The following is a 72,089-nucleotide window of genomic DNA, read 5'->3' on the forward strand; positions in this document are numbered from 1 at the left end:
CTATATAGAAAGAACCCTAAAGACTCCACCAAGAAACTATTAAATCTGATAGATGAATTTAGTAAAGTAGCAGGATACAAAATTAATATTCAGCAATCAGTTGCATTTGTATATACCAATAATAAAACATCAGAAGGAGAAATTAAAAAAAATCCTATTTACAATTTCTTCAAAGACTATTGAATACCTGGGAATAAATTTAACCAAAGAAGTAAAAGATCTGTACTCAGAAAATTATAAGACACTGAAGAAAGAAATGGAAGAAGATACAAATAGATGAAAACACATACCATGCTCATGGATAGGAAGAATTAATATAGTTAAAATGTCCATACTGCCTAAGGCAATATACATAGTCAATGCAATTCCTATCAAACTGCCAACGTCGTTTTTCACAGAAATAGAACATATAATCCTAAAATTTAGATGGGACTATAAATGACCACAGATAGCCTCAGCAATCTTGAGAAATAAGAACAAAGTGGGAGATACAACAATACCGGACATCAAATTATACTACAAGGCTACAGTAATCAAAACAGCATGGTACTGGCATAAAAACAGACACATAGATCAATGGAACAGAAGAGAGAGTCCAGAAATAAATCCATGTCTATATGCCCATTTAATTTACGACAATGGAAGCAAGAATGTACAGTGGGGTAAAGACAGTCTATTCAATAAATGGTGCTGGGAGACCTGGACAGACACATGCAAAAAAATGAAAGTGGGCCACCTCCTTACACCATATACAAAAATAAATTCAAAATGGATTAAAGACTTAAATGTAAGATCTTAAACCATAAAATACCTAGAAGAAAATATAGGAAGAAACTTCATAGACATTACCCGGAGTAAGATTTTTACTGATATATATCCTCATGCAAGGGAAGTGAGAGAAAAAATAAACATGTGGGATTACATCAAACTAAAAAACTTTTTCACAACAAAGGAAACCATCAATAAAACAAAAATGGACCCTACTAAATGGGAAAAGATATTTGCCAATGATATATCTGATAAAGGGTTAATATCATAAATTTATAAAAAAACTCACTCAACTCAACTCCAAAAAAACAAACAACCCAATTAAAAAATGGGCAGAGGACATGAAGAGACATTTTTCTAAAAAGGACGTACAGATGGCAAACAGACATATGAAGAAATGCTCAACCTCACTAACCATCAGAGAAATGCAAATAAAAACCACAATGAGATACCACCTCACCCCAGTCAAAATGGCTATCATCAATAAATCAATGAACAACAAGTGCTGGCGAGGATGTGGAGAAAAGGAAACGCTTGTGCACTGTCGGTGGGATTTCAGATTGGTGCAGCCACTATGGAAATCAGTATGGAGGTATCTCAAAAATCTGAAAATGGAACTACCTTATGATCCAGCAATTCCACTTCTAGGTATCTATCCAGAGAAATCCAAAACTCTAATTCAAATATCTTTATGCACTCCTATGTCTATTGCAGCATTATACACAATAGCCAAGACATGGAAACAACCAAAATGCCCATTGGTAGATGACTGGATTAAGAAACTGTGGTACATTTATACAATGGAGTATTACGCAGCCATAAAGAAGAAAGAAATCTTACCATTTGCAACAACATGGTTGGACCTACAGAACATTATGTTAAGTGAAATAAGTCAGACAGAGAAAAGCAAATACCATATGCTCTCACTTATATGTGGAATCTAAAGAAAAGACAAAGTGAATGAACTAATCAGAAATAGTTTTGGAGACATAGAGAAAAAACAGAGGGTTGCTAGATGGGAGGGCGGATGGGGATAAGGGGGAAGGTGAGGGGATTAGAAAACATTCAGAAGCCACAAGATGGCCACGGGGTTTTGAAAATTAATTTGGGGAATGTAATCAATAATGTTGTAAAGATTTTGTAAAGTATCCGATGGACACGTGTCCCATTTGGGAGACCACCTCAGGGATGATGTAGATGCCTGATCACTGCACTGTACACCTGAAGCTGAAGCTGAACAATAATGAATGCCCAGTATAATATATGTATACACATATATATGTATATATATGTATGTACATACTTACAAGAAGCGGAGTACAGCATTAGGAATAGAAACAGTGGAAATGTAATGGCTCTGTGGGATGTCAGAGGGATAGTGAGTGGGGGGAGGGGGGTTCACACAGTGTGAGGGATATACATGATAAACGTCTAAGTATTACTTTGTCTTGTACACCTGAAATTAATTAAAAAAAGAGAATAAAAAAAAAAAAAATTTATGTCCTGAGTGACGTCATCCCATAACATGGGAATGGAGAAAGCAAGCATGTTGAAAAAAATGCAATACTCTAAATATCAAACTTTCTTTTACATAAACTTAAGGGTAACTGCTCAAAAAAAATCCAGAACTGAAATATACACTATAATAAGAGAAGAAACAGAAGGAAAAATCATAGAATACCACCACAAAGAAAAAACAGACAACAACAAAAAAGGCAAAGAACCAACGGAGACACAGACTCACCAGAAAACTAAAGATGGAATCAGAGGAAATCCTAACATATCAATAATCACCCTAATGTAAATGCACTGAACTCACCAATAAAAAGGCACAGAGTAGCAGATTGGATCAAAAAAAAACTAAACACAACTATATGCTATCTCCAAGAGACACGTCTCAGCTACAAGGACAAACAGAGACTCAAACTGAAGGGGTGAAAATTGACATTCCAAGCAAATGATATCCAGAGAAAATAAGGTGTAGCTATACTGATATCAGATGAAACAGACTTCAGGGTATAAAAGGTAACAAGAGGCAAAGATAGACATTTCATAATGGTAAAAAGAACTATACAACAAGAAGACATAATAGTCATCAATATTTATGGCCCCAATCAGGGAGCACCAAAATATACCAAGCAACTACTAACAGAACAAAAGGGAGAAATTGACCAAAACACAATTATACTAGGGGCCCTAAATACATCAACAGCTATGGATAGATAATACAAACAGAAAATAAATAAGGAAATACCAGCCCTAAATGACACATTAGATGAAATGGACATAATTGACATATATACAGCACTTCATCCTAACACATCAGACTATACAGTTTTTCTAGTGTACATGGAACATTCTCAAGGATAGACCATATATTGGAACATAAAATCAGCCTCAGCAAATTTAAGAAGACTGAAATCATACCAAGCATATCCTCTGATCACAAGGCTTTGAAGTTGAATATCAACTACAAAAAGAAAACAGGAAAAACCACATACACTTGGAGATTAAACAACACACTCTTAAACAACAACTGGGTCAAAGAAGAAATTAGAGGAGAGATCAAAAAATACATAGAAACGAATGACAATGAAAATACATCCTACCAAAATTTTTGGGATGCAGCGAAAGCAGTTTTAAGAGGAAAATTTATATCATTACAGGTCTATCTCAAGAAACAAGAAAAATCCCAAATAAATAACCTCATGTTACACCTTAAAGAACTAGAAAAAGAAGAACAAGCGAAACCCAAGGTCAGCAGAAGAAAGGAAATAAAAATCAGAGCAGAACTAAATGAAATAGAGAACAAAAAGACAACAGAAAAAATTAATGTGACAAAGAGCTGGTTCTTTGAAAAGATTAGCAAAATCGACAAACCCTTGGCTAGACTCACTAAAATAAAAAGAGAGAAGACACTAATTAACAAAATCAGAAATGAAAAGGGGGAAGTTATCACAGATGCCTCAGAAATACAAAGGATTATCCAAGAATCCTTTGAAGGACTATATGCCACCAAATTCAATAACCTAGAAGAAATGGACAAGTTCTTAGAAACATATAGCCTTCCAAGGCTGAACCATGAAGAACTGGAAAATCTAAACAGACCGATCACCAGTAAAGAAATTGAATCAGTCATCCAAGACCTTCCCAAAAGCAAAAGTCCGGGACCAGATGGCTTCACTAGTGAATTCTACCAAACAGGATCTAATACCAATCCTGCTCAAACTCTTCCAAAAAATTGAAGAAGAGACAGTACTCCCTAACTCATTTTATGAGGGCAGCATTACCTGGATACCAAAACCTGGTAAGGACAACACAAAAAAAGAAAACTACAGACCTATATCTCTGATGAATACAGATGCTAAAATCCTAAACAAAATTCTAGCAAATCGAATACAACAATGCATTAAAAAGATTATTCATCACGACCAAGTGGGGTTCATCCCCGGGGCACAAGGATGGTTCAACATTCGCAAATCCATCAATGTGATACATCACATAAACAAAATAAAGGACAAAAATCATATGATTCTATCAATTGATGCAGAAAAAGCATTTGATAAGATACAACATCCATTTATGATTAAAACACTTACTAAAGTTGGTATAGAAGGAAAATACCTCAACATAATAAAGGCCATATACGACAACCCCTCAGCTAATCTCATAATTAATGGTGAAAAGCTGAAGCCCTTTGCTCTACGTTCAGGAACACAACAAGGTTGTCCCCTATCACCTCTGCTTTTCAACATAGTGTTGGAAGTCCTCGCCAGAGCTATCAGGCAAGAGAAAGAAATAAAAGGCATCCAAATTGGGAATGAAGAAGTTAAATTGTCACTCTTTGCAGATGACATGATGCTATATATAGAAAACCCTAAAGACTCCACCAAAAAGCTATTAGAAACAATCAATGAATATAGTAAAGTTGCTGGCTACAAAATCAACGTACAAAAGTCCATTGCATTCCTATATACCAACAATGAAATCTCAGAAAAAGAGATAGAAAAAACAATTCCTTTTGCAATTGCAGCAAAAAGAATAAAATACCTAGGAATAAACTTAACCAAGGATGTGAAGGATTTATATGCTGAAAACTATAAGACATTTTTGAAAGAAATTGAAGAAGACACAAAGAAATGGAAAGACATTCCGTGCTCAAGGATTGGAAGAATCAACATAGTTAAAATGGCCATATTACCCAAAGCCATATACAGATTTAATGCAATCCCCATTAAAATCCCAATGGCATTTTTTAAAGAAATAGAACAAAAAATCATCAGATTTGTTTGGAACCACAAAAGACCCCGAATAGCCAAAGCAATATTAAAAAAAAAAGAACAATACTGGAGGTATCACACTCCCTGATTTTTCCTTGTACTACAGGGCTACAATAATCAAAACAGCTTGGTATTGGCGGAAAAACAGACACATAGACCAATGGAATAGAATTGAGAACCCAGAAATAAAACCACATAAATATGGACAGATAATTTTTGACAAAAAAGCTAAAAACATACAATGGAGGAAAGACAGCCTCTTCAATAAATGGTGCTGGCAGAATTGGATAGCTACGTGCAAAAGAATGAAACTGGACTGCTATCTGTCACCATGTACCAAAATTAATTCAAAATGGATCAAAGACTTAAGCATAAGAACTGGAACAATAAACTGCATTGACGAAAACATAGGTACTAAACTTATGGACGTTGGGTTCAAAGAGCATTTTATGAATTTGACTCCAAAGGCAATGGAAGTAAAAGCTAAAATAAACGATTGTGACTATATGAAACTTAAAAACTTCTGCACAGCAAAAGAAACCATCGACAAAATAAAGAGGCAACCGACTGAATGGGAGAAGATTGTTGCAAACAGTGCCTCCAATAAGGCACTATTTTGGCTAATATCCAAAATGTACAAGGAACTCATGAAGCTCAACAACAAAAAAACAAACAACCCAATTGAAAAATGGGCAGAAGACCTGAAGAGACATTTCTCCAAAGAGGATATACAAATGGCAAATAGACATATGAAAAAATGCTCAACATCGCTAATCATCAGAGAAATGCAAATAAAAATCACAATGAGATATCACCTCACCCCAGTCAGAATGGCTTTCATCAACAAGACAAATAGTAACAAGTGTTGGAGAGGCTGTGGAGAAAAAGGAACCCTCATCCCCTATTGGTGGGAATGCAGACTGGTGCGTTACGGAAGGCAGTGTGGAGGTTCCTCAAAAAATTACAAATAGAATTACCATATGACCCAGCAATCCGTCTTTGGGTATCTACCCAAAAAATTTGAAATCACTTATACATAAAGACACGTGTGCTCCAATGTTCATGGCAGCTTTATTGACGGTGCCCAAGACATGGAAACAACCAAAATGTCCTTCTATAGATGAATGGATAAAGAAGTTGTGGTGTATATACACAATGGAATACTATTTGGCGGTAAGAAAAGATGATATAGGAACATTTGTGACAACATGGATGGATCTTGAGAGTATAATTCTAAGCGAAGTAAGTCAGACAGATAAAGCAGAGAACCCTATGATTTCACTGATATGTGGTATGTAAACCATAAACAACAAAAGAACAAGACAAACAAATGAGAAACAAAAACTCATAGACACAGACAATAGTTTAGTGGTTACCAGAGAGTAAGGTGGGGTGCTAGATGAGAGTAAAGGGGATCATATATATGGTGATGGAAGGAGAACTGACTCTGGGTGGTGAACACACAATGGGATTTATAGATGATGTAATACAGAATTGTACACCTGAAATCTGTGTAACTTTACTAACAATTGTCACCCCAGTGAACTTTAATTAAAAAAAAAAGTTGTCCTCACAAAAACCTGCACATGGATATTTATAGCTTTATTCATAACTGCCAAAACTTGGAAGCAACCAACATGTCCTTCAGTAGATGATGGATAAACTGTTTGCCATCTAGACAAAGGAGTATTATTCAGCACTAAAAAGAAATGAGATATCTGCCATGTTATTTTTATTTCAATATCTGATTACCAACTAAGATTATGTAAAATTACCATTGATTTTTAAATATGAGTGTATATTGATTTTATATAATTGCATAGATAATATACTATACTTTAAATAATGATTTTTTTTGTTAACATTGATTCTGACAAAAAATCCACTGTCCTCCTTAACTGGCTGCTTTTAAGACTTTCTCTTATCACTGGTTGTCAGCAATATGCATAGGATGTACCTTGGTGTAGCAAATGGAAACCACAATGAGATATCACCTCATCCCAGTCAGAATGGCTTTCATCAACAAGACAAATAGTAACAAGTGTTGGAGAGGCTGTGGAGAAAAAGCAACCCTCATCCACTGTTGGTGGAAATGCAGACTGGTGCGTTACGGAAGGCAGTGTGTAGGTTCCTCAAAAAATTACGAATAGAATTACCATATGACCCAGCATATGGTTTTGTTTTGGCGTTTTTGTGTCATTTTTTCTTATACTTTAGGTTCATTGAGAATCTTGAATCTGTGGTTTATAGTTTTTATCAAATTTCAAAATTTTGTGGCCATTATTTATTTAAATACTTTTTGTCTTCTCACTCTCCTCTCTTTGGGGGACTCCAATCACATTTATGTTAAGTTTCTTGAAGTTTTCCCACAGCTCAATGATGCTATGTTCAATTTTTTTAATTCCCTTTTCTCTCTGTCATCCACTTTAGATAGTTTCTATTGGTAAAATTTTGAGTGCATGAGTCTTTCTTTTGCAGTGTCTACACTGCCAGTGATCCCATCCAATGAATTTTTCATCTCACACATCGTACTTTTCATGTCTAGCAATCATACTTGAATATTTTCTTGTCTCAAACTTGAATATTTTCTTTGTCTCAAACTTTCACGTCTCAAACTTTTTTTAAATGTAGAAGATAGTTATAATAACTGTTTCAATGTATTTTTTTGTTCATTCTAACATCTTTGTCAGTTCTGGGCCAGATTAAATTGAATGATTTGGTTTTTTCTTCTCATGGGCTGTATTTTCCTGCTCTTTACATGTCTGGTGATTTTTTTGTGTGTGTCTGTGTGTTTCTTTTTTTTTTTTTCAGTTTTATTTTATTTTATTTTGTCTGGTGATTTTTGACTAGATGTCCAACATTGTGTGTTTTATATTTCTGAGTACTAGATATTTTTCACTCCCAGAAATATTATTGAGCTTTGTTCTAAGATAAAATTATGTTTACTTGAAAACACTTGATCCCTTTTTGGTGTTTCTTTTGAAATGTTAGGTAGGACTGGAATAGTGTTTAGTCTAAGGCTAATTATTCTCCATAACTGAGGCAAGACCCTTCCACCCAATGAATGCTCTGTGAATTTGGAAGTTTTCTAACCTGGCTGTTAGAAATAGGCACTATTCCTGGCCCTTTGTGAGCCTTAAGTACTGCTACCTCTCATTCTTTAGGGTGTTTCTTTCCCTATCTTCAGGTAGTTCCCTTATCCTCATGTACTAATCAGTGCACAGCCCCTTTCTAGAGAGCAGTAACTGATCAAATATATTCATAAATTGTTCATACATTCATCACATCCTCCTTAATATAGTTCCTTGAGTGTGCTTAGAACCACTGGGTGTGGTTGCCAAATAAGATAGCCTCATGACAAGCCATCACATGTTGCTGAGATAAAAAGTCACACAGGAATTTTCAAACTTAACTACAATTCTGAACTAAAAATACAAACTAACCATTATAAAATATGCCCAAAAGGTATGCTAAATTACATCATATTGATTTCATGCATGTTTTGTGTTTCAGAGACATTTTTCAATTCAAAGTTAAAGCAAGAAGGAGTTCCTCTGGGAACAATCTTAAGCACTCAGTTGAATGAGAACCAAGTGACAACACTCCATTATTTAAAGTACTGGCTTTAAAGATATGGTACTCTGCTTTAAACCCATAGTAGTCCTCTTCTTCTGAAATAAGTGATATTTTATACGAAAAAAGAAGAAAAGTTTATGACAATTAGTTCATGACGTTTTCACAAGGGGTAGGCATAAGTCAAGTGGATCAATATATATTTATACTATATATAAAGACAATTTTAAACACTTCTGTTCCTGCTTTTATAATCCTTGAAATATGATATATATCAATAATTGCTTGCTGAATAAATTAATGAGTTTCAATGAAAAGTTCTCTTCACTTGAATTTTGGTCTAAATCATCTACTGGGTATTATACAGGCATGTTGAAAAATCACAGGTTTATCTAAGAATAAAACATACTAGCTGACCAATTTTAAAAGGTTTCTTTTCTTTAAAGTACCAAATGTGACCCATGATTACAAAAAAATAACTTTTATTTATCCAAACTACAATATTTATTATTTTTATTTTATTTTTCCTATAATCTGAGATTCTGCTATTTGTGGGGCTTCAGGGGAACCACATATGCCCAAGTGTCTACAGCAACCAGCAGATTAGGATACAGAACAACTTACATGGATATTTCAAGATACTGGTGCATTTGGGGATACATTTAAGACCACGTGGAATACAGAATGGGGCCATGGCTCATAGATATGGGCTAGATGTAACTGGACTATATTTTCAGTCAGATTAATCCATGTACTTGAACAAGAAGCATTGCTAATACACCTCCTCCACTTAATAATCTGTATTTAAAAGAAATAAGCATTTAGCATCTGGAAGCAAATGAAAACTTTGAGAGGAGGGTAGTAGAACTTAGCCTTCCTGCATAGGAAACATGCCAGAAGGAAGAAAGAGGAAGCACATATAAAGGCACATTAGAATCACCACAACAATTAAAATTGCTTCTTTAAAGAAGATCATCAGAAGAAATGGTCTGATTTCTAATTGTGCACCCACTTACCAGGAGCCATTCATGACGAGTGTATCTCTAAGTGGCACTTCAGACTCTGGGTGAATAGAAGTGTCATAAAACTGTTCTGACCTTAGGTTCTATGCAACCAGGGACAGTCATGATGTATCTTCTGAAAGATGGAGAGCGTCTTTTCTTGCCATGATACCCTGCTTTGAATCCTGCCCTAATTCAATTAGCCTTTATTTCCTAAGCCAAGCTTAAGATCACAAAACTCTTCTGGGGAAACTCTAAAGACTATCCATCGTTTTCTGTCTATCCATCACATATGCCAAACTTTTCTACTCTTTAATTGTGAGATCAGGGCAGGGAGACCCATGAGTGTGGGAAGTCACGGTACCCCTATAACTGGAAGAGGAAATCAAAGTAAGCCACAAGGAAGTCAGCAACTGACTAATGGCAAATTTGTAATCCTAGCAAAGAAAAACAAAATGAAAAGTTTTACCCTCTAACCAACATGCATAATTTGGTCTCTCTGGTATTAAAATTATGGTTATACACCCATTTATATTTCTTTTCTTCATTTATTTTTTTATTTATTGGGGTGACAATAGTTAGTAAAATTACATAATTTCAGGTGTACAATTCTGTATTACATCATCTATCAATCCCATTGTGTGTTCACCACCCAGAGTCAGTTCTCCTTCCATCACCATATATTTAATCCCCCTTACCCTCATCTCCCACCCCCCAACCCCCTTTCCCTCTGGTAACCACTAAACTATTGTCTGTGTCTATGAGTTTTTGTTTCTCATTTGTTTGTCTTGTTCTTTTGTTGTTTTTGGTTTACATACCACATATCAGTGAAATCATAGGGTTCTCTGCTTTTTCTGTCTGACTTATTTCGCTTAGCATTATACTCTCAAGATCCATCCATGTTGTCACAAATGTTCCTATATCATCTTTTCTTACCGCCAAATAGTATTCCATTGTGTATATATACCACAACTTCTTTATCCATTCATCTATAGAAGGACATTTTGGTTGTTTCCATGTCTTGGCCACCATAAACAAAGCTACAATGAACATTGGAGCACATGTGTCTTTATGTATAAATGATTTCAAATTTTTTGGGTAGATACCCAGGAGAGGGATTGCTGGGTCATATGGTAATTCTATTCGTAATTTTTTGAGGAACCTCCACACTGCCTTCCATAGCGGCTGCACCAGTCTGCATTCCCACCAACAGTGGATGAGGGTTCCTTTTTCTCCACAGCCTCTCCAACACTTGTTACTATTTGTCTTGTTGATGATAGCCATTCTGACTGGGGTGAGGTGATATCTTATTGTGATTTTTATTTGCATTAGTGATGTTGAGCATTTTTTCATATGTCTATTTGCCATTTGTAAGTCCTCTTTGGAGAAATGTCTCTTCAGGTCCTCTGCCCATTTTTCAATTGGGTTGTTTGTTTTTTTGTTGTTGAGTTTTCATGAGTTCCTTGTGTATTTTGGATATTAGACCCTTATCGGCGGAACTGTTTGCAACAATCTTCTCCCATTCAGTCGGTTGCCTGTTTATTTTGTCGATGGTTTCTTTTGCTGTGCAGAAACTTTTAAGTTTCATATAGTCCCATTCGTTTATTTTAGCTTTTACTTCCATTGCCTTTGGAGTCAAATTCATAAAATGCTCTTTGAACCCAACGTCCATAAGTTTAGTACCTATGTTTTCTTCTATGCAGTTTATTGTTTCAGTACTTATGCTGAGGTCTTTGATCCATTTTGAATTAATTTTGGTACATGGTGACAGATAGCAGTCCAGTTTCATTTCTGCACGTGGCTATCCAATTCTCCCAGCACCATTTATTGAAGAGGCTGTCTTTCCTCCATTGTATGTTTTTAGCTTCTTTGTCAAAAATTATCTGTCCATATTTATGTGGTTTTATTTCTGGGTTCTCAATTCTATTCCATTGGTCTATGTGTCTGTTTTTCTGCCAATACCATGCTGTTTTGATTATTGTAGCCCTGTAGTACAAACTAAAGTCAGGGAGTGTGATACCTCCAGCATTGTTCTTTTTTCTTAGGATTGCTTTGGCTATTCGGGGTCTTTTGTGGTTCCAAACAAATCTGATGATTTTTTTTTGTTCTATATCTTTAAAAAATGCCATTGGGATTTTGATGGGGATTGCATTAAATCTGTATATTGCTTTGGGTAATATGGTCATTTTAATATGGTTGATTCTTCCAATCCATGAGCATGGAATGTCTTTCCATTTCTTTGTGTCTTCTTCAATTTCTTTCAAAAGTGTCTTATAGTTTTCAGCATATAGGTCCTTCACATTCTTGGTTAAGTTTATTCCTAGGTATTTTATTCTTTTTGCTGCAATTGCAAAGGGAATTGTTTTTTTGTATTTCTTTTTCTGAGATTTCATTGTTGGTATATAGGAATGCAATGGACTTTTGTACGTTGATTTTGTAGCCAGCAACTTTACTGTATTCGTTGATTCTTTCTAACAGCTTTTTGGTGGAGTCTTTAGGATTTTCTATATATAGCATCATGTCATCTGCAAAGAGTGATATTGTAACTTCTTCATTCCCAATTTGGATGCCTTTTATTTCTTTCTCTTACCTGATGGCTCTGGCAAGGACTTCCAACACTATGTTGAAAAGTAGAGGTGATAGGAGACAGCCCTGTCGTGTTCCTAACGTAGAGCAATGGGCTTCAGTTTTCACCATTAATTATGAGATTAGCTGAGGGCTTGTCATAGATGGTCTTTATTATGTTAAAGTATTTTCCTTCTATACCTTTTTTTTTATTAAATTTATTGGCGTTACTCTTCTATACCTATTTTATTAAGTGTTTTAATCATAAATGGATGTTGTATCTTGTCAAATGCTTTTTCTGTATCAATTGATATAATCAAGTGATTTTTGTCCTTTATTTTGTTTATGTCCTGTTATTTTGTTTATGTGATGTGAATAAAATGGATTTGCGGATAGTGAACCATCCTTGTGCCTCAGGGATGAACCCCTCTTGGTCATGATGAATAATCTTTTTAATGTATTGTTGTATTCGATTTGCTAGAATTTTGATTAGGATTTTTGCATCAGTGTTCATCAGAGATATAGGTCTGTAGTTTTCTTTTTTTGTGTTGTCCTTACGAGGTTTTGGTATCTGGGTAATGTTGGCCTCATAAAATGAGTTAGGGAGTACTGTCTCTTCTTCAATTTTTTGGAAGAGTTTGAGCAGGATTGGTATTAGATCCTGTTTGAAGGTTTGGTGGAATTCACTAGTGAAACCATCTGGTCCCGGACTTTTGCTTTGGGGAAGGTTTTGGATGACTGATTCAATTTCTTTACTGGTGATCGGTCTGCTTAGATTTTCCAGTTCTTCATGGTTCAGCCTTGGAAGGCTATATGTTTCTAAGAACTTGTCCATTTCTTCTAGGTTATTGAATTTGGTGGCATATAGTCCTTCATAGTATTCTTGCATGATCCTTTGTATTTCTGTGGTGTCCATGATAACTTCCTCTTTTTCATTTCGGATTTTGTTAATTAGTGTCTTCTCTCTTTTTATCTTAGTGAGTCTAGCCAACACCCATTTATATTTCAATGATGTGGATTCTATGGGGGATGAGGTATTTTCCAAAACTTCATTAGTTGGTTTAGCTTCACTGAGTTCTGGTATCCTTAAAAGACATCACAAATCTATAATGGACACATTTTCGGAATTCCATTTCCTCTTCTTTTGGATTTTCCCAAGGAGGGGAGAATGGGGCAGCCTCCATTCTGTTTATTCATTTCCTACCAAGAAGGAGCTCATCTATTAAATCTGTATCCTCAAATTTGAGAACTCCTTTAAAAATGCTGTCCTATTAAAACAATAGGATTTGAATGGGCTGCATCCAACTGAGTTTTTATGTACCTGTAAGTTGAGTTGAAGACAGGTGAAGTTCATAGAAAATTGCTAATATTGTCCTAATTGCCTCATGATGTGGGTACCCCAGTCCCACAGCATTTTAAACAGGTACTGCGTGTTTATAAAATCATTCACTAGAATCTAGCCTGGTGTTGAAATACCAAGATCATAATGTTGTCTGTTTTCTTCTCTACTACCGTGTTTCCCCAAAAATAAGACGGGGTCTTACATTAATGTTTGCTCCAAAAGACACATTAGAGCTTATGTTCTGGGGATGTCATCCCGAAAAATCATGCTAGAGCTTATTTTCTGGTTAGGTCTTATTTTGGGGAAAACACGGTAAATCCTCATCCATGCTGCAGGACATGTAGTAGTTGTTCAACACACATTTATAGAAAGAATGAAGCGGATATGTTAAAAATCATGTTGTGTTTTCACCTCTTTTATAGTCCTAGGTTTTAATTGCTATTATGTGTGGACTTTGCCTATGACATGAGGTAAATGTGAGGGGAAAAATTAAAGTGAGTAATATTAACAAAAGCAAAGAGAGTCAGCTTCATCTGGATAGAAACCAAGAGTAACAAACAGCATGCTGGGCCTGGCCATGGTCTAAGTCCAGGGCAATAGAGCTGGTCTAACTTGAAGATGGTTCTGATCATCTCATGAATCAATGCGCCTCCAAGGGGGAAGAAACCCTCCAGGACCAATGCTGGCCAATCAGACTCAGTCACAGTCATCCAAAAAAAAATCAGGAAAACATACAATGTGCCCAAATTCTCCAAGGATAAAGCACTCTCTTGACACATTTAGAATGCCAGAGACTACAGCTCTCTTCTGAAACTTCTACTCACCCTTCGCATGTCACCTTAGCCATCACAATCGTGGGCCTCATAAGTCTGTATCAGGTGTAACTTAAGTCCCACAGCCCCTGGCACCCACCTTACTGCTGTGTTTATCACACTCTACTAGGATATGTTTGTTTAAACCCTGTGGCTGCCATCAGGACTGTGCCTGTCTCTTTATTGCTGGTGCTAGCTCCACACAATAAAATGAAGGAAGGAGGAATGGAAAAATGGGAAAAGGAGGAGCAAGAGGGCAGGAGGGAGAATTTGGTCAACTACAGGGTAGAGGGATGTGCAGAGTACGGCTTCCTCCTGAACGAACAGTTTTAACTCTAATTATCTTCACAGACTAGAGAAAGCCCTCTTTTTATTAGTCAGAAAAAGAAATCCCACAAAGCTGTCACTTACCAACCTTGTATATATGCATACACTAGAAGGCAGAGGCAACAGCCAGGTGGAGCTTACAGAATGTTTAGCAACATCTCACAAAATGTTTAGGAAAAAAGCCTGCATGAGTGTCTTTAAAAATAAGTTTCTCCAAATTGGGCCATGCACACTGTTAACACTTGTCCTTCCCCTGTGCAATGAGGACAGAATCACTTGTTCAGTTCTGAATTTTTTCTCCTAAGTCCTTAGTTCCCAGTAGCAAATGTTCCTGACTAACTAAGTCCACTACTAACAATGGGAATCATAACCAAAACCACAAACATCTTTAGAAGGCTGTTCAGAAAGGGGCAGAGGGAAAAAAGCAAGAGCCAGTCATAAGCACAGCTTGCCAAGCACTACTGAAATGTCAGTATGCCTACACATTTTTTAATTAAAAGCAAGTTTTAAAAATGTTTTCCCAGATATAAACCGGAAAATAGTTGGAAAATTATAAGAATTCTAAGTAAGAATTTTCTCTTTTACTATTATCCAAATATAACAAAAAAGCCTCTCTTTGAAGTTGTCCTGGCCTCCTTGGTGGCTGTCACAATATCCCAGCTTTAGAGGTGGATGTTCACCAACCTGATGACTGTGCTAGTGACAAAGCAAATTAAATTTTTTTCCAAATTAAATTATAAAAGACACAATTTCTTTTTTCAGCATGTTCCTCCCTGGTGAATAAATGTTACATTAACAATTCTTCTAGATAATGAATGATGGTCAGAACTAAAGTTTTTGTGGTTATCATTTCACAATATATGTAAGTAAAATCACTATGCTGTACACCTTAAACTTAGACAGGATGTATGCCAATTATGCCTCAATAAAACTGGGGGGGGAAATTCTCCTAAAGACCTAAGAGCAGACAGCCAGGCACACAGCAAATAAAAGGCAGAGATGACACTGTTAAGCCACTGTTCACACCTTTATAACCAACCTGTGGTGATTCATTCTACAAACCTAAGCCCCAGAATTTTAGGCTATGTAGTGAAGGAGATAGGCACAGTTAATCCTTAGAATTCCTCCCTGTTCCACTTTTAGCAACAAAATATAGTTTTTAAAATGTGTGATGTCAGGAGGTCCAAGATGGCGGCAGCATAGGAGACCCCTGACCTCGTCCCCGCTGGCGAGGGTAGCGAGTACTCCTGCCGACACTACCAAGCCCTGGATGAACAGCTCTGACAACAAAAAACAGAAAGAGACTGAATAGAGAAGCTGGGAAGACAGGGCGCTCGGGACCTCTCCAGCCGGAGGGACCGGGGGCGCCATTGTTACATCCCCTCCACCTCGCTAGGGCTGTAGGAGCTGGGGCTTTGGCCGACCTGCAGGATCACCGCAGAGCAGTCACAGCCACAAGGCTGTGGCTTTGGGCTTCCAACAAAGGCAGCAGGAACATCAGAGCGTCACCACACAGCCCTGGCCTTCCTGCTGGCAGCTGCTCCAGCCTGCAGGTAGTGCTGCGACCACCGGAAGTGCCTGCTGGGCTCCAGGGGCCGAAGTGTCCGCTCGCACAGCAAGCACTGGAAGTGCGGTTTCCACCCCAGGCGCAAGAAGTGTCAGCTTGTGCACCACGTGCCAGAAGTGCCTGTTTGCACACTAAGCACTCGAAGTGCCTGCTTGTGCTCTAAGCTTGGAAGGGCCTGCTAATGTCTGTGGCCCCAGAAATGCTTGCTCCGCTCCAAGTGGCTTTCCCAACCACATGGAGTTTATGCAGAGGTCTCTTCTACATAGGCAATTTTCCATACAACAAACCAGAAAGAGACTATATAGACATGGCTGGGGAGCCGTGGGAGCTCTCTAGGGTTAAAGGGGATGGTGAGCACCACTATTTAAGTCCCCCTCCCCCTCCATAGGGTGGATGGGTGCTCTGTCCAGGTGATCTGGCCTAACTGCAAGATCGCCACAGCATGTTCCTGGTCACATCACCTGAGTCCATTTCAGCCCAAACAAAGGGAGCAGGCAGATCAACAGAGCCTTAGGACATACACCTGGTCTCCCTACTGGGAGCTGCTCCCATTCCATGGGGAATCCCCAGACACCCTCTTGGCTCCTACCAACCTGCCAAATCCTACTATACACACAGTCTACCCGGGGTCTACTTCTACATAAGTCCACTTTCCCAAGACTGAAAGAGACAGCTATTTTGTCTAAATCATATACACACACATAGAAAGTTAAACGGAATGAAAAGACAAAAGAATATCTTTCAAATGACAAAAAAAGAAAAATCCCCGGGGGGAAAAAACCCTAAGGAAACAGAAATAAGTCATTTGATAAACAATTCAAAGAAATGGTCATAAGGATGCTCACCAAATTTGAGAGTGAAATAGAGGAACTTAGGAGAACTTCAGTAAAGAGTTGGAAAATGTGAGAAAAAAATCAAGCAGACTTGAAGAACACAATACCTGAAATGAAAAACACCTTAGAAGGAATCAACAGCACATTAGGGAACACAGAAAAATGAATCAGCAACCTGGAAGGCAGACAAGTGGAAATCAACCAATCAGAACATCAGAAAGAAAAAATGATTTTAAAAAATGAGGACAGTTTAAGGGACCTCTGGGATAACATGAAGCACTCAAACATGCACATTATACGGATCCCAGAAGGAGAAGAAAGAGTGAAAGGAACAGAAATGGTATTTAAAGAAATAATGGCTAAAAACGTAGTCCTAACTTGGGAAACAGACATCCAGGTCCAGGAAGCAGAGAGAGTTCCAAACAAAATGAACCCAAAGAGGCCCACATTGAGACATACTGTATTCAAATGGCAAAAGTTAGAGACAAAGAGACAATCTTGAAGGCAGCAAGAGGAAAACAACGAGTTAAGTTAAGCGCAAAGGAAACCCCATAGGCTATCAGCTGAGTTCTCAGCAGCAGCTTTACAGGCCAGAAGGGAGGGGCGGACATCATTATAGTGCTGAAAGAAAGGAACCTACAACTGAGAATGATAACCAGAAGGTTATCATTCAGAATTGAAAGAGTTTATGGGACAGCAAAAAGGACAGGAATTCATCACCATTAACGCAGCTTTGCAAGAAATATTAAAGGTTCTTTTTTATGTAGAAAAGGGAAGGCCATAACCAGAAATAAGAAAATAGGGTGGCCGGATGGGTCAGTTGGTTAGAGCGTGAGCTCTGAAGGTTAAAAGAAAAAAGTATAAAACTCAACTCAAACTACAATAAGTAGTTAGGAGATACACCACGTAAAAAGATCTAAAATATGATGAGAATAATATAAAGCATGAAGTCCTTATAGAATATATTTGAACTTAAACATCAGCTTAAAATAGACTGCTAAGAATGATATACCTAAAGATCACGATAACACAAACCAAAAATTTACAAAAGATGTACAAAAAGCAAAGAGAAAGGAACCTGAACAAAACACTAAAGAAAAACAGCAAACCACAAGGGAAAGATCGAGAGAAGACAAGAACAGAGGACAACTATAAAAACAACCTAAAAACAATTAACAAAATGGCAATAAGTACCTACTTATCAATAATTACTTTAAATAGATTAAATGTTCCTATCAAAAGTCATACTTGCAAATGATACACTCAATAAGGGTTAATTTCCAAAATATATGAACTCAAACAAGTTAACACCAAAAGCAAACAAAAAACATCCAATTAAAAAATGGACAGAGGACCTGAATAGGTATTTCTCCATAGAGGACATACAGATGACCAATAGACATATGAAAAGATGTTCAACATCACCAATCATTAGGGAAATACAAATTAAAACCCAATGAGATATCACCTCACACCTGTCAGAATGGCTATCATCAATAAATCAACAAACAACAAGTATTGGCAGGATGTGGGAAAAAGGAGAGCCTTGTGCACTATTGGTGGGATTGCCAACTGGTGCAGCCACTATGGAAAACAGTATGAAGTTTCCCCACAAATTAAAAGTAGACCTAGGTCATGCTACCATATGACCTAATAATTCCACTTCTGGGTATTTATTTGAAGAAATGCAAAACACTAATCCAGAAAGATATATGCACCCCTCTGTTCACTGCAGCATTGTTTACTATGCCAAGATATGGAAACAATCTAAATGTCCACTGACAGATGAATAGATAAAGAAGTGGTACATATATACAATGGAATATCACTCAGCATAAAAAGGAATGAAATCTTACATTAGCAACAACATGGATGGACCTAGAGGGTACTATGCTAAGTGAAATGTCAGACAGAGAAAGACAAATACCATGTGATCTCACTTATATGTGGAATCTAAAAAAATAAATGAATGAATGAACAGAAACAGACTCATAAATGGGAATAAAAATAATAAAATTAAGTTAATCTAGACAATGTATGTCCTAAATTGTCTAGGAGTGTTTTGAGGCCTAAGGGATATGCTTTTTAAAATTTCATGGTAATGCCAAGATAATACGTTCTAATACCATAGTTTGTTCTCAGAAACTTTACCCGAACTCAAAATAATTGAGGTGGCAAAAAAAGAATTTTAAATAAACTGTGCAATGTCTGTGGACACACATGGGTATTATATAATGTAGGTAACATATGTACACACACATACCCTTGAGAGGGGCTTGGTGACCGACACATCTTTTGAATCTATCTGGCGTATTTCCCCCACCCCCACCATTTCATTGCTCTATCGTGCAAGTGACCGCAAACAGTGGATCTAAATTTGGCACATTTCAAGGTCAAATAATGCAGCAAACAGAATTTGACCTCAAACAATATGGCTTTGTCCATTCACCCATCCATGTAGACGTGCACACACACTGCATTTTGCTTTCTGCGTGTCCACAGACCTCCATCCCAGAAGGTTACCCGCTTCTCTACCTAATGCTTCCAGAAAAAAAAAGACATCTGATGTGTTTGTTCCTCTCCCTCCATCCCCATCCCTCAATATACACACAACAGCTGTAAGAGCAAGAGCATGTTTTTAAAATTCCATTGGTTCATGTAGGCACATATTTTGAAGCAGCTCCAAAATGGACGTCAAGTAAAAAATACCAGTTTTCAAAAGTCTGTAATTATATATTTACACAAATTACATAATCCTGTATGTATTTACATACAATTACAGATTATCAAGGAAATCACACAAAGTCGTAGTGTTAATGAGATGAAATAGAATGAAAATACCATCAACTGAAGCCATTCGTTTATCTACACGACAAGACCTGGCAGGGAGGGGTCCCCCAACTCTGACCTGACATGTCCTTCCACACTGCCTGGGATATGCACATGACAGATGGGGGTAGTTCAGTCATGCCTGTTTAGTCTCTGACCAAGGTGCACGTGTTGGCACCAAAAGCATAGTGATTGGACTGCCTGAGCATCAGCTCACGAAAACTGGGACCACCCCTTCCACAGTAGCTCAGGGCTGCCATCCAAAGGGCTCTGGGTCTCTTAGGACAAGAACCCAGGCAAAGTCACAAGCTGGGGGTAACTTGCTGTACTGCCCAGCAAGGCAGTGCCCACCCAAACTTTGAGCCACCTACTCTCCCAGAACATTTATGTACATAAATTGCATAAGTCAAAATTTATTTATTTACAGACCATTACAGTTTATTGTATCAATTGCCAAAAGCATGTAACATTTTGTTTTTCTTTTTTTTAAAAAAAAAGTTACCAAAACAAAATAACTCCAAAAGTAGACATTAAAGTAGCATTTTCCAGGAATGCATGGACATTTTAGTCTTTTTCACAAATTGTTTTCTTTCTTTTAGGCTGATTAGCACCTCATGCTACTTTAAGATTACTTTTGGCTGTCTCCTAAATTCAATTTTTCAGTGCTAAATATCGTACCTATGACATCCTAGAAACTTGATTCTTCCCTGTGGTCAGATGTTCAACGTTCTTCAGCCAAAAATATTAAATGCCTTTTGGAAAAACTAAAGCCTGAATATGTGCACATTTTAGCAGCAGCAAAGGGTTAAATAATAAATAAGATTACTACATCTTGGAATTAAATGCAGTTTCTGTTTAGAAAGTGGGAAAAAAAAGAAAAAGAAAATAAATGAAGAGAACATTCTGATCTTTATCATAAATCAACTATTTTACATTACTTCAGTCCCCTCCCCCCAAATTAGTTCTTAATTCCAAATGTTAAACTTAGTTTTCCCTTAATGTACATCGGCAGGAGGGCTCTGCTGTGTACTCCAACTTGGACCTCAGAAGGGCCACATGTGCTCACAGCAATAAGTCATGGGCTTCTACTCCAAAATAACTTTAACTCACCAGTGACATACTTTTATTTTTTCACAGAGAATGTGTATCAGAGCAAAACAAAGTTGGAATATTAAATTTTAAAATTAGCTACACAAATCCCAACACATTTTTTAACTGTCACTTTCAATTTCCCAACATAACTGGCTAGAAACTGTTCTATGTGGTATGAGAATTTGTTATAAATTCCTTTTTCTTAAGTATTGCTTTACGAATTTGGCTCTTTTCTCCTTAGTATATAATAAGAAATAGTCTCCCTTGCCCAAGGGCAAGTTGCAAAATTATTGCTACTAAAGAAATATGTATTCTTATGCTTTTCAGCATAATATGTTATAAAAGCCTTGTAAAAGATATTCTATATAGTAACCTCCCCTCTAAAAAAAACTGAGTTCTTGTGAAGACGTTTTTAAAAACAAAACACAAGTCAACAAGTATAATACTTTCCCCCTCATTGTCATTATTTGATGATTTATTAGTTTCATTTGTGAGTTTTACTTGGGTGCTATTACCACACATTATGACAGTTCATACCAAAAGCAATTTTCTATAAAAGATGTTACAATGACCCCTACGGTACTTGCATAATTTCATATTTGATAACCAAATGCACAAATAAAAAGTTTACAAGAATGATCCTACTAATCTGATTCTTGTCTCTTAAAAAAACAATCTGTGCTATGTAAGCTTTTTTTCTTTTCCGTTTTGAGAATTCTAAATCAGTACAATGTTTGATGTTCGTCCTGTTGTTCTGGCGAGCAACTAAAATAAAAGCATGGCTACTGCTTGGCTTTGGTATATTTTGCAATAGATTTAAAGAAGTAGGATATACACCAACCCTTACATTTTCCAACTGTGAAGTTACAATGATGGTGTAAGTCACTTAGGAGAGAGGAAATAGTACAGACACAGAATAAAAGTTTGAGACCCAGTTTGTCTTTAATCCTCTGGGGTAAGCTATGAAACAAGCAGTCTGAAGAGTGAATACTCGGTGTCATGAATGATGTGCATAAGTTTACAATAATATGGGCACAAAAAAGATTGTCGCCTTCTGCACGTTAGAGGGTCATTAGAATTTCTCATGTCCATGCAAAGTTATATTTACTTGCATGAGTTTACCACAGGTTGGTAGCGGACTTTGCCATTTAATGCTTACAGAGCCTAAAGCTTCCAAAATGCCTATCTGGCCTGTACATATTTCATTAAAAATAAACTCTATATAATAAATAAATATATAAAATAAATAAAATGTTGCCTTTGGAATTTCTATAAATAAATTTAACTTTTTTTTCCTTTTTTTCCTTCTTTTTTTTTTCTTTTTTTTTTTTTTTTTTTTTTTTTTTTACACTAAGAGGTCTTTGCTTTAGATTCACTGGGATGGCACCAGTGAGAATTAACTGAAAATGTCTCTTAAGTGAGACTGCACCCTCCATGCCTTTGAAAATGCAGCGTACCCTTGCCAGGTACCAGCCAAGGTCCTGATGAGTTGAAGTGTGGCAGCTGTGCTGACATAGGGTGAAGGACAACTGATCGGACATATGAAAGCGTGTCTATTCCCCAGCATGCATCAGGCCGTCGTCCTCTCTGTGTTCTCCTCTCTTCAATTTCCCTGCGGCTCATCCACTCACACACTCACACCCCCGCTCTCAGTCTTCTCTTCTCACAAAAAAATCAAGCCAATGAGTACAGGCCAGCCTCCCAGAGGGCAGGCCCATAAGTGCAGAATAAAATCAGCATGTTCCCATCCAAGCCTCCATTCTATGTTATGCATGCGACAAAGTTTGGCAACAGTGGAGCTGATGTGATGACACAGCTAATCAATAAGAACCCACCGCATGGAACCTTTATAGTGGTTACTTTTTTAAGGGCTCAAGTGAAGAAATTGTCTTTGTCAACTTTGGCTTAGAATATCCTTATATAGTTCAGGTACTTTGTCAGGGTCCACTGGTCTAGGTAAAAAATGTGTGAATTTCTGGTGCCGTTTAGTCCTCGTTCCTTCTCTTGGGGTCCCATCTTTATTTAACGCAACATAGTATCGCCTTCCAGTGTCCACGTGTTTATACAGATTTGAAGAGTAGGTATTATACCAGTTTTCTTCAAACTGTTCTCTGAATACACACTCTTGGGTTAGTTTTTCCTGTTAAAAAAAAAAAAAGAAGCAAATAAATATTTTACAAAATTAGCTATTTTTTGTATTTGAAGCAATATTCAATTGCTACACTGGCAATAAAATAGATTTTAACCCATTTTAACACATTTTGCAAACACTGCTTAACTCTGTAATTTCTTTTTCAGTATCTAATATTTATTTAGCATTTTACAGCTTACTAAATGCCATCACAGATACTAATTTTTTTATTTTATTTTTATATTAATTTCAGGTGTACAAAACAACATAATGATTAGACATTTACACCCCTCACAAAGTGATAACCGTCCCCCCCAGGCCTACTAGCCCTCTGACACTGTACATAGCTATTACAATTTCATAGATTGTGTAGATGCCTGAACACTGTGCTGTACACCTGAAGCTAATGTAGAATAATATTGAATCTCAACTATTTTATATATATATATAAAATATATATGTATAATCAGACACTTCTGATTACGGTGAACTTATATATTGGGGCTGCCAAAATAATGTATACAAGTGGACACTTTGGTCAACGTTGCTCAAGCAGTAGTTCGCCGTAATCAGAAGTGTCTGGACACTTTGAACACCTCTTGTAATTGCAGAAGTCAAACATGACTTTATTCATCTTTATCAGTATATATTGAGTATCACAATTTTAATCCAGTTTTCCCTTCTTAAAATGTGTATACACACATCTATGTATACATCTATATAGATGTATATATAAATATAAAAATAAATTAGTATCTGTGATGGCATTTAGTAAGCTGCAAAATGCTAAATATATATACATGTCATGGGATGTAAAGTACCATGTTTCCCCGAAAATGAGACTTGGCAATCAGCTCTAATGCGTTTTTAGGACACATTAGGAGCAAAATTAATATAAGACCCAGTCTTACATTATGTTATGTTATATTACATTATACCTGGTCTTATAGTAAAATGAGATAGGGTATTATATTATATTATACCCAGTCTTACATTATATTAAAATAAGACCAGGTCTTACATTAATTTTTGCTCCAAAAGACACATTAGAGCTGATTGTCCGGCTAGGTCTTATTTTCGGGGAAACATGGTACAGCATAGAGAATAATACAGTTAACTCTATAAATGCAACACATTCTAATTTTTTGTTCAGAATGACTAAAGCACAAAAGATTCCAAATGTTTTCGTGTTAGACTTTTCTGCAGGCCAATAAGCGGAATGAGTGAAACAGGCAAAGGACACCTAACTGGGTGAGTTGTCCTCATATTTACCCTAACTCTGAGGATGGTGACCATCCTGGCGGGCGGAGCCCTGGCTGAAGCCAAGGTTCAGATAACTGCTTCACTTTTTATATAGTTTTCATAAAGTACTTACTACAGAGACCAGCATCAGCAACATAGCAATGATTGTCAAACGTCATCTGCCCTTGGAGCAATGGCATTTGCGTCCTATTCCATAGGCATGGTTTTTGGACATCAGTGTACACAAGAATCACCTCCGATGCTTTCTTTAAATGCAGACTTCCAATCCCCAATGCTTTAAAATTCTGATCCAAAAAGTCTAAAAATATGTATTTGTAACAGGCCCTTGGGGGAATTCTACTGCAGGTCATCTCGGTCCACATGTTAGGACATGATGCCTTCTGTCGTGACTGAGTGAGTCTCCCTGAGCACAGAGAAGTAAAAACAAATATTCTAGCCCTCCCATTTCCCTGAACATCAACGAAACGCCCCCTCACCCGCCCCGCAACTTAACAAGCCACATTCTCAGGCACACACATACCTAAAGAAAAGCTGAACTCATTCCTACATTCCCAAAGCAAAGAGGTTCCACACTGTCATAAATCTGGTACTTCTCCCCTCCCTGAGTCCCAAGCGACCCCACCGCCTGGGGCTGCTGGTCGCTGAGAGGAGGCAACAGACTGACTGGCTTCTGTGTGCTTCTCACCACTCCACTGACGCTTCCTAGGTGGGACTTTTAAAAAATAAACCCTAAAATAACTTTTCCCCTTGTTCATGCCCACCTGGCACCTTACATAAATAAGAAAACAGAATAACAAACACATGTCCACACACAGTCAAAACACAGAACAGATCAGGGCATTTGACGCACTTCCATTTCTGTCATTCAGGCCCAGAGGACAGACAGCAAACCATACGTTGCCAAAACACAGCCGTCCTTTTTACATGCACACACCTGAGAACTCAACTTAGGACACTGAGTTCACAAATACCAGCTGGCAGAATCCATCCTCTCCAACTGCAGGAGAGCAGAGGAGAAGGGGGGGGAGCATTGGGCAAAATCTATCACCCAACGTAAGACCACCTTCTCCCCATCTCTTGTTTAATTCACTGAAGGCTTCCAACCCCCTCCAGAGCTCACAAGGGTCTGCATTTCCGGACAGGTGCCCTCCCCCGCCCCGCCCCCCCCCTGCAGGTGATCAGAAAGCACTGAGTGGCTTTGTAACAAAACATTATCTCATTAGACAACTTTTTACTAAGTAGAAACAGAAAAACAAAAATTAAAAACAATGCATGTGACAAGGACTGAAATGACAGGCAAACCGGACCGCTGAGGCTGGGCGTCTGGGGCCAGGAGAAGTAGTCCGTGCTGCCCTCCACGGCACAACTCTGTATGGGGTGCCAGCAGGAGGGGTGCCCAGTGGAGAGGCTCCCTTCGCCTCTGCTACACGGGAACCCACAGGTGCCCTCTTCCGAGCAGTCGCCCCTGCGTCTCTGAGTGGGGGAGATTCCCCCGACAGTAACTCCCTTTCACCTCTGTTAAAACTGGCAAAATAAAATGGTGTGTTAAAGATACTAATGGCTATTTGGTCTTTACATCCATATATAGAATAAATATTGTCCTCACAGGCAACATTATTCCTGGCTAAAAAGGGCTGGTTTGCGGTGATTAAGTAAATTTTCTAAACAAATGTTCACTTTTTTCTTAACTTAATAAAATGGACCAAAGTACGGGGTTGTATACTGAGCCTTTAGTTCTACAAAAGAAGTGAAAAATGAATTCAAATTGAGCTTTCTTTTCTCAGCAGGAAATAGTATAAGCTGACTCTTGCCTCAAAAAACAGCCTGCTTCCTCCTTCTGTTGGAACATGAGTTGTGCATAAGCTTGTATTTGCTTTGTATACATGTCACACCTAGAGGACAGTAGCCTGTCTTGGATTCAAGACACACACAGGTGACCACAGCAGGAGACGGCTGTACAGTGGTGAGGAGTGGGGCTCTGGAACCCGAGACCCACACGAACCCCAGTGTAGCCCCTTGCTGGCCATGGGCATCCCAGGGCTTATTAACATCCCCACCCATAGAGCAGGTGAGAAAGAAGCATCTGGAGACAAACATGCACACAGAACACCACCAAGCCCCCCAGGAAGCTCTAGACAGCTTGTACACAGCACAGCCTGTCAGGGTTGGACAGGCCCTTAGAAAACAGCCAGTGCAACTTTGCCTGTCAAAAACGTGGCACAGAGAGACCCAGATGGGAAATGATTTGCCCCCCACCACCACTACCCGTCTGGGTCACAGGAACTCATATGGCAATGAAGTCACTAGAAGTTTCTGGGGCCCCTACTGAGACGCACCGAGACTCTGGCCCTTCCCTTTTTCTTCACTAAGCAACATGATGCCTCCAAACGCACTAGGTCTGCTGTCCCTGGAGCCTTCTGACGCTGCTTCCCAAAGGCTGGGCACTGGGGGGCTGCGCAGGAGACAGGCTGAGGTGCAGCATCCCTCACCTAACACTCACTCGTGCTTCCTTCCTTCTTTGCCTCTAAATGTAGGCTTTTAAAACACCACTTTGCAGGAACAATGTGTGGAGATGAAAAAAAACAGATAATGAACAAAATCCTACAGTGGTAGGTATATTGCAATCTAACAATGAAACACATTCATTTTCAGTGTTTAAGAAAGATTCTCATTTTACATGTTTTGGGGTTTTTTTTCAGTATATGAAAAAAAGTTTAAAAAAAACGTTGAACAAGTTAAGAAATTGAACTAGTCTTTTCACTGCTCAGTAAACACTATTTCCCCTAGCAGGCTATTTTAGCATTATTTACACACATATAACTTTCTAGGCAACCCAAAAAATAAAGTGAATTATTTCATATAAAACAGTATAATCTAATGTCGGCATTTTTTGTGATTGTTAAGAGTTCAACTGCCTCATACATGGGAGGGTTGTAACTTCAGTTAACAAGTTAAATGAGATTGTTACAGACATTACATTGCAAAACCACTGGGATCTTTCAGCTCCTGTAATTATTACACAATGGGTATAACGCCACTCAGATAAGCATATATACCTTAAAAATTTTAACAATCATTAAAAATTAAAGACCCTATTACTTTTCTATACCAGGTATATGCTTTTTCACTGATATGTGGTATATAAACCAAAAACAACAAAAGAACAAGACAAACAAATGAGAAACAAAAACTCATAGACACAGACAGTAATTTAGTGGTTACCAGAGGGTAAGGGGGTGGGGGGTGAGTGATGAGAATAAAGGGGATCAAATATATGGTGATGGAAGGAGAACTGACTCTGGGTGGTGAACACACAATGGGATTGATAGATGATATAATACAGAATTGTACACCTGAAATCTATGTAAATTTACTAACAATTGTCACCCCAATAAATTTAATTAATTTAAAAAAACAAATAAATAAAAATAATTTCTTCCTATTTGGGTTATGTTAATATGTGGTTTTTGTTTTACACAGATCAATAAAGTACAAGATTTACAAAGTAAATAATCTCTTTAATCATACTGTGGGACCCAGTGTTAAAATTTTTAGATGAGGTGGATTTATTTATGGTACGTATTTGTACTCCAAAGTGATTTTTCTAAATTAAAAATAAATGAAAGCAAATTGGGACCACAGAAAATATATTAACCTTTAATTCTTATATATATGCAGAGGAGAAAAAACAGTTTCTGCCTTCACATGAACTATATACACTTTAGAATTGTAGAACTCAGATGTTTTAAAACTCACCACACGTTTCCAATGCAGACAGTTAATAGCGTATTCCACTACAAAGTGATCAATTCGTGTTTTATTGTATTTCCATGTTTTAATTTTTGTTTTAGATTATTTAACTATAGCTGTTTATAGCATACCTATCTTCGAACTGTTGGATTATACCACTGGTCTTGGGTGGAGAATGTGGATTTAATTCAAAAGTCTACTAAAGCCTATGGTTTGGAACAAAATCTGGCAAACGTTAGCAACTATGGAAACCCCTTTTCACTTTATGTCATCAAATTCTGAGCAGTGAGAAAAAACTGAAATTAAAACTTCAAAACTTTTACCAATGCTATTAAAACTAAAGCATGAGATAATAATGTGAAAATTATAGTACACCCCAGAGCATGTTTAGAAATGTTGTAAGACTCATACAGACACTAATTTAAAATATTAGATAATTGGAAAATGTGTAATCCACATGAGCTCAATTCAATATACCCAATTCATATCGATAACCATTTAAAAACTGAAATCAGAATTCTTCAAAATTCGAGACTCAGTGGTTCTCATTGAAAGCGTATAAACTTATATCATGTTGCTATTTTCAAACATGATTTCCATATTTGCTCATATATGCAAATACATAGCTTTAACCACATTGAAATGGTCGCACTGACTCAACTGAAGGGCTAGCTCAGCTGTTTCAGGAACTACCACGACACGTCAGCCCAAGTCAGAGACGCACAGAACCTGACAGGACTGCAGAGTTCCGAACGCACTGGAAGTTAATGATTTGATGTCATCAGTCGTTCTCACATCCACCGCTTATTACAGTCATGGCGTTTAAACCTCCCTTAACCACAATTATTCGAACATGTGTTCTCTTCCTCATTAATAATCTAGCAGTAAAGTCTTAATGGGAGTTGTTGCAAGGATCAGGGTGATTAAACATAATGGCTAAAGGGCCATTAATAAGAAGCCAGGGCTTTTAACTCTTCTCTCCTGGGAGAAGTCCCCAAGTAGATAGAAAGCAACGCACACGCAGAGAACAGGCGGGCGGCACTATTTCCTGTTTTATTAGAAGCTCCAGTTCAGATCCAAACCACCTTGTGCCCTCAGTTCAACTCACCTTCAGCCCCACTCTCAAAACCACTTTAAAACTCCCACTATCCCAGATGGCCCACTAAGGATTGCCACCAGAACTGTGGGGAAAACTGAGTCAGTCGTGTCTGACCAAGGAAAACAAAGTGAAGCAAGTAGAGAGAAAAGTTTTCTTTTTGTTGCATCAAAATATATAGAAAATTAAGAATTCCTATTGTCTCCATTCCCCCTCCACCAAAGCAAACAACTAACCAAGCAAATAACAACAGAAACAAAACAAAATAAAACAAAACAAAACAGAAACCTCCTTCCCTACAGAAGCTGCTCACTTAGGTATCTGGGGACTCAAGGTCGGGGCCCAGTCTGAATCTAGGGGCACACACAGACCTCTCCAGCCTTAGGGCACCAAGGCTGCCAAGGACAAAACCTGCCAGATGTACCACCGGCGTGGCCAGACAACTTAGGGGCCTTCCTGAGAAGCTGCCTACAGACATGGGCATATGCATAGCATATTACACAAGCTCATAAACTTAAGATTCATTTTCAGAGTACCACGGGGAAAAATAACCTTACTCAAGGTATAACAGAATTCAAATTTGAGAAGTTCAATATTCACTTTAAGAACTAGTTTCACTTGTGTCAATGTGTAGACGATGAACATTTCATTCTTCCACACAGAACCCTAGAGGAAAAATTTACAAAATTTCTTTTTGGATCTTAGAACACCAAATTAAAAAGAAATCACATGGAACATATCTTACCATAGACAATTATCTGATAAGAGTAGTATGTCATCCAGTGACCACTTAAAATGCACACCAAGGTATGCAAAAAATGAAAAAACATCAAACTACTACTTTTACTCTATGTAAAAACTGAGTCGGATGCCTCTGAAGAATCAGGATGACAATGGAGGAAATGTGGGAAGTTAAAAGGCTGACAGGCGACATTAAGGAAATAAGGAATCAAAAAAAAGGATATTAGAGGGATAGTGGATGGGGGCATGGGGGGAGGGAGGTCCACAGTGTGAGGGATATAAATGATGAACGTCTAAGTATTACCTTGTCTTGTGCACCTGAAACTAATAAAAATTTTAAAAAATAAATAAATAAATAATACAATAAAATAAAATAAAAGGATATTATACAAAACAAAGTGAATCCAACTACTTTGTTTCCATGATAATCATCATATATATACTGTAGTGGGTGAAATAGAAAAAGAAAAATGTACCAAAGATTTTTCTATAATAGACAAAGCAGGTTAAATTCAGGACTTAGTTTGTGGAAATATGATTAGAGAAACTGAAAAATTAACAAATATAAAGACAGCATAAGCCCTAAAACAATTTTTAAAGAACTAGAAAACGCCCAGAATTTCCTTTACTAAAGGAGGCCAAACTACACACACACACACACACACACACACACACACACACACACACAAACCTAGTCACTGAGGGTGGGCTGATTAACTATGCTGGGCCTCAATTTCCTTCTCTGGAAAATGAGGGAATTGGACGAAGAAATTTCTAAGGTCTCTTTCATTTTTAGATTCCAGTGATTCAGTGTTGGAACATGAAAATGTGGAAAACAGAGCTATCCACAATAACTCCAGGACACGTTGAACAGGAAATGGAGAAAGAAACTGCAGTGGAATTGGAAAACAGGGAAAGATACCAAATAAAATGTGCTGCAACCGTCACCACAGCAGAGGGGGTGGGACCACTGGTCAGAATGCAGCCAAAGAAATGAAGGCACTTCTTCCAGGAAGAAAGAAGGGCAGAGAAGAATATTTTGGCATAAGGTACCCCTTCTCTCTCATCCCTGGGAGACCATTAGGGTGATCCCCTCCTGGAAAGTGTCTTGTGTACTACTTCCTTGTGTCTCAGGGCCTGCCACTGTCTTCTTCCCAGTGTTGGTTCATAAATATGGCCCATTAATGAACCTGACCAACAGACCCTACATCATGAGCTGCCCCACGAGGGTTAAGGGAGTCAAAGACATGGTAATAGAAGGAGACTGGACTTCCAGTGGAGAGCACATGATAGAGTGTACAGAGGTCATATAATAAGTTGTATACCTGAAATGTTATTAACCAATGTTACCCCAATAAATTTAACTTAAAATAAATAAATAAAATTAATCTTGATAAGTGGGCTTTATGGTTAACACCTTAAAATATAATTTGAGGGATGCCATATTTTTTATTTTTATAGACTATTTCATAAATCTTTGTCTCAGAATTCAAACTTGCAGGAAACATAATTTCTGTGCCTCTCCCACCCAGTAAGAGTATCGGAAGTTGCACAGGACAGTATTCCCATCATTGCCACACATGAAGAACACTAAGGGACACAGCTGTTACTGAGCAGCCACAGTGAGCCAAGCACTGTGCTGGTCAATTTATAGGCACCACTTCCTCTAATCTTCATGGTAACACTCTGATGTGGCTTCATCAGCCCTGTCTCATAGTCACAGCTCAGCAAGCTTGAGTGGACTGTCCAAGGTCGCAGAGATAGTAGGCAACAGAGCTGGGATTCTAAGCCCTGTGTTTCCACTACTCCATGCTTTAATTCCAAATTCAACCTGTTCAGAAGGCAAATACAGTCGAGTTAGACTTGACTACTCCATCAAAACACATCAAACTGAAAGTCAACTTGAAAGAGAGAGAAGGAAAAAGAATATAAACCAAGTTAATGCAACCGAGAGAAAACTATCTGAACCATACAATTCATATGGAAAATAGGTGGGTGGGTGGGTGGATGGATGGATAAATGGAGGGATGAGATGGATGGATGGATGGATGGATGGATAAATGGAGGGATGGATGGATGGATGGATGGATGGATGGATGGATGGATGGATGGATGGATGGATGGATGGATAAATGGAGGGATGAGATGGACGGATGGATGGATGGATGGATATGTAGGTGGATGGATATGGGCAAGAAAGGAAAGAAGGACCTAGAGAATACAAAGAAATCTAGAAATGTGAGTAGACAGCAACTATTGAGAATGCACAGTGCAACATGTCAGTTAAATAGGCAAACATTGCTCAATGCCAAAGCAAGGCAAACACAAAATGCACCAGAGGGAGAGGGGTGTCTTTGTCATGACATTGGCAAGTCTCTTCTTGGAATACTGAATTGAGCTTTGAGCACTTCATCACAAAGGAAAAGCAAATCACATGGGAGATTTCAATGAAGAATTACAACACTACAAAAAAACAGATTAAAAAAAAAAGGAGATCAACTAATGTCAGGATTTGAAGCATTTACAAGAGGACAAAGGAAGACAACTCTGTGTGTGTCTCTCCCACTTCATGCTGTAACCTTTCAGTCCTTGGAGGAGCCCTCTGCAGCAGGGGTGTCAGGAATGCAATGATTTTTCTCAGTGCCTGCTGAGATGCTGTTGAGGCCACCAGGTCAACAGACTGACAAATAATGTCTTTGCACAAGTACAAGTCAGTCCCTGATATGGGGAGAGTGGGAGGATGATGTGGCCAGGCCATTGCAGAAGCTGCCCCCAGTAGAGTAAGTGACTACTGCAGCTCCAGTGGGACACAAGGACAACTCTCAGGCCAAGACACAGAGCAACTTAGCAGTACCATCCTTGAAGGCTAATGATAATGACAGGCAAGAACCCTCCCAATGTCGGCAGTGTAGCCTCTTGCAGCAGCTGGGAAAACAGAAGCACAGGCAAGACTGTGTCAGGGAGGCAGAAGTAAAGATAACAGAATCAGGAGACAGGTAGCAGCCCCATGTTTCCAAACCCGGGAGCAAAGCTGCCTTCACACAAGCTTTTTTCTCTGAGAACACCCGCCTACTCTTCTCCACCCCCTCTGTGAATGATGCTGACATTCCCTCCCACCCCTAGAATTAAGCTCCCTCCTCCAAGCTCACCAAGCCCTTTTTGTATATAATGCCATTATAACATTTATCACACCAAATGATAATTCTTGGTTTGCATACTGACTCCCCAACAAAGTTGCAAGTTCTTCTTGAATCAGTTTTAAGATCACCCACAAGAGGAGGTGCCATTTGCATTTGTGCATCAGTTATTCGTGGCAGTCCTGCTCTGCAGGGTCCCCAGGAACACTGAGTTAGGGAACATGGAACCATTGCTGCTGAGGGAAACACAGGGTGAGGCTCCCGCCAGCCACTAGCCATAATGCTTTTTGTCAAACACTCAGTATACAACCCTGTTTTACGTGTGCTTCTGTTTAAATTAATGTTGATTCATCACCGAGGAACTCACAGCCAACGTTGCTGAACAGAACACACCTAACACGCATGTTTGCTCCACAAGGGGACATCACAGCCTTCCTGACTCAGGGGCACCAGACAGCATGCAGTCCAATGCTTGGGGGCATTTTAAACTGCAAAACCACCAACAAAAAGCACAAAAATGTGAAGTGAAGGGGGAAAAAAAGAGAAAAAAGTGGCACTAAACAGATCCCAAAAGGGACACCTGTTTACAGTGTGAGTTGAAACAAGGCAGTGTCGCCTGGTCAGACCTCAAAAGTAAAATTAGATCATGCCCCTCTGATGACTCACACTTTGCTTCTCTGTGTGTCTGTGAAGGACCACAAAAGTACTGTGGGGAATTAAAAACAAAGTTTAGCAAGTAGACCTGCAAATGATGAGATCCACTGTATCTCTAGCACTAAAGCACCTGGCACATGTGAGCAGGAAGTGGTTTCAGAGATGCCTGCTGGCCTTGTGAGTGCAGGTGAGCAAGTGTGAGCATGCAAGTGTGTGGACAAGAGAGTGATAGGTGGACGGCACGTAGCAGGTCTGCACGTGGCTGCCCATCGCTCTCATTGGAGGAACTCAGGAAGACTGATTGACTGAAGAGCAGCAGGAAGCGCGGTGACTGAAACAGGCCTCCACCAAGGAGCAATCAGGGTTCTGCATGACCAGCAGTCCACTCGAGAAAAGGGGACAACACTGGAGAGGTGAGGTGAATGACCAGCAAGGAAACGTGGTCACGGGAGCTCAGGAAGGGGCAGAAGGAGTGGGAGAGCTTAAAGACAGGGACTTGGTGCTTTTATTGTCCTGAACACTGTTTCCAACAGCTTGTCCTCACATTCCCGACTGAGAGATGCACTGGGTTTCATAGGCATAGTGAGGCACAGGACTAGGAAACCCGAATCCACATGCTCAGTACTTTATAAATGAAATACTGCCGCACACACATGCTGCTCTTCTCAAATGTATAGATGAACTGCTCTGTAAAACACTGATGAATTCACAGGAGTTTTTGCCATAATATATTTTTTTAATCAAAAGACAGAAGTACAATCAATATCAGGTGGGGCTCCCTGACACCTTTAATCAGAAAGGGAGCCTTCCACTCCAAATAGTTGGACCACTCTGGTCTCCACGTCCACGCTTCCAGCCTCAAGCACCTATTCAGAAATTAGGTGCTTGTAAGCCAGGGTCTGCCTGGTCTTCCTTTTTTAGAAAAAACAAACAGGTGATTTGGGAACCCATTGAAAATACAGTCACACATTCAATATTTATTAAGTGCCAACTGCATGTAAGATACTGTTTGAAGGACTGGCATTCCACGGGAAACAAAAGTGACCACGTCTCTGCCTTAACAGGGTCTCCCGCCTTTATGACATGGAATTCTACTAGGGGCACTGAAGAAATAAGTGCCCATCGGGATTCCATGGCAAGAAACAGCTGTGGTAAGTGCCACTCTCTCAAACTCTGCTCATGAGACTTCTCTGGCAGTGGGCTCTGAACACTCAGCAGTGTGGGGCAGGAGGTGTGACAAACCCAGGGCAGGAGGAGAGGGGCATCAGGATTGTGTGTGAAAGCCACGCCCATCAGGAGGAAGGTCCTGCTCCGGGACTCCTGAGCCTAAAGAAAGGCCACCTCTGAGCTTGAGACCTGGTACCCAGAACACTCTCCTGCCAAACGGGCACAACCTATGAAAACGAAATCCTCTGCAGAGCCTGTGAGCTCTCCAGACCTGTGTCCTCTGCCTTTGGCCATTACTGACTAGGACATTTCAAACATGTCTCAGACAATCAGTAAATGCAGCTAAATAGTATATACTTAACTAAAGTTAAGTAAATAGATACATTTTTAAAAAGATGATCTTCTACTCACTAACTAATGGCCAGCAGCATAGATGCTAGGGACAGCTAAACAGACTACTAAGTGAAAACCAGGCCACTAGAAAGAAAAAAAAATTGTCCCAAAATCATATCTGGAAAGGAAATACTAAATTCTGCTCTAATGCATGGTTCATTCTGGCAAAAAAAATATTGTTTTATTCACAAAATGGATGGCCATTCTTATATGTCTGTGTTCGGCATGTTTTGCTAATTCACCTACATTCAAATCATAGTTTGTCACTTGCTATCTGGGTGACCGTGAGTAAGACAGTGAGTAAACACTCACTGTCCTCATCTCTAAATAAGGACACTGCATGGACTAAATCAAATAGTATGGTAGAAGGTGCTCTCTAGGTGCTGCCCTCTTTGTCATCCAAGCTGGTACCTGATCCTTTGAAAACAGGCAATGTGCCTCTGCAGCATAAGAGGTGCTCTCGTTCCCCAAATCTGCAGAAAACCAACCATTCCAAGGATGACTGCTATTGAGTAGATTACTAGCCAAACGATGCTTTGCATTTCCTTCATATGAATTACATTCTTTGGAGACTCTGCATACAGGACATGCCTGAATGTCCACCATCAAAGTCATCTGAGCAGACACACAGCACAACAAACGGCTAAGTCTGGTTGTGCTCACTGCATGTTATGCTGTCCTGTTCCATAAACGCACAAGCTTATTCTGCCTGTTCAAAAGTTGCTCCCAATGGCCACTGCAGCATGCGTGATGGAGACACGAAGGCCTCCCATGAACCACCAGGGTCAAGCTGCCTGCCCCCGTACACCACTGACCCCCACCTAAGGCTTTTCACATCCACCGAGGTGTTTTCCAAACTGGCATCTGCAGATCTCGGGGAGACAAAGGATCTAAACTGGGGCTACAGGTTTTCTACAGAAACGTTTTCACTTTGTCTTCTCATTTCATGAAAAAGCTGTTAACAAATGATCATTTCAAGGCTGTCCTGCCAACCAGCCAGGAGTGCAGGTGTGCTTCAAATTACTTTCAGCGCCAAGTCATGATGCGTTCACCCTCAGAGCTGAGAGGTGACAACATAATGGAATGTTATTCGGTCTCCCAGTCACTCCAACAGGATAACGAGGGGAGAACATCTTTCAGAGGGGCCCTGGAGAATAGGTGTAGTGAGCTTGAGGGCTACCCCAACATAAAGCAGTGTTTTAGTCTCAGTGAGATAACGGCAGCCACCTCAGTGTGGATTTTAATATAGTAAATATATTTCGAATTGCAGTTGCCAGAGAGGCATAAGGAGTTTGTGTTTGTACATATGCAAATAACATAATGAAAGCATTTAAGTCAACATGTGGTACTAAGGACCTGATATACTTTACATTTTCCTCTTAAAGAGGTCGATATATTCCTTCAGTCTGGGACAGCTGGATCTACAGGGTCTCCCCACACTATGGAAACACCACTCAAAGAGCTTGTAGGCTCATGTACCTCTACCCACAGAGACAGCTGCCTCAATGAATGGATTTTTTTTTAAGTTTATACATATTGGAATTGCAGTCAAAACCCACCACACCTTGGTTATTGATTACATGGATTCACATAAATGGGGCCTGATTGAGTCTCTGGAAATGTAACCACCAAATCCACTAGTAAATGCCTGTTTCACAAGTGTCTCTTTCAGGATGATAGTTGGGTTCCTGCAGGGCCCAGCTTGAGTCCCCACTCTGCCACCTACAAGTTCTGGGCCTCTGGGCCTCTGAGCAAGTTACGCAAGCTCTCTCACTTCAGTTTCAATAGTTAAATGGGATAACCCCTGTGGAAACATGGGACACTGTAAGCTGACATCCACATACGAAGTACTGTATCAATGCATGAAACTCAAATACTGCGGGGTCAGCCAGGCTGAGTAGCTGGGTCCCCAAACACCATATGCCAACTGCACAGACATGCACTGTTGGGCCTCCAAGAAACAGAAAGATTATAAAGACAGAGACTCAGACTCCAAAAATCATAATCTACTGGGTAAGACCAACATGAATTAAAATTCTAGGCAGAATGAAGTGACTGCTATAAAAGAGATACAAACCAGAAATCGGCATGTTGTCCTTTTGTATCAATTTTGCAGATTCCATGCTCTACTTACCTATATGATAACAATTTTAGTGATAGTGCTTTGTATTGATGAAAGGGTCAAATATCCTCAAATGCAAGCTTTTTGAAGGAAATTAATTTTTTCATTGCATTCATTTTTAGTGAGACATGTATCATAGTTAATTATTCTTGATGTTTTGAAGTACCTTGATAACCCTCAGATAATTTAGATTGACACTAAAAGTAACTGAGCCTTACTTAGAGTCCCTTTGATAAGAACAAAAGTGACAAACATAAACTAATACTTTAATCCTCTAGCCAAGTATGCACGTGTGTGTATGTGTGTGTGCATGAGCGAGAGGGAGACAGAGGGACAGAAAGACAGATAGAGAGAGAGAGAGAGACAAGTCTAACACCCTGCCCAAACTTCACCCAAGCAGGATATCCTAATCTTTACATTTGAAGGCTTATGTGCCCTAAGTTGTCTGACCTTCCTTTCCCTAGACTCGTATTCATCCCTCAAGGCCCAGTTTAAATGTTACCATTCAATTTGCCCAAGCAGTTATTTAAACACTCTTCTAGGCCCCCACGACATTCCGGCATTCCTCTAACAGTGCATTTTACATTACACTGAATTATTTATAAGTATATTTCTCCTACCAGATTTTGAGGTATTTGTTGCATTGTTTTGTACTTAGCGCAGTACTAGGCACACAGTAGGTATACATGTTTGTAAATGAATGAGTGCATGAATTAATGGATGCATGGATAAATTAACACATGATACAATAATTAAACTCCACCCCAGAGCTAGAATTATTCAGATTTTCATTAAATCACATCATGATACACATTAGCAATATAGTTTTTCCTACTTCCACTTTCTAATAGGACATCAGAATCCTATACATATATTTTTCTGAAGAAATATTACTTAATTCACCTCCAACCTTTTAGCTGTATTCCCAAGGTAAACCTGGAAACAAAGGAACTACATAGATGAAAAAAGAAATAATCCCCATTTCCAAAACACATTTTAAATTAAATTTTGCTACAGTTACACATTAATTTACTTTATACAAGCAACTGCTATTTCTCCAGATCTCCTATATACCTTCTTTCTTAATAAGATAGGTCTTTTCAAGGTTTCCTCAATGTTGAGAAGCACACCTTCTCCACTTTATTTTCCTGAGTTTCACACAACTTCACAGGTAAAAATTCTTTAAGCTACAATTCCCAGTTTACTAATAGATTTAGAATTATCACCTGTTTCTTTCCTTTCCTTCTCTGAGTCTCATCATAATGAAATGTGATATTTGGTTACTCCCCATTCCCAGGTGTAGTCACCACAGGCCCAGTGGGAACATGGTCCCTGGACACAGAGGAGCATGGACATCACACTCACTCTTCCCCTCACTTGCATCAGGTACAGACCAGAGGGAAAGCCCAGGGAGCTCTCCTCCCAGCTATACATGCAGGAGCCAAATAGCTCACCGCACCATTTTGTGTGCACAGCAGCACAATGGACCAGGCACACACCACTCAAAAGTGAAGCTAAAAAAAAAAAAAAAAAAAAAAAAAGTGAAGCTAAAAAATCCAAACCCTAAACATTGGAGATACAAAATTGGAAAAGACATGGCAGACAGCTAAGTCAAGCTCATCATGTCACAGACGAAGAGAACAAAGGCCAGCACCTCTCTGGAGGCTGAGAAAGAGCAAGACCCAGGTCTCCAGACACCTGTGGCTGGGTTCTCACCACTGTACTATCTTTCTTTCCAGGCTCAGCTGGGTCTCCCTCGGGCTGGACACACCAGGGATGACACATCACTGTCCAATTCAGCCTGGGAACAGAAGACAGAGATTCTGCCTTCCAGCAGACTCCTAAGTATACACTGACCATACAAGCGAAGATACAGCAAGGTCCAAACCTGTATGTTTAATGAAGCATAGAAAGAAATCACAGTGTTTAATTAATTTCAATCCAACGAGCATCAATGGAGCACCATCCACACACCAAGGCCATTGCTGTGTGTCAGGCATCATTAAAAAGAAGCAACTGGCACTCTGAGCTCCAGTACTGGGGCAAAGGCTAGAAAAGTGCCAGGGACATAGGGGAGGAACTGAGTAGTCTGACTTCAGGGCAAGAGCAAGAGGGGCTGCTTTCTCCCAGACAGATTGTTGCTTTGTTGAGCCCTTCCCCTTCACAGTGTGCAGACACAGGCACCACAATATCTCAGTCTCCGTCAATCTGGCTAACACCGTTCACCCCACCCTGGTGATGCCCTGTGACCCCACCCCCCCAACTTGCATGCCGACCCAAGCTGCTTCCAGTGACTTTTCCATACAAATAGCTGTCTTGGCTTATGCTGCAGCTTTCCTAAAATCTCTCAAAGGTTCACAAACCCAAAGCAGCGTTGGGGCTCAGTGTGTCCTGTACCTCAGCTAAGCAGCCCCAAGCCCAGCATTCACCGCAGCTGGTCTCAGTATGTGGCTTGGCTTCTTGAGGCACCCCCAAGCCCAGCATGGGTGGCAGCCATATTTGGATTGCTTTGAAGCTCATGCCAGGTGGCCCTGGGCAGGACACAGGTTGTGGCTTAACTTGGCCTATGGTGGGGCCCCTCCCAGTGGCCCTGGGAACTGGCACACCAAGAGGCCAGCTTCAGATCCAGCCAGAGCATCACCCAGCAGCCTCCAAGAATGACACACCCAAAAGGCAGACTGAGCAGGCACCATAGCGCTGCTAAAGTGAATCCTGCTCTGTAGGGACAGCCCTTGAACAACAGCTTCTCCACTGTAGTCATAGCCAGTCCTCACAGCCAATCAGCCTGCGGGTGAATCCCTCCCTTGTCATGCCAACAGCAAACAAGGCTCAACTACAACAAGAGAGCACACACAAGGGACACACTTGGAGCACCCAGGTCAGGTGACCAGGGAGACTGGTCATAGCCCCACAGAACACCTACTATATGAGGCACCACTCTACTAAGACTGGGAGACATAGCAGCTCTACCTAAAATATGGAAACAAACCCGCAACAGGGCAGCCAAAATGAGGAGACAAAGAAACATGTCCCAAATGAATGATCAGAACAAAGCTCCAGAAAAAGAACTAAACAAAATCGAGCAATCTACCAGAAGCAGAGTTCAAATGATCTCAGAAAGAACCTCAACAAAGAGATACAAAACATAAAAAAAAAAAAAACGGAGATAGAAAACGTAACCAAAATGAATACATTAGAGGAAATCACCAGTAGATTAGAGGAAGCAGAGGGTCGAATCAGCAATTTATAAGATAAGGTAGCAGAAAACACACAATCAGAACAGTAAAAAAAAAAAAAAGAATCCAAAAACATGAGGAGGGGGCCTCTGGGACAACATCAAGCACAACATTCGCACCATAGGTGTACCAGAAGGAGAAGAGAGAGAGAAAAGAATTGAAAACCTATTTGAAGACATAATGACTGAAAACTTCCCTAACCTGGTGAAGGAAATAGACATACAAACCCAGAAAGCGCAGAGAGTCCCAAACAAGATGAAAACCAAAGAAGCCCACACCAGACACATCCTAAGTAAAATGCCAAAGTTTAAAGACAGAGGGAATCTTAAAAGCAGCAAGAAAAAAGCAGTTACCTACAAGGAAGCTCCCATAAGACTGTCAGCTGATTTCTCAACAGAAACTTTGCAGATCAGAAGGGATATTCAAAGTGATGAAAAGCAAGGACCTACAACCAAAATTACCCAGCAAAGTTATCATTTAGAATCAAAGGACAGATAATTTTCCAAACAAGAAAAAGCTAAAGGAGTTAACAACCACCAAACCAGTATTACAAGTAATCTTAGAGGGACTTCTATAAGATGGGGGATGGGGAGAGAAGATCAAAAATATAAATGGGGGGGCCGGCCCGGTGGCTCAGGCGGTTCGAGCTCCGTGCTCCTAACTCCGAAGCTGCCAGTTCAATTCCCACATGGGCCAATGGGCTCTCAACCACAAGGTTGCCAGTTCAACTCCTCGAGTCCCGCAAGGGATGGTGGGCTCTGGCCCCTGCCACTAAGATTGAACATGGCACCTTGAGCTGAGCTGCCACTGAGCTCCCGAATGGCTCAGTTGGTTGGAGCACATCCTCTCAACCACAAGGTTGCCGGTTCGATTCCCGCAAGGGATGGTGGGCTGCACCTCCTGCAACTAGCAACGGCAACTGGACCTGGAGCTGAGCTGCACCCTCCACAACTAAGACTGAAAGGACAACAACTTGACTTGGAAAAAAAGTCCTGGAAGTACACACTGTTCCCCAATAAAGTCCTGTACCCATTCCCCAATAAAAAAAAAATCTTAAAAAAAAAAAAATATATATATATATATATATATATACACACACACACACATATATGGAATTGTAACAGCTGTATACAATGTCAGAGGGGTAGTAGATTAGGGGAGGGGGCTTATTCACTTTGTGCGGGTTGTAAATGTCTAACTATTACATTGTTTTGTACACCTGAAACTAATAACAAAAAATCCAATTTGAGTTAGCAAAAACAAAAAATAATATATATATAATGGCAACAACTACATGTCAGCAATTACTTTAAATGGATTAAACTCTTCAATCAAAAGACATAAGGGGGCTGAATAGATAAGAAAACAAGACCCTTACATATGCTGCCTACCGGAGACTCACTTCAGATCAAAAGACACACACAGACTAAAGTAAAAGGATGGTAAAAGATGTTTCATGAAAATGGAAATGAAAAAGAAAAATGCTAGGGTAGCAATACTTATAGCAGACAAAATAGACTTTAGTGTATAGCAAGAGACAAAGAAGGACCCAGTAATCCCATTTCCGGGTATTTTTCTGAAGAAATCCAAAACACTACTTTGAGGGGACGTGTGCGTCCATATGTTCACTGCAGCACTGTTTACAATGGCCAAGGTGTGGAGGGAGCCTGGGTGTCTGTCGATGAATGAATGGATAAAGAGGAGCTGGTACATATATATATAACGGAATATTGCTCAGCCATGGAAGGGAATGGGTTGTTGCCATCTGCAGCAGCATGGATGAACCTAAAAAGTATTATGCTGAGTGAAGTGTCAGACAGATAAAGACAGATGCAATGTGATTTCACTTATATGTGGGATCCAAAGAACAAAACAAACAAACAAAACCAAAACAAACTCATAGATACAGAGAACATTTTGATGGTTGCCAAAAGGGGTTGAGGAGGCAGGTGAAAAGGGGAAGGGATTAAGTAAAAATTGGTTGTTACACAGTAGTCATAGTATGTAGGGTATGGCATAAGCAATATAGTCAATAATATTGTAATAATTATCGTGTCAGATGGGTACTAGATTTATTGAAGTGATAGATGGGAGGGCGGTTGGAGGACAGCGCAGAAAAGGTAAAGGCATTAAGAAGTATAAATTGGTAGTTACAAAACAGTCATGGGGATGTAAAGTACAGCATAGGGATTATAGTCAACAATATGGTAATGACTATGTACAGTGCCAGGAGGGTACCAGACTAGTCAGGGGGATCACTTCTCAAATTACATAAATGTGTGACTAACCACTATGCTGTACACCTGAAATTAATATAGAATAATGTTGACTGTCAACTCTAACTGAAAAATTTAAAAAGGGGTAAAGGTGAAGGGGAATAAGAGGTCCAATTTCCAGGTATAAAACAAATAAGTCATGGGATGTAATGAACAGCATGGGGAATGTAGTCAATAATATTGTGATAGCATGATACAGTGTCAGGTGGTTGCTGGACTTATCATGGTGAGCACTTCTTTACGTATATAAATGTTGAATAACTATGGTGTACACCTGAGCCTAATATAATATTGTATGTTAGCTATATTTTAATAAATATCTTTGTTTTTAAAAGAAACACATGGTCCATGCCCTTTTGATACATTAGGGAATACAGAAATGCAATTAACTACACTATAAACCGTACTGTTGCTTGTGTGATCATGGAAATACAAAGTATGACAGGGGCCCAGAGGAAAGCACCGAAAAGGCTAACCAGAATAACTGGGGTTCAACGTAGAGATGCGGTGAGGGCTTGGCAGAAGAGGCAATATCTTTATTGAATCTTAAAGAAAGAATGCTGCTTCCTCCAACAGAAAAGGCAGGAAAAAAGCATGCCACACAGAGGGGCTAACTTGACCGTGTACCAACCAGACAGAACAGCAGCGAGACGGGAAGAAAGGACCAGAGACAGACTGGCAGTGCTCTGTGACAGTACTGAGGGCTGCGCTAAGCATGGGGACACTGACCTTCAAAGGCAAGTGCGGGAGGGGTCTAAGCTGAGGGTTGGAAGGTACTTCTCCCGTGAGTGTGGAAGGTGGACTGGAGATGAGAGAATCACGGTCACGCAGAGATGCCACGTCGGACATTTTTCCACAAAGGAAATCAGAGTATGGAAAAGCAGCGTTCCTCATTCCTCGTTACACTTTCTTCCAAGCAGTGTCCAAGCATGAGGACACAGTTGGAAAGGTATGCACTTCTCAAGCACGAAAGGAAGAAGAGCTGTTTCTGCCTTTTCTCGGCTTGTCCCCTTTGTCTAGCCGGCATTCAGTGATTGGGACTGTCAGCTAGTTGTGCGACCATGTGGCCATGTGACAGTGTGACCACGTGACTGTGTTGCTGTGTGGCCATGGAGCGAAAAGTCCACTCCTAGCCCCACTCTCCTCAAGAAGGCAGCGGGGAGTCACAGAAAACCTGCCACGATGTGGTTCTCCAACTTCCTGCCCCTTGTCACCTTTTCAGGCAGTGTTCTCACTGATGTTCACTGAGGGCCGGAGCCCTCACTCTGTCCCCAGCCTGTGCTACAATCGAAGCCACATAGGCCAGAGGTAGCTGGATGAGAGGTGAGACAGGTAAAGAGGCCACTGAAAGAATCCAGAGGGACAGACAAGACTGACCTGGGACAACCAACAGGAGGCCCCTGTGCTGAACACAAAGTCGCATCTGCTCCTCGTCACCCAGCAGACCCCAGGGCTGTTGTGTGGCCATTTCATCTGAAAGATGGGTCGTCTCTCTACAGGGACAGGTATTCCAGAGGGGAGTGTAAGTGGGTCCGCGGTATGGGGAGCAGACAGTACAGCCTCCGTGTTTACTCAGTCATGGGACCCTTTACAAATGTTTACCTTATTATGTGTTTTATAAAATAAAATAACACATATGAACTATATTTTATATTTACAATTTTTAAATAATTTAATATGCAATGCTGAAATCCAAACTCAAAAACATTTTTTTGGTGGTGGTATATGAACAAGACTTTGGAGACCATTGTGATAAAACATAGTCCCTTCCACCCACTGAAGGTCAGACTGTGTCCTACACACAAAAACATTTTATTGAGTTCAGCTGTGACCGACTTAAATCCACATTACATACCTAAAAGTGAAAAAAAAAATAATTGAGGGGATAACAAAAGGAGAACACCACTTTGTGTTTAAAACTTGAAGAGCTTCCTTACATTTTGTGCCATTGCAGTTAAAGTGTTGACAAAAATAATTTAGGAAGTAAATAACTTTATCAAAACCAAGAACTATGTTTAAACAGCTAACCTCAATCCTAGGCTTAAAAATATATATTTAAATAATATATTCTCTCAAGGAAGCACTTTCTTAAAAAGGCTTAACTATCTAACAAAATCAACCCATTTACATTCAAGTTTTACCAAGGCAGAAAACCATCCTTGTGTCACGTATCATTAAAAATGGTGTGTGCTACATTTAAATTACATAGGCCACAATTTACTGTTACCTGGAGTTTTTGAGTAAAAGTTTGATACTACCTCCAACCCTTGTATGTGTACACACACACACACACACACACACACACACTGGTATATGAATAGGAATGGAGGATACCTAGATATCTAGGAAATATTTCTCCTGCTCCTATGTGAACATGCCCTTCATTCCTGTGGAGAGATGACTCCAGAACTTCTCCCACTCTGAGCTTCTTTTAATTTTCAACTTTTTGTAGATTCTAATCAAAGTTCTCGTATTGCAGAGAATGTGGATTAAATTCCCATGTGACCACAAATGGGAATGAAAAACTAAAGGTTGTTTTCACTACAAGTTTTGTGCTGAAAACTCAAGTTAGTATAGAGTAACTAGTCATCTATTATTCATACTCAGATGCTTAGCAAAAATGTATTGAGTGCCTACTGTGTACCATGAGCTGTGTTTTAGAAACTGTGCTGGCAGGAGTCTGCAGACATAAAGACGTAAAGTCGGTCCCCTCCTGGTAACGCAGAAGCAAGGTCTTCCTGCCTGTCCCTGAGCAGCTACAAGGTGCCTGGCACCAGGTTGGCACCATGAACACGTCACTGCCTATCCCACCCCCCAAGCAGCTTCCAACCAGTGGAGATGTGAAGTGAGACAAGGAAAAAACGAAACTAATACTCACAAATAATTACAATATTTTTATATTCTTATTCACATATAAGAGTATCTGACAATAATTTCCATCTCCCTTCTCTCTCTACATAATGAAAATCATATATAGCTCAGAGAAAGGGTTTCTGCTCCCTGCACAGTCTATTTCTAGTTTTAATTACAATGCCTAACAAAGCTTGGGAGAAGATAATTTCAACTTATTTCAAAAATAACTCCCATTTAAAACAAGAAGATGGGATTTTTCACACTTGTGAATTTTTTATGTACTTGATAATGAAAATGGTTTGGCATATGAATAAAGCATTTTCTTAGAAACTTTGGTCTAGTGAAGTTCCGGGGCTAATATCTATGAATAAAAATGAAAGAATTTGCCTTAAAAACTGAAAACTCACACTCGCCTTCCAAACAGGCTGGGCTTCAGCTCCAGATATTTATAACCTGGAGAAAAAGCAGTTGGGCCCCAACGGGAGACACGGGTATGGTGACTCACAGTACTTACCGATCCATACAGCTCCCCCTTCTCATTCATCCCCAGGTAGAGTCCACTGTCCACGCCTCGGATGCTGACCAGGCCCACGGCTATACTGATAAATTCCAGAATGCCTAGGAGACAAAGGGCAGAGGCACAGGACCATCAGAGCACAGAGATGGCCTTGGAGTCTCAGCGTCACCAGACCTTCCTGGGAGGACACTGAGCCAATCTCACACTCATTGAGGAAGTGTCATTTCTTAAAACCACTGCCCAAAAGAATTGATTTTTTTATAATAATGGTATAAAAATACTTATCAACATGACACATAAACATTTTAAAAATAAGAAAGCTAGTATTTACATAGATATGCTGACAAGTGACATGACAGATAAACTAGTGCACATATTCTAGTTAACCTAAGACAGTATAATTTAAAAGAAAAACTTCCAATTGTACTTCCAGTTTAGAAATGTGAAATTAAGTACTTGCGTATGGGTATAGGTCAGAAAAAATTCTAATCCTAGAATGATCTTATGTCCTTCAAAGTACGAGTATGAGGTGCTAATGAAATACTTTGTTAGTTTATACAGAAAGTTATCCAGCTCTCTACTGTGTAACATTATTGAGCTCTATCTGGAAAACTAAAGTAGCCTGTACATATCCCAAATATTTTTGCTTAAACAAAGTATTGATTTTTGCTGTTCTTATCTAAGCCTCACACAGACAGTTAAGCAATTACAATAACACAAAATTCTAGTTCCAAACAACTCTTGAGTTAAAATAGTCACAGAATACTTTATCCCAAAAACAAGTCAACAAAATGATCTTTTATTTCCTCCTTTCTGCTTGCTTACCTCACTAAGAATAACAACACCTATGCTGGGCATATATCCAGAATTTTATGGCCATACAACAGCAGCTTCAATTTCTCTATATTGTTGTTCTAACTTGATTGCCCAGCAGGATATTTGGTACAATACTAATATTACTTGCAATGAGCCATTTTCTCAATTTTGTTATAAATTGCCAGGCTTTGTGTACACCTTGAGTTAATGCATACCAAATAATGAGTTCTTGTTTTTTAAAATAATTTTCAAATATTGAAAAATTTACTTACATTTTAGTTTAGAAGAAAACTAAAGATAATATGAGGCTATAGTCAGTCTCATCTGACTAATAAAGAAGCACTTACATGGATTTTTAAACAATTAATTTTGCAACTCTCACAAAATAGACTGAAAAGAAGACAAGATAAACACATGGTGATAGAAGACTAGACTCGCTGGTGAGCACATGATGCGATATGCAGATGATGTATTTTAGAATTGTACACCTGAAACTTACATAATGTTATTAACCAAAGTTAACCCAATATTTAATTTAAAAATTAAAAAAGACATGAACTACAATAAATATAATAAATCAAAAGTTTCCAAGCTGATGTAAAAAATAAAAGGTATTTCTTCTAAAGGATATTTCTTCCTAATTGTTTTATAAGCACAAAATACAACAAACACCTTGTGTTTACAGTTCACAGAAATATCTATCTGGACCTGCAAAACTGTTTATTTTTATAGAATGTGAAATATTGTTTGGAAAAATATAAAGAAAAGCTACAAATTACGTTTTAGATCTGATAACCTATAATGGAAGATACATCAAAAATAACCAAGTTTATCACTAGCCTTTCCTCCTCACAAAGCTAATGGAAAGATAAATAAGGCAATATTTCCATGAGACTCATTTCACCCTTATTGATGAAATCAGTTTATTTCATTGTACTATTTCTTACTTTTAGGGTTGAAAATAATTAATACTGTACAGTTAATTACCATTAGGAGTCACATACATGTGAATCTCTTCTTAGCTACCTGAAAGCACACCACAATCAATATAGGTCAGTGTTATCCCAAAATTCGTGTCAGGAATTCATTAATATACAATAGTCACAAAATGAAAGACAGGAAGCATTCTGCCCCCTTCGAGACCTGAGCAATAGGTAAAACATTTCAACAGGGAAAGGTTTAATCACAAAGACTAAAAGATACTCTAATCTTCTGAGAGGGTGTTCGATAACCCTTCTGATTTCCATAGACATGAGGCAGCTCTGAGAACTAATGATGAATGTCAGCCAGTGACCATCGGGCCCAACAAGGAATGGTGTCTGTGACCTCACAGAACCATGTGACCACTGGTCACTGAGCATCAAGAACAATGGCAGTCTAATAGCAGACATGCTTGGGCATTTAACTGAGCCCAGAGGGGCCTCCTCTTGTGCAATCATCAGGCATTAAAATATTTTAATCTCGTTTACAAATGGGAACACGGAGATTTAGGGATGTTAAACAGCTTCCCCCAAGCAGACTCCAAAGCTTATCTCATCTATTATGCACATCTTACCATTGGTATTACTATTTGTCATGTATCCAGGATTTCTGTGCCATTTTGATATCATTATTGCATGACTAGAAATGAGAAGATGTTGCCTAGATGGGACCCACAGACCCCGTGGGCAGGACTAGGAAGGAAGAATAAGCAGTAGGACTGCCTGTGTCCTCATGCAGGACTGGGAAAGGCAGACACCTCCTGTGTCTGTGGACTATTTACGCGAATTGTTTATGTGCACATAGCACACAGCTTCTTCTGCCAAAGGACTTAAGTTCCGAAATTATTATTATGTACTTTGGAAATCAAAGTATTTAAAATATATAACTTGTTTCTTTTTCTGACATCAAGATAGCTAATTCATTGCATGGACTTTTCAGTCAAAAAACGATTATAGACTAACTATTCTAAGGCAAGCACCATGGCATGTGTTGTACATATAAAGATGAATAAGGTATAGCCTATGTCCTGTACCGTCAAAGGCCTCCCCATCCGGTGGGAGGAAGGACGAATAAACAGATAAATATGATAATATGATGAATGCAGTGAGAGGGACCTGTTTAGGGGACTGTCAGTGTCCCAAGATGGGTTTGGGAAGGGAAGTCAGAGGGGGCTTCCTGAAAGAAACAGGACATGAGACAAGCCTCCAAGAGACTCACCAAGTGAGAAGGAATTACCTGTCTAGTGACCCCAGGTGAAAAGATTTCATCACCTCAGACACCATCCATATATCTACAGCTCCTTGAAAACAGAGACCTCAAAAGAACAACCCAGCTTTTCAAGAGGTCACCTCAGTGATCAGAGGGCAAATGGGACACCCAAATGTCTGAGTTACAGCCATTCCTTCAGGTCAGAAATGCCTGGAAACAAGGTCTACACACACAAACACACACACACACACACACACACACACACACACACGCCCCTGCCCAGACTAGAATCCTTATCATTCCCGGCGCCATCTTGTCCCCAGTGAACTCTGTAACCTCAACCAGGTCAACTTACTGGGCCTGAGCCAGAGCCAAGAACGTGCTTCCAACTGTACTCAAATATTTGAGTGCTGCCCACTCCCCATGATATGTTTATACAAGTGCAATACAGAGGGGTGCCAGCTCAATAATAGCACATGAGAAGGCTTCTTGTATGGAAACATTTAAATATTTAATGACCAACAGGAAGGAAGGGGACAAAGGAAAGAGGAAGGGAAAGAAGAAAGAAAGGGAGGGGGAAGGGAATGGTGGGATTGTGCCTAAAGTTAAAACTGGCCGTCTCATGTGTACCGTGGTGGCTCGTCTCTCCTCTTAGGCAAACACCCGAGGCATCGTCAGTTCAGACAGGCTCAGTAATGGGTACTGATGGAGTGACCTGGGAAGCACAGGGTTGGTGCCTAGTATCATTTGGCAATTCCCTTCCACAGCAGCCAACAGTTTCCACTGGGCCCCAGGGACTCTGATGGGCTCCTGGGTCATCCTTGGTCCACAAGTAGCCAGGTCAGTTCCTGAGACCACATCTGGAAAAGGACCACACCAGAACTTCACTAGGTATCAGTGGTCAGCCCCAGAGCTCTGTTCAAATGGACCAATGAACAGAAAGCTGGCCCAGCACCCATGAGGCCCCTGTACTGGGCCTTACCGCTATCGCCATAACAAGGCCACCCTGGGAAGAGGAGGGCTGGCTGAAGCTGCTCCACTCTAGCCCAAAAGCCCCCGACGGCTAACAGCACTGCATTCTTCAGAGGACAAGAATGTAGGCAGACTGGAGAAAGGCTTTCCAAAACAGATGGAACCCCCTCCTACAGAGTCCCCTGCTCACCCAGAAAAGGCCACACCAGGGCTGCCCAAGTATTCATCTCAGAGACTCCACCCAGCAAGTCCAGTCCGCAGCAACTGGAGCAAATCTCAGAGTTAACTTAAGAATGACTGAATGGGAGTTATAACCCCACCAATTTTGCAAGAATGAGGACCAGTCCTGCAAACAGCTCTTTAGATAAGCAGTCATTCCTTTAATGAGCTGCTCAAGAGCCAGATATACAGAACAGTTTTCTGAAGCTCAAAATCCTGCAAATAAGATTGATTTAAACTTTTGTTTTAAATCATGTCCCTCCCCTCTAGTACAACTTCCACCTGACAACTGGCCCGTTTAAACCGGCAGCCCGAGTTTGAGTGTTCACCTGGGGTCTTTGCAGAGCCACCACTGGAGGCCAAGAGGCACAGCCCAAGAAGCAGGCCATTTTTCTGCCAAGGCCAGGGTCAACTGCCCAGGCTCCCCTGTGCAAGAGAAATAGCGGGTCAGGCCCAAAGGCGATTTTCTTCTTGTACACGACCATTTCCTCAATTGATGTTCGTTTCACTTTTTTCTGTCTAGCAACTGCTTTAAAAAAGAAAAAAACATGTGAAAGGAAATATCTCTCTCCCCCAGCCTGTACCCCAGAGACACAATCCCAAATTCCTTTTCTCCACACTATCGCTCCCAAAGGGAAAAACACTGGGCTCCCTCAATGTCCCACCTAAGTTGTCACGGCCCCAGCTTCTGCTGGGTCGACGGTAAGATCCCCTCCCCCACGTTCCCTGCACAGCCGCTGTGTCACCCTCAGGCTCGCCCTCAGCCGCAGTCACCTGCGGCGGCATGGGGGCGGGGTGGGGGTTACTTTTCCAGCACGTTTCCTCCTGCCGGTTTATTTTAGGTGGAAAATGCGCTTTCTGTGGTTATCAAGGTGTAAAAGCCCATCTCTACCCACAGCTACTCTTTCCAGAGACTGGGAGAACAAACTGAGGTTGAGAAAGGCGTCTCCAGAGGGGAGAATAGGGGGAGGGGGACCGAGGTGAGGCTGCCGCGGGGAGCCGGGCGCCAGGTGTGACGCGCTGCCGCAGCCCCCAGCCCCGCCCACCGCCAGTCCGCCTGTCCTCCCGCCCGCGTGCGCGCCGGGTCCTAGCGCCGCCGACTCCTCCGGGAGGGGCTGCGCAGCAGGGCAGGAGGCACCCGGCGCGCACACAGAGCTGCAGAGGTTGCTAATATTGGGACCTGCCGCAGCGATAGCAGCAGGAGACCGCGGCACTGCTGTCACCCCGGGGGCTGTTCTCCTTGCAGCGGGATGAAAGACTTAAATAACCCTCCTTCCCCACCCCCACTGCGCACAGCCACCCACTCAGCCACATCCAAGCCAGGGAGAGTGGCACCGCAGAGCTCAAAGCGCGCCCTTCCCCCGCCGCGGGCTCCCGGCCCACCCTCGAGCTCTGGGCTCCGCGCCCCCTACCCCTGACCCTGGCAGGGCCTCTGCTCTCCTCCCTCCAACCCACACTGCCCCTACCAACCCGGCCAACAGTGCCAAGCGAGTCTAAGCAGTAGAGATGTCACTTCCTTGGCGACACCTTTCTCCAACCTCCAGGATTGGGGGGTGGGGAGTGACGAGGTCTCTTTTTTTGTTGTTGTTTTATGGTCTTTATTAAGCCGCTGTAGCAGGAGTCCATGTCGGCTGACCCCAGAACGCGCCTTCGGGTTCTCCCCACCCTCGCGGTCCCCACCTTCCCTTCCTTGCATCCTCGCTCTCCCCGGGGCAGTTATTGGATTTCTAATGACTCGACTGCGTGCAGAAAACGTCCTGCCTAAAGGTGACTGCATTAAAATAATAATAAAAAGCTTGGGATGGAGGATCCCCACCGACACATCTCACAATCGATCCACGCGGGGCCCAGCAGTGCTGCCCCGGGGGTTCCGAGGGTCCGTCACCGACCGGGCTCGGCCAATTTACACAATGAGGTCGGCCCTGGCCCTGGCCCTGGCCCTGGCCCTGGCCCAGGCCAGCCCGGTGAAGCCCCGCCGCGCGCCCCGGGCTCCTCGCTCCGAAAGGGCGCCCCCCGCCCCCGGCGGTGGAAAGCGGGCCGCGAACTGCGAGCTGGGCTCTGGGAAAGCGGTTAACAATAGCTCGCCGCCCCTAGCCGGCCTCCGCCCGCCTTTGTCAGCCGACCCCTTCCCTGCTGCTCCGCCTTGCCGGGCCGGAGCCCGACCCACCTCCCGGGCCCAGCGACTCTCCGAGCCCCGGCTGTGCGCTTCAGAAAAAGGGAGAAGGGTCCGGGATGGAACGGGGGTTGGTCAGGGTCCGACCTCCAGCTTGTCCTCAGTCCCCGCCACCAACTCTCCCGCCGCGGCGCGCGCCTCCAGTGGTTCCCACACCGAAAACAACCGCGCAGGCAGGGCGGCGGCTGTCAGCCTCGCGGACCCACTCACACAAAGAGAAACGAAGGAGCTCAACTTGGGCCAAAAAACCTAATTCCCCAAACGCGGCCATCAGTGTGGCAGCCCCCGCCCGTAGCCCCGGGCCAAGAATCGGGAATCCCGCAGTACCGCAGGGCGCACCAGCCGAGGAAAAGGAGAGGGACACGGAGCGCGTTAGGACCGCGCGGAGCCGGTCGGGCGGCCGCCGAGAGCGCCCGGGGCCGGGTCTGCGAAGCCGGCACCTGCCGGCTGAGAGCGCGAGGACCCGGCTCGGCCACCCAGCGTACAGAGGCCCCAGCCCACGCCGTTCGGCCCCGCGGGCGCGGCCCCGACGCCAGGGCTGCGAGCGCGACCCGAACCCTCTGGCGGTGCTACCCATTGCGCCCACCGCCCGCATCCTGGTAGGAACGCTAGGCATGGTGGCAGCCTACAGTGGCCCCCGCGCAGCACTTGTAGTGAAGTTTAGTCTTCGCTGTGCCACTACGGGAGCTGTGTTCACTTGGAGCGGAGGCGGGTATGTTTCAACTGAATAATTGCAAAGCCAAAAGCTGCCCCCCCTTTTCTCTAAAGCCAGAAATATTTGCACTAGTAGGTTCAGTTTGGGGTTGAGGCTCCGTGGGGAGCAAAAAGAGAAAATGCTGGGCCACCCCATCTCAGGCCTGCCTCCTCCTCGCTTTCTGGCCTCATCCGCAGCCCCGGGAACCTAAACAGATAGTTTAGACTGTGGTCAACATCTGGCACGAAAGCATGAGGGAGAAAATCACCGCAGGACTTTTTTACGACCCAGTTTAAATGTTGTCAGGTGGGTCCACTCAGAAGTTAACTCCTTCCAACAGTCTGATTGCTCAAACTGCCGCTTTTCATTTTGTTTTTTTATTTTTTTGTGAAAGGAAAAAAACAACCCAGAGTCCCCCACGGGGACTCTGCTGGCTTGACCTGGTGTGCTGGGCTCAGGGTGGCCTAGCGGGCTCGTGTGTTCAGGCATGAAAGGGGACGGTCACCAGCCCTCGGGTCTGTAGCCTCAATGCTGAGTCACAAGTACCCTCCTCGGAAAGTGAAATCCTCAGAATTGAATGCCCTTTAGAATTAGCTCGCACCTTTTGCACGCGCGCACACACTCACACCGGAGAGCCACCTAGGAACCCCACGCAGGCTGCACACTACGAAAATTACAGAGCGTAAGTAACAACTTGACGGCTGGAAGGACAAGCGCCCCAAAAGAGCGTCCTGTCCCTTCCCAAGTCTAAAATGTGACTTTAGTCCTCATCCCCACGGAACCCTCCCCACGGGATTCAGACCCTCACATGGGAATCAACTATACGCTTCATCTACAATTCAAGCAGGATACTTGTTAGAGGAAAGAGGAAGGGGCAAAAACTTGTTTGGGGCACAAGATGATAACCACTGCCTTCAGGAAAATGCATTTTTAAGTTCTCAGCAGTTAATCATTAAAGCTTTAAACTCGTGGAATCAGTCCATTCAAAAGAAACTTCCTAAACCTGATCTCCCCGGGTATCTAATGCAAAGAAACGAGGGACTTGTGTTATATTTATAAACCATGTCCTCTTTTGGGGTGGGAGGTCATGTAGACTTACGACGATGCCAGTGGTAGATCTGCAATTCCGGAGGCCCTTTTTTTTTTTAAGCTGGCGAAACAGAGACAGAGACACAGAGAAAAGAAGAGACACTTTCCGCACCCCCGCCCGAACACCCCTTCTTGGCTGTTACAATCCTGACGTGTCACGGCACGGACACTAAAGGGTTAATGGTACACCTACCGAAGCGGCTGTGGTCTTTCCTGGTTCCCTGGATAGTACCATTGGGGAAGATTTCCAAGTGAAATCCAGTCCTGCAGTACAGCTGCCTCCGCCTGAGAATCCCCTTTAAATGATCCAAGTCCGTGACTGCCGGTCCCCGGGGAAGCCCCCCTGCTTCGGACTGACCCAGGTGGTCACTTAACAAGACCGGGCTGTCCACCGGCAACACCGGCACATTCCCAAACGGTACCGCATCCTGCACACCGAAATAGTTCCCAACTTCACCTAAGGGAGCCATCAGAAGGCTGGGCTGTTGGAGCACAGGAATAAACAATAATGATGGTGCCAACCCGGGAGATATTAGGCGAGGTATATCCAACTCCGCTCCCTTACTGCGGTTGCAGAAAGAGGGAAAAATGGTTCTTTTCTTCAATCCATGAAATGCATAAATAAAAGTAATCTGCTGTTTCACTGGCACAGGTTCAAGGTCAAACCACTAACAGTCTAAGAACCCCTCGCTTTATACTCACACACGGACATACTGATAAACATATCTAGTATGTATCTCCACTGACAGAGCCCCAGCTCCTAGCAGGCAGGCATGTCTTCATCCCAGCCGGCCGTCATAAGGGGAAAAATCCGTAGTTTCTCCATTTGGTTTCCAGATCAGAATGACCATAGCAACTTCAATGCCTAGGCGTTATTACAGGATTTTTAAGATGCACGGGCTACGTCAGAATCCACGGGTCCTGACTCGGGGAAGGCATGCGCCGTTTTTACTCTAACCGACTCTGCAGACATCAGCAGGAATCCTTCCAGGGGGAGAAAAAAAATCTTACGTTGGTGGCGGCGAAGAATCTCCCCTCCTGGTTCCCCCCTCCAAAAAAATCAATAACAATAATAAAACAAAAAGGACGAGAAAACTTTAGGCGTCCACAGCTAGGATCCAGAGTTGTGCAGCGGCTCGGCGGAGGTCCATTGGCTTAGCAAGGGCGGCAAGCGGCGAGCGACGGAGCAGCGTCCGGGGCTCGCGTGCGCCCTGCGGCCGCGAACAGGTGTTGCCGCGCCGGCTCCAGCCTGGTGGCGGGCGGAGCGCTCGTCCTGCGCAGCCCCGCCGGCGCGCAGAGTGGCGCAGCAGCGGCATTGGGCCGGGTTTAAGGTAGCGCCGCGCCGCCCGCGCCGCCCGCGGTCCTAGCGCCCGCCCACTCGCCGCGCCGTGCTGCGGCAGGCCCGCAGACGGTCGGGTGCGACCTCCGGGGACAGCCGGGGACCCGCATTACAAAGAGGGACGCCCCGACCCTGGCTGGAGAGACAAGTCCTGAGACCCCGCAGAACTGGAGCCTGGACCCTGAGATCTGGCTCCGTGCAGTGATGGAGGTTCACACTGGAATGGGGAACTAGTTTCGCTTGGACTCAACGTTGCATGAAAAATACAACTTAGTTGCGATAGTTGCAGGGAAGGGGCGTGATTAAATGACACTGAATGCACAAGGCAGTTTCTCCTTCATTCCTCTGCCAAACGCAAGCTCAAACTGTACTGCAGGTGAGACCCGGCGGCCGCGACCCCAACCCCTCTCTGTCGCGCGCGCGCGCACACGCGCACACACACAGAGGCAGGTGTGGCCTCCCGGTCGGTTTCGTCTGGGCTTTCTGCGGGGTATCTCTGATCTGCGCTATTCAGGTCCTTTCCGCGCGGTCCCCTCTGCCGCGGCTCAAGCGGCAAGGCGGGAGTCGGAGACCCGCCTCGGTCCCGGAGTTGGACCCGCGCGCATCAGTGGAGAGTCAGAGCCGGGAGCGCTCCAGTGGCTTCCTCTGTCCCCAGACCACGCTACTCGGGGCGAGCTCGGGCAAAGAGAGGCCACTTCAGTGTCCGCTCTACGTCTGAAGCCCCAGGAGGCCGGGCACGTGGAGGGCCTCCCGCTCAGCCCTGCGGGTCCACGCGTGGAAGCCTGAGCTCCAGAGCCCGGCTCAGGTTTCTGTTCGCGGCCGGGGGCCTCCGTGCCCCGCCTGGGTCAGGACAAAGCAACCCGCCGCCCCCGGCCGCGAGGGGCCCTTCGGGGCCAAGCTTGGCTACAGCCCCCCGCGGCGCGCCCTGCGCGGGGTCCCCGCGGTGGTCCCCCGCCAGACGCGCGCACACACATAGTGTCCCCGCAGTCGCCCGCGGGCCCCTCTCCCTTTTCCTCTTTGTTCACATTGTCCTACAAATGGCCCGACTCGGGTCAGGATGGTGAAAGTTGGCCAGACTTGCTCGCAGCCCCAGACTGCGGGACGCGCGGTAAAAATCGAAGTCCGAGCCGAGACTGGACCCCTGCGGTGGGAAGGGGAATCGGAGCCTTTTTAGGGGAGAAGTCTGACCCACCTTAGCTGGCAGCCTCAGGCTGGCGGGGAAGAGCCAGGCTGCCCTATTCGGGGCAGAAGATTGGGAAGATGAAAGGGAGCGATGAATTTGCAGAATGCTGAGGCGACCTGGGGCGACCTCACCCTGCCCCCGCGTGGACAGCGTGCTCGGACCGGGCGAGGAGGAAAGACAGGGACGAGGTGACCCTCCCTTCTTCCCATTCCCACACCAATTTGCCACAATCCCGGGTCAATGGGTGTCCGGCTCTGACTCCGTGTGTCCTGCTCACGTGTTTCTGAAGCACAAACGCCCTGCCCCGTGGTATTTCCAGCAGTCACATCCACGGTGGGCTTGGACATTAACTGCTAGGTAGCAGATACAAGAAGCTGAGAAGGAAGTGTCACTTCTCATAAATCACTAGAGTAGCTCGCATTCATCTGGGGGCAGCCAGAGGCGCTGGGTTAGGCAGAGAATGTTCCTGGACCACTTGGGTACAGTGCGCGGTGTTGGTTACTTTTTTATAAAACCTGATGAAGAAAGAGAGACAGGTAGAGAGAGAGAAAAATGGAGAGGGGGAGACGAGCAGCACGTGGACATTTCCACTGAAGACAGCACTGGGACAGTTTCCACCAGCTGTCTCCCACCACATTCTTTCGGTCTGAATTTAGACTATCAGCCAATGAGCAAAGACCATTTCCACTTCTGAATCCAGAAGCCTCGTGACTGTCACTTTAAAAAGCAATGCAGCAATGGGAGCGAGGGCTAAGTAGCTGATGGAGCATTTTCCCACTTAGAAGCAGCCTCCTCTGGGCATCTCTTTCCCACTGCAGTTGGCTTGGTCTACCTTTGTCCGCATCCCTCGCTCAGCTGCAGGAAGACTTCTCTGCTTCCTCGCCCCTTTAAGTTGCCCATCAAGTTTCTCTCCCTGCTTGTTTGGTCGTGTTTCCTCTTACAGCCATAGAAACAGGGCCCTTCTTTCACTGATCACATCCCATTTTCTCAGAAATCTCCCACTGGCTATGGCTGATTTTTCAAGATTCCCTCCCACCTCTGTGGAGAGTAGCAACTCCTGTGTCCTAGCCTGTATGTGTGTTTTACAATATTCTTCAATTAATATATAGATGCTAAGCGCCAAGGTCACAGGCCTGCCCTTCTGGAGACATGTGGTGTAACTGGCATAATAACACCTGCCTTGGAAAGACTGTTAGGAATAAAAGAAAAAATGCACATAAAACAGGCAGCACACAATAGACACTTAAGACATGGTAGCTATTGTTATACTATGCCTAATATAGTTCCCCAGGGACTTCTGCTCATGAGGGTCTTGGGCAAATACTATTCTTGATTTCAACCCCAAAGCTTTCTTGGGCTTGGGCTATCTCTTCCCAAAATATTTTAATTCTTCTTGTTTTCCCTTCTTCCAGTTTGTTATCTGTCTTTTCTGCTGACAGTTTAGTAGTTAGGCCCAGATGGGAATAAATGACAAGGGAAGTAAAGAGAGATCTGAAGGAATGGGCACCAGCATAGGTTAGGAGGCAGCAGATCTGGGCCTCGCCACCCCACCTCCACCCACCCACTGTGATTTCATGTCCCTCCCTCACTGACCCAGTGAGCTGCTGCCAAGATGAGTTTATGATACGTATATGTAAAAATAGCCGGGAAGCTATCAAGTCCCTATGAATTTAAGGGGACCGCTTGAGAAAAGTGTTTCACCTCCACCGCTTTGTTCCTTGACATATGTCTTCTCCTCTGATTTCCTCCTACCCCAGATGCAAATCATCACCGAATCCTTTCATTCCTTTCCTACAACAACAAGGTGTAACTGGGCCTCTCTCCTTCCATCTCCATTTCCCCATCCCCCCACCCCACTCTACAGCCCCCAGTCCAGCTGTTGTTTGGGAACTGTGAAGGGTGTGGAGTGCTGGGGAGAGGGCTGACCCCAGCCGGTGCACTAGATTTCGGGTTCAGTTGGAAGAGCACAGAATTGTTGTATTGCCAGCAGTTATTCACCTCTCACTGTGTTTCAGAAACTCTAAGTGCCTTTGTGCTTTATCTTTTTAATCCTGAAAACCACCTTATGAGGTAGGTACTATTATTATCCCATTTGTCATATGAGGAAACTGGCTTATAAAGATTAACATGCCTTTTGCCACAGCGCTATCAATGGTGGAGCCAAGTTCATAGACCTCAGAACCCCACTATGTAGCTGCCCTGTTATAATAGGCATATATCTTTATAAACAGCATGTTTCCATAAAATAAATACATAGACATAAATAGCTTATATACCCGTATAAACAACCAGGAGACATAGTGAAGAAATAAAGATCCCAGTTACAATAGGGGGGAAAAGAAAAGAAAAATAAGATCCCTAGGAATAAAATTAATTAAAAATGTGAAAGATCTAAATGAAGAAATATGTTTAAAGCTCTCTAGGGACACAAAAGAAAACCTGAACAAACAGAAAGGCACACAATGTTCTTAGATTTTGAAGAACCCAATTTCATAAACATGCAATCATCCTAAATTAATTAAAAAACTCAACAGGATCACAATAAAAATACCAACAAGTTTTTTTTATTAGAAACACTAATGTTAAAGTTAATGCAGAAAATTAAATTTACATTGACCAAAAAATGTTTGAAATTCACAAGAAAAATAAAGGGGTACCTAGCCATACTTTTAAATATTATTTTAAAGCTACACTAATTAAAACTGAGTGGTATTATCATATGAATTATTCATATTAACATATGATTAATAGATAAATTAATAACCGAATAAAAATTATAGAAATAAGCACAAATACATATTGGAATTTAATACATGATCATCAATCAATGGGGGGAAAATGAACTATTGAGTAAATGGTTTTGAAACAACTGAATAGACAACTGGAGAAAAAAAAGTAGTATCTATTCTTCACACTTGGCACAAGGACAAAACCTAAATGGAGTAAATATTTATAAAAACTAAACCATAACAAGTACTAAAAGAAACAATGGAAGAATTCCTTTATAATCTGAGTTGTGAAGGCCTTACTACAGGCAGACCTTGGAGATATTGCAGGTTAAGTTCCAGACCACAGCAATAAAGCAAATATCACAATAAAGTGAGTCACACAAACTTTTTGGTTTCCCAGTCCATATAAAAGTTGTATTTACACTGCATTGTAGTCCATTAAGTGTGCAATAGCATTACATCTAAAAAAAATGTATATTTCTTAATTTAAAAATACTTTATTGCTAAAAAATTCTAACCATCATCTTATCCTTCAGTGATTCTTCTTTTTGCTGATGGCAGGTCTTACCTTCAATTTGTAAAAAAATGCAGTATCTGAGAAGTGTAACAGAGCAAAACACAGTAAAACGAGGTTTGCGTGTAATTGCATTACAGAATTCAAATACCTAAAAGAGAATAATGATAAATTCAACCACACACAAAACAGTTGTTAGCTGCATGGGGGTGGGGGGACACAAATTCAAAAGATAAACAACAAAATAGGAAAATGTGCATCTGATATCAAGATAAAGCACTAAATTCCCCGACACATAAAAAGCTCCTACAAATCAAAAGAAAATACAACTTCTGTTCCAGTTTGACATGTAAAGAATTGGAAGTCATCACTCCTGTCCACCAACAAGAAAAAGGTTGAATAAACTGAAAGTAACAACTCTTAGATTCATCAAAGAATTGAGGTCACAGGACAAACTGCTGCCCTAAAAATGGGAGAGACAGACAAATAGATACAGAGAACCATAACTTACCAGAGCAGAAGCCCACAGCTGGAACATTTGAAACTGTAATTGATGAATTGCTGAGAGTGGACAAGCCTGAGAGTTAAAAATTCAGAAAAAGCCCAGTCTTAGAAGGGATCCTATAACTTCCAAAGATTTGCCTCCAGAAGCCCTACCAGGTTCTCACTGAGAAAAATTCCTTCCTGCTTCCTTCAGGAGTAGGGGGAACGTGACTATTTTGAAGCATGCCCAGAGCATTCTGTTCTTCTTAACAAAGTCTGCCCTCAGTGGGAATTATTTCACCAGCACTTAACTAACCTGGAGGAGGAGAAATAGCCCACTCAGGCTTAGAACTTAGGGATAGAGAACACTTGCCCTATCCCCACACCTTACCATCACATCCATAGGGCTCCTATATAATAACAATGATTAGAGCTAAAACAACTCCAAGACTCAGACCTATTTAAGGAGTCTCTAGGGAAACCCAAAGACAACAGGGGAGACAAAAACAAGGACACCAAAGAAATTTCAGCTCCTGATACCACAGCTACTGCAAACAGTAAAAACAGCCTAACACCTAGCAAGATAAATTTAAAAAAAAAAATTTACATTAAAGTCCTATATATTTTAGTAATTTTTACCCCACACATCACATTCAGCTTTCAACAGAAAATAACAAGGCATGCCAAAAGGTTTTTAAAAAGCCAGCATAAAGAGACAAAAAGCAAGTATTAGAACCAGACTGCAATATGGTAGAAATTTTGGAATTATCACACAAGGAGTTTGAAATAACCATGATTAATATACCAAGAGCTCTAATGGAAAAAGTGGACAACGTACAAGAACAAATGGACAATGTAGCAGAGAGATGAAGACTAAAGAAAATGCTAGAAACCAAAAACACTGTAACAGAAATGAAGAATGATGAGCCTTTGATGGGCTCATCAGTGGACTGGACACAGCCAAGGAAAGAAGCAGTGAGCTTGAACATATGTCAATAGAAACTTCTCATACTGAAATGCAAAGATTAAAAAAAAGAAAGAAATGGAACAGAATATCCAAGAACTGTGGGATAATAATAAAAGGTGTAACATACACATAATGGGAATACTAGAAGGAGAAGAAAGAGGAAAAAAACAAGAAATATTTGAAGTGATAACCATTGAGAATTTTCCAAAATTGATGACAGACTCTAAGTCACAGATCTAGGAAGTTCAGAGAATGCTAAATAGGGTAAATGCCAAAAAATCTCCACTGTATATCATATTCAACATATATTCTATGTATACAATGTAGACAATTAAAGACAAAGAGAAAATCGTGGAAAAGGCCAGAGAGGAAAACAAAAATCTTACCTATGGAAGAACAAGGATAAGAATTACATCAAAATTCTTCAGAAACCATGCAAGCAAGAAGAGTGGCATAAAATATTTAAAGTGTTGAAAAAAATAAATACCAACAATAGAATAAAATAGTTTACAGGAAAGGAAATACAAATGGTTCTTAAACATATGCTCAACTCCATTCATAATAAAAGACATGCAAAATAAAACTGCTGGCATGCCATTTTTCACCAATAAATTTGACAAATATTTTAAAAATATATGAAACACTATGTTCGAGTTTCAGGAATTCAGACACTCACACATCACAGTGGAGATGAAATTGACACAACGTTTATGAAGGGCACTTTGGTAGTATTTACTAAAATTACAAATACACAGATCTTTGAGCAATCTCTCTTGGAAACTTAAATATTTATGCACATATATGTGCAAAAGATTCCTCACTGTAACACTCTTTGTGGTAGCAAAAAATTGGAAACAGCCCATGTGTCCATCAGGAAGGACTGGTTACAGAATTATAATAAATCCATAAGATAGAATCTTTAGAAGCTTATTAAAGGGGAAAAATAGGGAAGTTTTTGAATACTGCTATGGACCAATTGCCAAAGAATATTTTTAAGGAAAAAATACAATTCAGAACAGTGTTTATGTTATGCCATCATTTGTGTCCTTGTACATTTATACATATAAGAAAATCTCTGGAAATATATACAAGAAACAAATACAATAGCTTTGGCTGCCTTTAGGAAAAGAAATTGTGTAGCTGGGGGATGAGGAGTAGGAAGGAGCATTTTCCTGATATACACTTTCTTACCCTTTTGAACCACATAAATGTAGCATTTACTTACAAAAACATAAACATGTTTAATTTTTAAAAGTAAGAACATATTCCTCATTGAAGGAAATGGCAGTACAGAGTGTGATGCAAAGATGTTGAGAGCAACTGCAGAAAATGTTGTAATTAGGAACCACCTTCCTCCACACAAGTCCTGGTGCACAAATTGACACATCTCTGAAAATACGATAAACTCAAACTCATCAGGTGCCCAGGGAAGCTCTGCAAGATGCTGCCCCTTTGCGTCTCTTTCCCTATAGTTCTTGCCTTTCCTTAGCCATGCCCAGCTTTTGTCCTGTCCACTTTACCCTCCTGCCTCTCCCTGTTTCTCCTATCACAAGGTATGGCTAACAGCCCTGGGACTTCTTTCACTTACAATTATCCCACTGTTCCATCACATAGCTGGTTCTAAATGCCCTACTCCCACTCCACATTCATCCTTGTGGCCAGCAGAGCTACCCAAATTCCTAATGTCACCTCCCCTCCTTGTTTGCCTCTTTATATCCACTCCTCTTCACTTGCCTTTGGGTCACTCCAGCATAAGCCACTTTAACTTTTCTTGCCTATTTCCCTACTTCTAGAATATACGTGGGGCATAAATAACAACAACAATATTTACCAAACACTCATTATAGAGAAAGAACTTCACATACATTATTTCATTTAAACTTAATTACACTACGAATTAGACATTATTATCTCTGTTTGTTAAGGTTGAGGAACTGAGCCTAAGAGAGGTTAAGACAATTGACCAAAGATACACATCTAGGAAATGATGAAGCAGGATTCTAACACAGACCTTTTGTGGGGACAGAATCCCAGACAGAAGTTTCCAGACTCTCAGCCTCACGTGGAAAAGTGCTGGCTAGAGTAGTAGATGGCCGTCAGCTGTGTCTGGTTGGCCATCAGCTGTAACCAGTTAGCAATTGGCCACTGATAACAACTGCCGTGGCTAAGCTAGCAAGCATGGATTGCAGTTAGCATGGCGGACTGCAGTTAGCAAGTGGGGCTGGTTGGCAGAGAAACAGATCATGTGGCTCCTGCTTCCTGTGTCTCCCACCCAGCCACCAGCGGGAATATAGTGGTATGACTCCCCTACCTATGGCTCTGTGGGTGTTCCTTTTTGGCCTCACCATGTCCTGCGTTCTTGTGTGGGGAGCTGGACCAGAGACCCCACATGACACCTGCCAACACCAAATCCTGGGTTCTCTGCTACTTTAATACACTGTGGAATTTAACAGTAAGTTAAAATATGGTTGTTGTTTTTTCTGTTAAATAGCTAGTTTGGAAATTCTTCCATTCAACCTACGAGGGGACAAAGCTGCCATTGCCCTTTGTTCTGCTGGCCTCTTCCATATCTTCTTCTTCCTTTATAGTTGATGTAATGCTCCCAAGATTCTCCAAGGATGATTACAAATAAATAACATACTACTTCTTGTTTGGCACTGCCCATTAATGTCTAACAACATAAAGCCAGGGGTGAGTTCTCAACCTACTCTGCTGCCTTTTCAGCTGAATTTGACAGCGAATCACTCTTGTGGCTTCTATGACTGCAGACTTTCTCAGTTTAACCTCCTACTTCACAGAGCCTGTTCTCTGTTTCCTTTGCTGCATCTTCCTCTCAACATCCAACATTTGGAGTGTCCAAAGGCTCTGTCCTCAGATCTCTACTTTATGCTCATTCCTAGAGGATTTCATCTACCTCCAGGGCATAAAATGCAATCGATTAGCTGAGACTTCCGAGATTACAACTCTAGCCCTTCCCTCTCTCCTAAACAATAATGATTTCCAGGAGTTCGTGTTATTCCAAGTGTAATGAACAACTGTGGTGATTGAGGCTGAGTCGCTTAAAAGAATCCACAGACTATACAGTGCAGTGACTTCACTTTTTAAATATAAATTCTAAGCAGGGTTTTCAAATACCATGGAAATACTCTGTCTAGAATTGTATTAACTCTCGTTAGAATACTTTCCCAATTCTTTGTCTTACTCGTTATCCTGTCACAAAATTGTGTTTTCCCCGAGATTTCTCCACTCCTACTGTCGTGCGGGGTGTCCGGCGGGGTGTCCGGCGGGGCGGCCTGCGGGGTCTCTGTTCCCGCTCCCCACATAAGAACGCAGGACATGGTGAGGCCAAAAAGGAACACCCACGGAGCCATAGGTAGGGAAGTCATACCGCTATGGTCTCACTGGAGGCTGGGTTTACACGACGTGCGATCTGCTGTCCGCTTTGCTGCCAACCGACCAACTGTCCTCGACTGTCCTTACTCTCCTTCAGTCTCCTCCTTCACTCTCCTCGGCTCCCCTCCATAGCCGAGGCAGTTATATCAGTGACCAATGGCTTGATGGCTACAGCTGATGGCTAAACCAGCCACAGCTGACAGCCATCCACTATCCGAGCCAGCACCTCTCCACATGAGGCCGAGAGCCTGGAAACTGCTTTCTGGGGCTCTGTCCCCACACCTACTTCTCCCTATTTTAAGCTTTGTTTGTGATAAGTCTACCACTGAGTTGTCTGTTTACTTGTATATTCTGTTTGTTTACAAACTCTGCTCTTTATTATCATTAACAGGAATGCTAAGTTTAATGGGACATCTATCTGCTTCATTCCTTCTAGACCTATCCTTTTCATGATTCAATGGATAATTACTAAGCTACCATTTTTAAAATAATTTCCTAAAATCATAAGACATAGGAAATAGAAAATTGTAAAAGCATAAATTAAGAAAAATAATACTAGAGGTATGACTTAAATTTCTAGAAGTCATGTATCAAATGTGATGAAGGATGAGTGAAAAAGAAAAGAAGGGTAAAGACCAATTTATTCAAAAAGAAGGTAAGGGCACCTATTCACCCTTTCCTTTATTTCCTCATACATTTCCCTGTTTTCATCTGGACTCATTGTCCCTCTGCCTAAAAAACTCTCTGTGGTTTTCATTTTAGTGAAGCCTCCTAGTCACAAATTCCTTGTTTTTGTTTGCCAGAAAAATACATTCATTTCACCTTCGTCTTTTCAGATATTTTCACTGGGTATAGAACTCCTGGTTGACAGTCATTTCATTCTACCACTCTAAAGTTGCCATTTTGTTTTACTGTCTTACAGTTTCTGTAATTTCAGTTGAGAATTCAATTGTAAATCAATATTGTTGCTACTTTGCAGGTAAATGTGTCTTTTATCTCGAGATGCTTTTAAGAATTTTCATATTTGACTTCATATTAGCTGCAATATGTTATCCCTAGATACAATTATTTTTTGTGTTGATTCTGCTGGTGTTTACCAAGATTCTTAAATCTATAATTGTTGTCCTTCAGTTTTGGAAAATTCTTGGTCATGTTTTTCAATATTAGTTCTTCCCCATTCTGTCTCTTCTCTTTGTTTGACTACAGTTATGTATATGTTAGACATTTTTGTTTTGTTTTCTATTAGTGTTTCTGTTTATACTTTAGTTTGGATATTTTCTAATAATCTCTCTTCCAATTCACTCATCCTAATTTCTACCATGTCCATTCTGCTGTTAAACCGCTTCACTGAGTTCTCAATTTCAGATAATGTTTCTTTTTTCAGTTCTAGAATGTCCATTTGATTTTTTTAAATAGATTCCCATTCTCTGGTAAACTTTTCCATATTTCCATCTCTCTCTCTCTCTCTCACTCTCTCTCTCTCTCTCTCTCTCTCTGTCTCTCTGTCTACACACAAACACACACACACACACACACATGCACACACATGGTGTCAAAATAATGTACATGCATTTTAAGAAAGGAAAAAACTGTATTAAAATTGTAATACAATGAATGATGCTAGCATTCATTTGATTAATGCCATCTTTTGAGTGAACCTTATACTACATACTGCAGCCATAATTCAATTTAACTTTGAAAAGTAATATGAGATATGACAATAAAGTTTGTGAACTCATCCTACAAAAAGTGCTACATACCTCATTGCTGAATATCACTGTGGTCACCTGCAAAGTACTAGCCTTGGGAAGCTATGTACCAACACCAGTGCCTAATCCACCCTTCAAAGTCATTTTGGAACTCTTTTTCTGGAATGGCCATCAGAGCTGTCATTGTATTATCCTTGATGTCCTGAATATCATCAAAATGTCTTCCTTTCAGTATTTATTTTCTCTTCGGGTAAAGAAAGAAGTCATTGGGGGCCAGATCAGGTGAGTAGGGAGGGTGTTCCCATACAGTTATTTGTTTACTAGCTAAAAACTCCCTCACAGACAGTGCCATGTGAGCTGGTGCATTGTCGTGATGCAAAAGCCGTGAATTGTTAACAAAAAGTTCAGGTCGTTTTTGTCTAACTTTTTAACACAGCCTTTTCAGCAGTTCCAAATAGTAAACTATTCGTCCTTCTTCAACATCATTTTAAAGTTCTTATCTAATAACTCCAAGACTTTTATCATGTGGTCTGCTTCTGCTGTTTTTTGTCTCTTTATCATCCTTCATATTTTCTTGCTTCTTTGAATGTCTAGATATAGATTGTATGTCAGAGTTGTATGTTAAAAACACGCCCCCCCTCCACCGTACTGTAATTGGATCATGTACATTTTAATTGAACGATCATGTTTGGGATTGTTTAGGTGGTGTTGTTTACTTCAATGTGTTCAACACATAGTTTAGAGACAAAAAGTTCTTTTTTTTTAGTTATACCCTAATATGGAGAGACTGCTGCTGCTGTATTTTGAATCAGTTCTAATGTAAGATCCAACAACAATGCCTAGTGTTAATCTTTGAACATTTTCTTAACAATGGCTGGTTTTCCTTCCTTCCTTCTTTACTTGCTTATTTGTTTTACTTTCCAGTCTTCCAGTTGGGTTAGATGATCATAGCACTTTTTCTCTGTTTCAAGTGTGTATCTGATTATGTGGATTTCAAATGGGATAGTTAGCAATGACTGGCCCGAAGCATACAAACTATGGCTTTTCCCTCAGTAAAAATTGCTGGAATATGAACTAAATTGGAAAACATAAGTTGAAGGAAAACATCAATAGTCATGCCCCTAACAGAAAAGAGGCATGCCTCACTCTACTGAGTTTTAGAAAAGCTCGCTGTGTGATACAGTATGGAGCCAGCTAGTGAGTCTTTGCACATATTCTTTCCCACAGAACAAGATGAAAAGAAATGCTCTACCACAATTCATAAATCCCTTTATCTGCCAAAGAAAAGGAAATATGAACTAAGCAAACAGGAGAGTATAGACAAGTAGAAAGGGCATATTCCTCAGGAGCTCTGCCTTCATACTAGATAAGCTCATTAGTGGTTCCAAGACCAGTTTCCTCAAAAGTACAACAAGGGTGATAATAATACCGGCCACATACTTGTTTTGAGGATAAAAAGAGATAGTCCAGGTAAAATACCTGGTATCTAAAAAGGGCTCAATAAAAGTACATCTTATTCATGAGCATAAAAAAACTTTTACCTAACAGTAAAGCTATTTTCAACAGGAAAAAGAATAAAGAGAAAATGATATTTATGAAGACTAAGTAATAACAAAGGGAAAGGCAGAAAAATGTTTAAATAGAGTGTGATTACCACTATACAAAAACTACATTTGCATGGGGTGGGGATTCAGGAGAGAACCCTGAGGAAACTCACCAAAATGCTGCCACCAACTGTTATGGTCATAAACTTATCCTTGCCCTCTGTTTTCCCAGTTTTCAGTAGTCTGCTTAATGTCACTTATATAATGAAAAAATATACTTTTTTTTTTTTAATTTGGATGCTAAATGATGCCTTTTTGTAAAAATTACCTACTTCCTAGCAGAGACAATCAAAATAATTGTTTTATACTTAAGAGCTGTTTTGCATGATTACTAATGATTTCATTCAATTCATCATTTGTTGAGAGCCATGTGCCCAACTCTAGAAGTAAACAAATAAATGAGATAGGGTCCCGTCCTTATGATGCCCCTGATCACAATGATGGTGGTGGTCCTGCTGTAAATGAGGTTGTTCATTACGGCTTATGGGGAAACAGAAAGAGGGAGGGGGTGGGGGAAGGGAAGATTTACTGCAAGGAATTGTGGGGGCTGGCGGGGCCAATTCAAAATCTATAGGGCACGCCTGAAGACTAGAAACTCTGAGACAGGAGCTAATGCAGCTAGGGCAGGCGAAATGTCTTCTTCCTTAGGGGACCTCAGTTCTGCTCCTAAGGCCGTTAAGATTATTGGATCAGGCCCACCAGCATGTCTAAAATAGGTGTTACCCACATCTACAAAATACCTCAGAGCAACACCTCCATGGCTGTTTGATTGAATAACGGGTCTGTAGCCTGGCCAAGTAGACACACCAAACTGACCCTCATGGTCACTCATTTCCCTCTACTTCCTATTTAACTTAAAACCACCAGGATCTCAGCTCATTTCAGACCCCACCAAAAACAAAGTGCTCAGGAAATACTGTCTTTGCTCAACCCCTGTCTCCCTTCTCAAGGCCAGCATGACACAATGCTCAGTGGATTGGAACTTTACACCCAGCTGAACCATCGTCAACTCAAACACAGTGTCGTTATTACTGTGGTTCACAGTCTCTCACTAGAGAATGCCTTAACAAATTAGGACAGTACTCTTATTCTGGAGGGGGAGGGCTGTTGCTTCAATCCTGGTTGAAACCAAGAGAGGCATTAGAAAAGTAAATGAAAAGCAAAACCTACTTCCTATTAACCACAATGTCAAATGTCAGGGAGGAAAGATGCAGACAGGCTGTGAGTCCCACATCCAAACAATTTGTGGTAGTTACCCTTTCTTAAGGCGATTGTTATTAGGCAGTCTCTTATTTATTTAAATGTATTTTAGGCTATGGTCCCATACTCATTGACATAACTGGCCTTACTCATGCCACATGTATCTACTCCCCAGTGGTTCTCAACCAGGGCGGCTTTGCCTCCAGGGGACGTTAGGCAATGTCTGGAGATACTTTTTGGTTGCCACAATTGGCCAGGGGTGCTATGGCACCCGCCCTTTAAAATTGTGTCAGGTTTTTTTAGTGATTTGGGAAGGGTAAGATGAAGAAAATATGTCCATTTTTTAATTAGCTGGAAATTCTAATGTTCTGAGTAAGAGGGAGTTATTGCTATTGATGACAGTTAAACTACTAAAACTTTGAATATAATCACATGTATAACATGCTACAGCACAGTTGTTGGTTTATCATGAAACATAATTTATATTAGTATTTTAAAATAATATAGTTCATGTGATTTATTCAATTTTCACTTATTCTTTAACTGAACTTACATTAAATATCATTTACTCCTTTCAAATTCTATTTCATCTCAAAAGTAGAGTAAGAGGAAGTTTTCTAGATTGTAACTTGTAGCATCCTCATGCCCAATGAGTCTAATTTACAAGTACCACAACATATATTTTTCTGCTAACAATCCAATATATTTGTTATTGAGGAAAAAAAAAAAGAAAGACTGAAAATACACTAAAAATTATATATTTTTATTGCCCCTTGTATTAACCAGGGTTCTGCAGAGACACAGAATCAAGAGGATATATACATGTGTGTTTATATATAGATATATACACATATAGAGACAGAAAGAAATAGATATTTATTACGTATAATTATATGTATATATGTCATATATAATTACACATATATACATTTATAACACATATAATTATAAATAGATGGATAGATTTATTATAAGGAGATTGCTCATATGATTACGGAGGTTGGCAACTCCAAAATCTGAAGTGTCGATGCCACAGTTCAAGTCCAAAGGCTGGAAGGTACTGTAGAAACAGGAAGAGCTGATGTCCCAGTTGGAAGGCCATCAGGCAGAGAATTCTGTCTTATTCAGGGCAGAGTCATCCCTTTGTTCTATTCAGGCCTTCAGCTGATTGGATGGGGCCCACCTTCATTAGGAAGGGCACTCTGCTTTCCTCAGTCTACTGACAGAAATGTTATCCTCAGCCAAAAAGTACCCTCACAGAATAATGTTTGGCCAAATATCTGGCACATTAATTGACACATAACATTAACCATAACACCCACTGAAGAAAAAAACACACACACCAGGAAAAGAGAAGAAAAATTCAAAGTAATTTAAATCTCAATACTAGGGCATCAGTTAAAAAGACTAATTCAGCCACACACTAATATATGTAAACCATTATTTTTTCAGTGTGGCAGAAGTTGTTTAGTGTCACAGACAATGTTCTTAGACACCCTTGACCAGGCTTTGCCATTATACACATTACTTCTTAGAGTACCTTGAGACAGAAGTCATCCTGTTTAGTGCACTCAGGGACGCACTTAACAGAGCTGGAGTCGTGTAATGGAGGGAACGCTGTGGTCATCTCATGCAAATTCCTTCAAGAGTGATAAAGAAAAATAAGGTGGTGTTTTAGATTTATCTTAAATTATTGATGGAGCCTTGGTTTCAGACACTAAAATAATAAGCATTTAAATGGCAGACTGGGGTTTGATGCTGAGCACCAAAATGAATGGGAAAAGTACAAACCTGTTTTGGTAACATAGTGTCTCACTATTCTTACTTTTGGCTGAAGTGAAGATTACATAGGGTATTGTTATCAAAGGAAACCCCAGAAGTAGGCCTCAGTCCTGCCTTTGCTCAGGACCATATGGGGAACGACCTAAATAGAATTCCTTGGGACCCATCTCAGACTTAATGCTAGGATTTCCCTCCCTTCTGCTGAGAATGCTGATCTAGACCTTTACTCAAACTTCTGACTTGCTTCACTTAGACATGCCCAAAGCAAAATGCACAAATTACAATTCAAAAAAAAAAAAGGCGTACAATTTCAGAAACAATATTTTCACAACTACTTCTTTCCACTGCCAAAATAAAGCTTTGTATCAGAGAAAGTCTTACTAACATGATTTCTGAAGTTAATCACAAAAACGAAAAATGATTAGAATATTGATTTTAACTTAATATCTGGGACCAGCAATTCAGAATCCAGTTATAAATTTATAATACACTATGTGTGAACAATACTTAAAGATTTCAATGCCCCCCCCCCCCGTTAGAGTTTAAAGCTCTGATATCAAAAACAGAAATGTTCTTTGTGTACCGTTTAGTGTGTGTGAACTGCAACAAGGCCTGCAGGAACACTGGTTCTTCTCTCTGGAATGTGACATTTCATCATGAATCTGCTACTTGTGAACTGAAAAGTGAAGATAGGAACATTTACAAACT

The 72,089-nt window shown here is 41.1% G+C and overlaps 1 protein-coding gene across 7 annotated transcripts; it reads right to left on the reverse strand.

The window, feature by feature from the left end:
- Positions 1-19,692: 19,692 nt before the first annotated feature.
- On the reverse strand, positions 19,693-55,757 carry FGF9 (fibroblast growth factor 9). Of its 7 annotated transcripts, none has more exons than XM_081045824.1 (4): positions 52,783-52,874; positions 50,852-51,048; positions 46,323-46,426; positions 19,693-23,129 (listed from the first exon to the last, which is right to left on the reverse strand). In XM_081045824.1, exons 3-4 carry the CDS (start codon positions 46,350-46,352, stop codon positions 22,884-22,886), a joined length of 276 nt encoding a protein of 91 aa, XP_080901950.1. In that variant the 5' UTR covers positions 46,353-46,426; positions 50,852-51,048; positions 52,783-52,874; the 3' UTR covers positions 19,693-22,883. The 7 variants fall into 7 exon arrangements, with proteins under 7 accessions (XP_080901950.1, XP_080901951.1, XP_080901946.1 ...); XM_081045825.1 differs by having other exon boundaries at positions 50,852-50,948; positions 52,783-52,873; XM_081045820.1 differs by having other exon boundaries at positions 50,852-50,948; positions 52,690-52,866.
- Positions 55,758-72,089: the final 16,332 nt, after the last annotated feature.

The sequence above is a fragment of the Rhinolophus hipposideros genome (assembly GCF_964194185.1).
Source record: "Rhinolophus hipposideros genome assembly, chromosome: 4".
In the NCBI taxonomy this organism is placed as follows: domain Eukaryota; kingdom Metazoa; phylum Chordata; class Mammalia; order Chiroptera; family Rhinolophidae; genus Rhinolophus; species Rhinolophus hipposideros.

Bases quoted from the DNA above. Each gene is read 5' to 3' on its own strand.
- FGF9 (XM_081045819.1), bottom strand. From the start codon at position 54,948: ATGGCTCCCTTAGGTGAAGTTGGGAACTATTTCGGTGTGCAGGATGCG. The intron at 46,427-54,671 runs GTAGGTGTACCA...TTTGTCTCCTAG, and splicing joins GAAAGACCACAGCCGCTTCG to GCATTCTGGAATTTATCAGT. The intron at 23,130-46,322 runs GTAAGTACTGTG...TTTTTTTAACAG, and splicing joins AGGGGGAGCTGTATGGATCG to GAAAAACTAACCCAAGAGTG.